The sequence below is a fragment of the Carex rostrata genome, chromosome 21 (genome assembly GCF_964058835.1).
Source record: "Carex rostrata chromosome 21, lpCarRost1.2, whole genome shotgun sequence".
NCBI lineage: Eukaryota > Viridiplantae > Streptophyta > Magnoliopsida > Poales > Cyperaceae > Carex > Carex rostrata.
The window spans coordinates 3188515-3249462 of NC_135938.1; the positions used below are offsets into that span (position 1 = coordinate 3188515).

At 34.8% G+C, this 60948-nt stretch overlaps 7 protein-coding genes across 8 annotated transcripts; 4 read left to right on the forward strand and 3 right to left on the reverse strand.

The window, feature by feature from the left end:
- Positions 1 to 15221: 15221 nt before the first annotated feature.
- Positions 15222 to 19374, forward strand: LOC144573216 (cruciferin (DUF506)). The gene is made up of 3 exons (XM_078322930.1): positions 15222 to 15946; positions 17818 to 18034; positions 18588 to 19374. The coding sequence occupies exons 1-3, from the start codon at positions 15608 to 15610 to the stop codon at positions 19073 to 19075; spliced, it is 1044 nt and encodes a 347-aa protein (XP_078179056.1). The 5' UTR covers positions 15222 to 15607; the 3' UTR covers positions 19076 to 19374.
- Positions 19375 to 20051: 677 nt separating this feature from the next.
- Positions 20052 to 22476, reverse strand: LOC144573651 (cation/H(+) antiporter 28-like). Its single transcript, XM_078323424.1, has 3 exons — positions 21221 to 22476; positions 20804 to 21132; positions 20052 to 20355 (listed from the first exon to the last, which is right to left on the reverse strand). The coding sequence occupies exons 1-3, from the start codon at positions 21776 to 21778 to the stop codon at positions 20052 to 20054; spliced, it is 1191 nt and encodes a 396-aa protein (XP_078179550.1). The 5' UTR covers positions 21779 to 22476.
- On the reverse strand, positions 21876 to 23169 carry LOC144573652 (cation/H(+) antiporter 28-like). The gene is made up of 2 exons (XM_078323425.1): positions 22673 to 23169; positions 21876 to 22491 (listed from the first exon to the last, which is right to left on the reverse strand). The coding sequence occupies exons 1-2, from the start codon at positions 23167 to 23169 to the stop codon at positions 21876 to 21878; spliced, it is 1113 nt and encodes a 370-aa protein (XP_078179551.1).
- A 3918-nt stretch (positions 23170 to 27087) lies between these two features.
- On the forward strand, positions 27088 to 31512 carry LOC144573358 (replication protein A 70 kDa DNA-binding subunit A-like). The gene is made up of 3 exons (XM_078323121.1): positions 27088 to 27484; positions 28028 to 29590; positions 30512 to 31512. The coding sequence occupies exons 1-3, from the start codon at positions 27213 to 27215 to the stop codon at positions 31329 to 31331; spliced, it is 2655 nt and encodes an 884-aa protein (XP_078179247.1). The 5' UTR covers positions 27088 to 27212; the 3' UTR covers positions 31332 to 31512.
- Positions 31513 to 34466: 2954 nt separating this feature from the next.
- Positions 34467 to 39674, forward strand: ABCI15 (trigalactosyldiacylglycerol2). Of its 2 annotated transcripts, XR_013517889.1 has the most exons (6): positions 34467 to 35241; positions 36620 to 36949; positions 37692 to 37807; positions 38850 to 38940; positions 39180 to 39356; positions 39548 to 39674. XR_013517889.1 is itself a non-coding variant. In XM_078322875.1 (5 exons), exons 1-5 carry the CDS (start codon positions 34771 to 34773, stop codon positions 39270 to 39272), a joined length of 1101 nt encoding a protein of 366 aa, XP_078179001.1. In that variant the 5' UTR covers positions 34467 to 34770; the 3' UTR covers positions 39273 to 39382. The 2 variants fall into 2 exon arrangements, 1 of the variants encoding a protein (XP_078179001.1); XM_078322875.1 differs by lacking the exon at positions 39548 to 39674 and having other exon boundaries at positions 39180 to 39382.
- An 817-nt stretch (positions 39675 to 40491) lies between these two features.
- Positions 40492 to 44236, reverse strand: LOC144573279 (F-box/LRR-repeat protein At3g26922-like). The gene is made up of 5 exons (XM_078323022.1): positions 44143 to 44236; positions 42381 to 43369; positions 41938 to 42105; positions 41592 to 41825; positions 40492 to 40809 (listed from the first exon to the last, which is right to left on the reverse strand). The coding sequence occupies exons 2-5, from the start codon at positions 43299 to 43301 to the stop codon at positions 40744 to 40746; spliced, it is 1389 nt and encodes a 462-aa protein (XP_078179148.1). The 5' UTR covers positions 43302 to 43369; positions 44143 to 44236; the 3' UTR covers positions 40492 to 40743.
- A 13832-nt stretch (positions 44237 to 58068) lies between these two features.
- Positions 58069 to 60306, forward strand: OEP16-1 (outer plastid envelope protein 16-1). The gene is made up of 6 exons (XM_078322931.1): positions 58069 to 58314; positions 58395 to 58446; positions 59039 to 59070; positions 59190 to 59223; positions 59317 to 59384; positions 59964 to 60306. Exons 1-6 carry the CDS (start codon positions 58201 to 58203, stop codon positions 60102 to 60104), a joined length of 441 nt encoding a protein of 146 aa, XP_078179057.1. The 5' UTR covers positions 58069 to 58200; the 3' UTR covers positions 60105 to 60306.
- The last annotated feature ends 642 nt before the right edge of the window (positions 60307 to 60948 follow it).

Sequence of the window (60948 nt, forward strand, 5' to 3'; positions counted from 1 at the left end):
ACTTGCAGATTTTGATCATGTTAGAATCCCATCCAGGTGGGAACGGAAATGGGCCTGTTCGGTTACGGAATGAAATCCGCTGCTCTTCAAATCTTTGTTATTCCTTGTTCTTCTTTCTATCTCTCTCCTCTTTTTCTCTCTCTTCCTCTTTGAAGTGAGAGATAGACAGTAAAATGGATAACAGGCTCCTGCTTTTCCTTTGAGAAAAGTAGCGAATGCTCTTCCGTTCAGTTACCACTGTGCTCGTGGTAAAAAAAGCTGAGTGAATTTTTTTTTTCCCACGTGCACAGTGTTTCGGCCATTCAAATTGGATCCGAACCGAAACCCATTTTCGTTTCCGCCTGGCAGTCAAATATGCTTGAATTCAGGAGCAGTTATGTCAAAAACATGTCATAGAATGAGACATAATTTAATAAGTTGGATTTCTGTTAGATTGTTTTCATAAATGGATATGTTACCATTTGCACAAAACCATAATATTTTGGAGAAATTGATATCTCATTTTGCCTAAATAGATCTTAATTATCCCAGTAATTAAAACAGCAATAAAGTACAGCCCTGTGAATCTGTGATCACTGTGCAAATAGATCTAGGTAGACCACAAATTAAAATTTGTCAATTGAAAAATTAGCCTATTATTTAAGTGCCTAGATTACAGTGACACACGTGGCATATATTATCCCTTCCACTTTAGAGTTACTGGATTGGTCGTGGTTAATTAATTAATTAAGGTATATATATCTAATCTACTATTGACCTCTTAATTAATGCCTAATGTCTAATCATACACATTTTACAATTTTTTCAATTGAGAAATAATTAAGCGTTGTATATATGGTTGCTTTTCCCACGTCATAACGAGTTGACATATATGTCCAATAATTATGTGCTAATTAATTATTTTTTATGGTACTTTATTCCCATGTTATGTTATTTTGATTTGCTAATTGATTGTGTGTCTTCAATTAACCTCCTCATTATAAACAGATCACTTATTTATTATTATCTTCTCAAAACAATATAATAAACATAGCAAGTGTCAGAATACCTTCCACTTCAAATGAATTGTCTATTATTGGCCAAGCTATTTTGTAATCAACTATTAATTAGCTTGCATTTTTAAATTGATGCCTAGGGTCTAGGAGACAGCATACTTTTTTTTTCCTATTTATAAAATAATATATATATATACACATGTTCAGAGGGGCATGCACCTTGAGCTCCAAGAATTGATAGTTACTTTGGTTATTAAATTAAAACCTCATAATTAGCAATTGGTAATAATATGTCCATGAATGGCTCATCTGAAGGGTTCTAAATAGCGCGCTACAGCGACATTATAGCGTCACTATAATGTTTTTGGACCATAAAAGCTATGGCGCTATTTTTTTTAGCCGTTCTGCTATGACACGATAAATGCTATTTAAACCTTTGAAAGCAACACATTGTTTTTTTTTTTTTTTTTGCTTTTAAGCTTATATACACCGTCGCTATAGTGTTTTTGGACCATAAAAGCTATGGCGCTATTTTTTTAGTCGTTATGCTATGACACGATAAATGCTATTTAAATCTTTGAAAGCAACACATTGTTGTTGTTTTTCTTTTTTCTTTTTTTCTTTTAAGCTTATATACATCGTGCTGATTTGAAGGGTTCTAAATAACGCGTTACAGCGTCGTTATAGTGTTTTTGGACCATAAAAGCTACGGCGCTATATAGGTATAGCGTTATTTTTTTAGCCGTTGCGCTACGACACGCTATTTAAACCTTTAAAAACAACACAATTGTCGTTTTCTGTTTTTTACTTTTAAGCTTGTATGCACCGATTCTATATCTATTTATAAAAATTCGTACTTATCCCTGACTATCTTAAATAAAAGTAAGAAAAAATATCTTAGAGGAAAATAATGAAACCACTAATGAGAGCCGGCTGGACTGGTTCCAAAATAATAATAAAAATAAAAAAGGAGTCGGCTGAGATCTGAAAATATTATTTAAATTATAATTCAAATTGTAAACATATTCTCATTTTTTTTTAAAATTAGATGTATATCAAACTTAGTTTAAATTTAAAAGACGTTTAGTTTTACTCTCTCTTTTTTTGACGGTGAAGTTTTATTAGTTTTATGATAAATGTCTAATTACTTTTCAAATTAATTGATATATGTCCTATCTAAATAATTAGAATAAACACACCTGTGAAAATTGTTTATACAATATTATTCAAATATACGCATCATAGAACTTAGATATACCATTAAAGTGAGATACACATTAAGGCCCTATTCGGCTGTCACTGTGTCCGTGGAAAAAAAAAAAAAAAAATCCACTCAGCGTGAATTTTTTTTTTCCCATGCGCACAATGTTTCGGCCATTCAAATTGGATTCGAATCTAAGTCCATTTTCGTTCCCATCTGACAGCCGAACATGCCCTAAAACTATCTTATAGGTAAATACAATTTTTTTTTCATTTATAATAACTCCAGTGTATCATAATTACATAAAAAACTAAAACAGAAAGAAAAAAAAATCTGAAGAGAAGCAAAAAAAAAAAATAAAAGGAACCAAAGAAAGTATAAAAAAAATTGCCCAATTACAATTTTATTCTCCTATCCTATCCATTTTCATCACAATGTGGATCTGCATTTGCCTAATCTTTCTGGATTTTTTTTAAACTATAAATAAAAAAATAATATTATATCAAACAAACCTGATTGCTTTAGTTTTTACAGAAATCATAAAAACTGAAATGACATTTAAGTCTAAATTTTTTTTTTGGACCGAAATGCCATTTTAGTCCGAGGTGTTTTCACAATCAAAATCTGTGAAAATGACTCTTACCGAAATGATATTTTAGTTTTTATAGTTTGTGTAAAAATCAAAACAATCAAAGTTGGTCGGGTAAATTATTGTTTTTTATTTATGGTTTTTAAGAAAAATTCATCTTTCGGTGTGCCGAGTCTATGGAATATTGGGAAGTGGGAACTACAAACAAGTACAGAGTGGCAAAATGATGGTAGAATCTTGAAGAATATTCCAGCGATCCTTTCAACCCAAATTAAAAATTTGATTTATTTCTAGGATTCTTTCAAAAGAGGTCAAACTAAAAAAGCACATGTAAGGCGTTTGTGGATAACAATTAATTTTGTTATTTAATCTCTTTGTTAATTTGGAGAGAAATGATATTGACTTAGCTCAATTTAACTATAAAAGTATTTGTCTGTTAATGGTTAAAATTTAGACAATTGAGAATTGATACATTTTTTTATAGCCATTTACCTACATTTTTTATATCCATTTAAGCCCTCATGACAAAAATTATCAAATAATTTCCAACAAAGTCAAGCAATTATAATTTGTTAAAAGTAGTTTTATTGAACAATATTAACATCCGACGTCACTTAAAATTAAAATATATTAGAGTTTAAAACTTTAAATATTTTTTTCTCCTTCATTTATAGCAATGGTATTTCAAAATCATTTAGCCATCACTGAATAATTAAATTTGAAATACATAGCACACAAAATCAAGTATGTATATATCGAGATGGGCTACGGTACATTGCAATCTATAGGTATTTTTGTACATTGAATTATAAATCACTGGATTCAAAATCCAAATAACCAATCCAAACCATTCATCTTGTTCTCCATATTAATATTTGTTTGGAGACCAAATATTATATTTTTTTGAATTGTTTTTACTATTTTTTTAGATTTATTGAAAATCGATGTTTTCAGACAAATATGGACCATAAAAAAACAACGATTTTCTATAAATATAAAAAATAGTAAAGTTTTTCCAAAAAGATGTAAAATATGGTATCCAAACACATTAATATGGAGAACAATATGAACGGTTTGAATCAGTTATTTGGACTTTAAATCCGGTGATTATTAGTCTCGTGTACAAAAATGCCTATACATTGCAATGTACCATAGCCCATCTTTGTATATAGAGTATGGCTAATATAACATCAGTGTCATTTTAGTCTGTATAACACCAACTCCAAAACCTATCAAATCGAGTTCAAATGGTGAATCCATACCGTTCAAACCGATCTACTTCATTAGTTGTGCGTTTACATGTAAAATTTATAAGTTTTTGAGTTTATTTGGTATCAAGTCAAGCGGTCAAATGTTTGAGTTTTTAAGTTAATTTTAATACATTCATTTTTTAATTTTTTTGCCGCTTGATTTGATACTAAAATAACTCGAAAATATAAAAAGTTTGCATGTAAACGCATCACTCATAAAGTAAATTGGTTTGAACGGTTTGGATTCACAATTTGAACTCGATTTGATAGGTTTTGGAGTTGGTGTTATATAGACTGAAATGACACTGATGTTATATTAGCCATACTCTTGTATATATCTATATACATATAACATATACCAATAATGTTTATTAATTAAATGAATATCAAAATTGGGTGAAGGATAGTTGATGATATTCAAGTAAGTGCTTTATTAATTATTACAAAATAAATTTATTCTAGTGTGGTGTGGTACACTTGTTAGGCCGAGTTTTTTAAAAATACTCAAATTTATAAATATTTTATTATAAATAACCACATTTTTGTCAAAATTTTATTTTTGCCCAAACCGTACAGATTATTTACGGTTTGAATTTAAATTTAAACCGTAAATATTCCTTACGGTTTGATTTTTTTTTTATTTAAAAATTCGGACCGTATATATTCCTTACGGTTTGAGTTTTTTTTTTTTTAGCCCAACTTTGCACCTCTGGTTAACATATCAAAACACCTTCAAAAATTATGAAAATTTACCGACATGCATTCTTGACTTCATAGAATAAGACCGTGAAGTTTCATACAATATTACAGAACAGATCGTGAGATATCGACTCTCAAAAATTCTATGAAGTCAAGAATGCATGTCGGAAAATTTACCGATATCTCACGATCTGTTTTGTGATTTTGTATGAAACTTCACAGTCTTGTTCTATGAAGTCAATAATACATGTCGGTAAATTTTCATAATTTTTGAAGGTGTTTTGATATGTTAATCAGAGGTGCAAATTTGGGGTCAGAAGCACTCCTTCAGCAGTTCGTGCAATTTTTGAGAGCCGATATCTCACGATCTGTTTTGTGATTTTGTATGAAACTTCATAGTCTTGTTCTATGGAGTCAAGAATGCATGTCGGTAAATTTTTATGATTTTTGAAGGTGTTTGATATGTTAATCAGAGGTGCAAATTTGGGCTCAGAAGCACTCCTTCAGCAGTTCGGGCAATTTTTGAGAGCCGATATCTCACGATCTGTTTTGTGATTTTGTATGAAACTTCACAGTCTTGTTCTATGAAGTCAATAATACATGTCGGTAAATTTTCATAATTTTTGAAGGTGTTTTGATATGTTAATCAGAGGTGCAAATTTGGGGTCAGAAGCACTCCTTCAGCAGTTCGTGCAATTTTTGAGAGCCGATATCTCACGATCTGTTTTGTGATTTTGTATGAAACTTCATAGTCTTGTTCTATGGAGTCAAGAATGCATGTCGGTAAATTTTTATGATTTTTGAAGGTGTTTGATATGTTAATCAGAGGTGCAAATTTGGGCTCAGAAGCACTCCTTCAGCAGTTCGGGCAATTTTTGAGAGCCGATATCTCACGATCTGTTTTGTGATTTTGTATGAAACTTCACAGTCTTGTTTTATGAAGTCAAGAATGCATGTCGGTAAATTTTAATGATTTTGGAAGGTGTTTTGATATGTTAATCAGAGGTGCAAAGTTGGGCTCAGAAGCACTCCTTCAGCAGTTCGGGCAATTTTTGAGAGCCGATATCTCACGATCTGTTTTGTGATTTTGTATGAAACTTCACAGTCTTGTTCTATGAAGTCAAGAATGCATGTAGGTAAATTTTCATGATTTTTGAAGGTGTTTTGATATGTTAATCAGTAGTGCAAATTTGGGCTCAAAAGCACTTCTTTAGCAGTTCGGGCAATTTTTGAGAGCCGATATCTCACGATCTGTTTTGAGATTTTGTTTGAAACTTCACAGTCTTATTCTATGAAGTCAAGAATGCATGTCGGAAAATTTTCATGATTTTTGAAGATGTTTTGATATGTTAACCAGATATGCAAAGTTGGGCTAAAAAATAAAAAGCAAAAAAAAAAAAAAAATTCAAACCGTAAAGAATATATACGGTCCGAATTTTTAAATAAAAAAAAAAATTCAAACCGTAAGGAATATTTACGGTTTAAATTTTTAATTCAAATCGTAAATAATCTGTAGGGTTTGGGCAAAAATAAAATTTTGACAAAAATGTGGTTATTTATAATAAAATATTTATAAATTTGGGTATTTTTAAAAAACTCGGCTTGTTAGGATTTAAGCGGAGGAAAAGATTGAGAAAATCATGAGTTCTGACACTCAATCTATTTAATAAATGATCTGCTTAAGCTGTTGCTCATAATTCAGGTCCATGTTATATATTCATGGGTACTATTTTAAGTGAATCAATTAGCAAATGATTGAGGTATCATTGTTGATAATTCTATTTTTTTTTCTTATTGGACATCCAGTAGTGTACAGTACCAGCTGTTACAGGCATGAAGCATCCCATGTTGTACTAACAATAATGTGCCAGGTGGTCTTTTTTTCATTAATTAATTTGCTTTGGGGATAAGTTATTCAAGTTCTATAGATAACCCCTATTTTTGGGTTATGTCACACTACTAGAATATCTGTTTTTTTCAAGAGAAGAAAAAGGACTTGTTCCAACGGGATACCGTTGGAATAAGTTCTAAAATTATTGTTTTCAAATGGTAACTCTTGGAAATACTACCGTCACAAAAAGTCTCGATAGAAATAGTCAAAAAAATCAGTCATTTTCAAGAGCTACCGTTGGAAAAAGTATTTTATGGCTTTTTCCAAGCAACTCCCATTGGAAAAAGGGCGCAAGAAAATAATTTCAAACCTGAACTATGTCTGAATTATTTCCAAGAACATTGTGTCGAACCTGGGATCCACCGAGTATTTCCAAGGATGGTTAAGGTGGGGGCCCACCTGGTTATTTTCAAGGAGTAGCGAATCTGAAACCCACTAAGTATTTTCAAGACTAATGAACGTGGGACCCAATTGGCTAACCGCACCATTTAGGAAATAATATTAAAATAATAATAACAGTAATAATAATGATGATTATACAAATAATAATTGATTAATTAACAATAATCAAAGCATAAACATTAGTATAATAGCAATAATAGTAACAATAACAATAACTATTATATTTTATTGTCATAATTGTACTTTTTTGGTTAAAATCCAGTGGCGGAGCCACCTATATTCAGGGGTAGGCAGTCGCCTACCCTTGAATTTTGAAATACGGTATCAAGTTTGTATATAGTTGGTTTGAATTTGAGTTTTGTCTACTCATGATTGAGTCGAAACTCTCAATTAGTGAAATTGGCTGAGTCGTTACAATTTTCGTAGTCTTTCATTAATCTATTTTGAAATATTCCGACAAGAAGAAGGTTAATAAGAATGGTATGATAGTGGGACTACAATAAATTTGTTATATTTTTTGTGAAATGAATAGACTAAAATGTTTTATAAAGTAATATACTGAAATTTAATTTAATGTAATGCATTAAATTATTTTTATTATGTTTAACTATTCAGAATGAGCTGAATTTTAATAGAAGAGTCTTGTGAACTATGCTTCAAAGTAAACTTTAAAAAAAATTGAGTTTTTGATCTAATTCGGTGGATTTCTACCGATTTTCTCGATTTTAATTCATGGTTAATTACCAATTCCGCTTCCAATGAAAATTATTTAATAATATTTAATAATTTAATAATTTAAATAAAATAAAATAATAATAATTAATATAATAATAATTTATTTTTCCTACCCCCGATGAAAATCCTGGCTATGCCACTGTTAAAATCCATATTAGAAGTTTGCAGCTGTAGTTTCATCTTATTATTGCCAAACAATACCAGAACAATAATAATAATAATAGTGATAATGATGATGATAATAATAATAATACATAACACATATTGATATGTACTGTATATTAATATTCTCATTTTCAAATTTCAAACATTCGATTTGAACCGTTCAACATTATCTTCATATGAAAATGTACTTGCATATTGAATTTTATATTTTTTTAGAATATATTTATTATTTGTTATAGATAAGTAGAAGATCACACTACTTTTGAATGTCTCAAATTTTCAGATCAAGTGGTTTTCTATCTATCTAAAAAGATAGTTAAGAAATTTTTAAAAATATAAAATTTGATTTACAACTACATTTTCATATGGAGATCAAGTTGAAAAATTCAAATTGACTGTTTAAATCTTAAAAACAAAAATATTGATTCTAGTACAGACCAATCTATGTTATGCATAGTACCATAGCCTCACTCATAAAACAATTATAAATATGTGTTATAGTGACAACAATTTGTTTGACTATCACAATAATCGACGGAAAAATTATAAAAAAAAATTATAATTTTTTTTATTTAGTTCAGATCGATTGTGCAATAAATTTGTTTTAATTTGAAGCCGGATTGCTAGTCAATCATGAAAAATTAAGGGACAATTTATAGTATACCCCTACAAATTTTCAAAATAGCTAATTTTTTCATAAAAACACTATAACATCCAATATCCCATACGAACTTAAAATTCTTTCTTCTATCCTCCTTAATTTAGTTAACATTTTATTTAATTATTTTAAAAATTAAATTAACAAATATATCATTTTCCCTCCTCCTTCACTGTACACATTTTTTTTATCTGCTCAAACGACACAGGCCAAGTCAGACCCCTTGTATTTTTTAGAGCTCAAATAAAATATTTGATCTTAGTCGTTGTTTTCATTCAAAGGTTCAGGTCGGTCTTCTCATTCTTTTATTTTTTATTTTTTATTTTTTACAACAATTATAAATCTCATATGAATTTACCATATTTTTATAAAGAATAAAGTAATGTTCTATAAATTGATTTCTGACAAATTTTCTGGACCATAGATTCTACCTTGCTTTGCTGTTTGAAATTTTCCAAAACAAGTTATTACTTTTAGCATTATATTGATTATAAGGCATAATCAATATAATTTTTTGTCTTATAGAATTATATCACAAAATAAAGAAATTCCCTGAAGAACATGAGAAGTCAACTCTGATCTAATAATTAAATACCAGTCAGACCATTTCCAAAATATCCCTTCAAAAATATTAATTAAACTTGGTTTTTTACATTTAATTAATCATTTTAAACATGTCATCCTCCAAAATTTTGCATCTTCAGTAGGTGCTGATTGATCCCAAGAAGTGTATAAAATATGTTCGCAATTGAGAAGGCATTCCTTCTTCAAGAACAACAAGGTACGGTGAATCGATCCTCATCTTGCACTACAGAAGAACATAATGCAAGGCCAAATCTGAGCCTTTGAATGAAAGCAACGATTGAGATTAAGTATAGACAACAATCCATATATATATATGTATATGAGGAGGGATCGGATGACACCCTTTTATGGTGACATCGGATGACACCGTACATTTTCAAAGTCCAAACAGTCGATCCAAACCATTCAACATGATGGATATGTTAAAATGTACTTGTAGATCAAATTTTACATTTTTCTGAATTTTCTTTACTATTTATTAAGATGGGTACAAAAATTCAACAGTATGAATATAGCGATTTTGTTAAATACTTAATAAATAGTAAAAAACAATTTCCAAAAAATATAAAATTTGATCTGCAAGCACATTTTAACATATCCATTATGATGAACGGTTTGGATCGACTGTTTGAACTTTGAAAACTTTGAAAATGCACGATGTTATCCGATGTCACAAAAAAAGAGTGTCATCCGATCCCTCTATGTATATATGGTTTTCAAAATTCAAAGATGAACAACTTTCTATTTATGATTCAATGCGGCTCCACCACTGTATAAAATAACCATAAGCATGTATAAAATCTACTCAAGCCGATATGTTATTTTTTTCTTTCTTTCTTATAATTTCACTTCTGAGAATCATTAGTAGCTTTGCATGCCGTAGAATTCCATTTTGTTAAAAATAAAATTAAACCTCAATCTCACCAAACTAAGATTTTAATCTATATGTGGTGTATCTTTCCTTGGAATCAAAGTCGCACCATGAATAGTGAGCTGTTAGGAGAAATTATATATTTTTTTAATCTACTATGCATCTCCAGTCCATGTATATAGGTGTGGCAACGAGTTGACTCGTCACGAGTTGGGTCCAACTTGAACTCGTTACAAGCTGGTTCATCTGAGTCACGAGCGAGCTGACTTTATAAGTCTGAGCTGAAATCTTAGCTTGAAATTGTCACGAGCTAGGCTGAGCTAACTCGCGAGCTGACGAGCTGGCTTGTTGAGTTTGGCTAGATATTGTTTTAAGAAGAAAATAAATTCTACAAATTTTTTGGACTGAGCTGAACCGAGCTGGACAGTATAAAATGCATACAAATTCATACAAATTTATAAATTGATATCTGGCCGAGCTAGCTCGCGAGCTGTCGAGCAAGCTTGACCTTAGCTTAAACTTGTTAATTATGAACCGAACTAGTAGCGAGTTGGCTCGTTAACGGTTCAGTCCAGTAACAACTGAGCTGTTAGCAAGCGAATAAGGTACGATCGTGCGCCGCCCCTACTTGTATTGAAGCAATTCAGTCTGTTTTTATTATAAATATAGACGAGTGATGCTTCTATGGACATAATGACCTATTTGTAAAATGAATATATTTTTATTTTCAAAGTTCAAACAGTCGATCTGAACCGTTCATCTTGTTCTCCATATTAATATGTGTTTGGAGACCAAATTTTACATTTTTCTGAATTTTTTTACTATTTATTCAGATGGGTACAAAAAATATCAAATTCAGACCATTGAATTTTGTACCCATATTAATAAATAGTAAAAAAATTCAGAAAAATGTAAAATTTGGTCTCCAAGCACATATTAATATTGAGAACAAGATGAACGGTTCAGATCGACTGTTTGAACTTTGAAAATAAAAATATATTTATTTTACAAATATGTTCTTATGTCCATAGAAGCCTTTGCCAATATAGACATATAGTCGTCAAATTTGGTCAAATTCAAACTTCTAAACTTTATCCGATTTTAATAATCTCATCCACCGGAAAGGTACTCCAGCAGTCCAGCGTTATGAGACTCGTGACAAAACTTCTGAGCGTTGTGACGCTGGTTATGGGAAAATGCTGCTCCAGGTGCAAACAACCATTTTTTTTTCCTCCAGTACCCCAAACATATAAAGAGTTCTCTAGACATGGTCTTGAGCACTTTTATCACTAGATAGTAGATATAGTCCAAGACCGAGTGCATGCAGCATATACCAAACCCAAGTCGGGCGAGAAACACGTGACGCTGGGTACACGGTATCCCTCCAGTGCCGTACGATGTAAACTAACCCGGCTGCCGCAGTCTCTCCGCTCTCTCTCTGTAAACTTGATGCTCAAGAAAATTCCTCTACAGTGAAGTTACGGAAATGCCCCAGATCCTTCTTTCACTTGACCTGAACAGCTGAACTTATCATTGGCTGGTCAATTGGTTTACACCTTTATATTGAGGTTATTTATTGTAGGTTTGATTTTTATATTGAATTTTGTATTGACAACCTCTAAAAATTGTTATTTAGTTTTTTTTCTAAATAAGTTTCATAATTGCAGCTGTAATTAAAGCACAATGCAATTAATTTCTTTTTTAAGTTTAGTGTAAAAGGTCCACTAAAAGATATATTGATATAAAAAATATTTACACAGGTCAGATTGTTTCTCGCAGTCTTATGTTTATATATTACAATAGCTCTTTATTTCACAAAAATTTCCTCTAAAAAAATTTAAAAAACTAAGGTTATCAAAAGCCCTTCCCGGTCCCCTTGTTCTCTAAATGAACTGCATCCAATTATGAACATCAATCGACGCTGCATTAGTAAGGATGGTCTCTGGTTTGTTTTGTTGTGAGAAAGTTCTGAATTATTTCTCTACTTATTATTTTCTCTATTTGATTTTACTGCAGTGGCGGATCGAGCCATATTGAATCAGGGGTAGCAACTTTATATTTCTGGATTTTAAAAACCGAATATAAATCTATATATAATCGTCGGACTGTTATCTAATTCTGAAGAAAATTTTACCTACTCATAGACAATCCACAGTTTAAATTAATTAATTCACAGCAATTAAAATGCTAATCGTACCAGTAAATTATTTTACCTACTATTCCTGATAAAAATTATGAAAATTCTAGAATATAGTCTTGAATATACTTTAAATTGGATATATAGGTCGGCAGATTATTTATGCAATAAATCTTTTTAATGGGACCAAAGTGTTATAATAGAGTGTTTACGTGACTAATGATGCATTAATGGCATGTTTTTCCGGTTTACATTTGGCTTCTTATTCTTAAATAAAAAAGAGCAATTTGTCTTCTAGTGAAACCGAGGTGTGTTCAACTTCAACTTGCAAACGAAATTAATTTATTGGTAATTTTCTAGAGAGAAATTTTCTTCGGAGTAAACGAATTCCAAATTGGACTTCGTCAAATAATTTTATAATAGGTCACACCTTCCGTGGTCCGAAATTTTGTAAAATATCATAATAAAAAAAAAACTTAAACAACTATGTTTTGGGAAAATTCCAACTTTATTCAGACCGCAGATTGACTCTGCGATTCCATTTTGGAGGGACTGTAGAGCCAATCTGCGGCCCACTTTGTATGTTACAACAACCCAAAATATTCCCTGTGGCATGTTAAGTGGGACCGCATATTGGCTCTGCGGTTCTCCGAAAATGGGACCGCAGATTGACTCTGTGACCTAAGTAAAATTGAAATTTCTCAAAACGGAGGTGTTTTGATTTTTAATTTTTTTTTTATTATGGTATATAAAAAAATTTCGGTTCCGCCGTAGATCGAAGACTCGAAATTCAAACTCGATTAAAAGATTGATTTATGAATATTTGAAATTAAAATATCTTGTGTTCAATTGACTCTCTAATTAATACCGCTTCTAATGTTGAATTTCAACGTTAAAGAAGAGATGACAATCCATTGCTAGATCTGCTTCGTTACCCTTCGTTATTTTCAGTTAAATTTAATTAAATATACGCTGTCTATTTTGTTAATATGTGCACCCAACAATTGCAAGAATATATTCTAATTATTTGCTTTAGTAGGCAGGTCAGAAAGATATGATGTCTGCTTTTCTTCAGCCTTTATCGAAGAAATCAAAAAAGAAAAGAAAAAAAATATATAATTCTAAAGAAGTAGGAAAAAAAAGCTATTTATTAAGATAGTTTGAAAATCGTTGTTTTTAATGGTGCATAATTTTAATAAAAATAATGATTTTAAACTGTGTCAATAAATAATAATAAAATTCTAAAAAAAATATAAAATTTGATTTCCAAACACATTTTAATATAGATTGAATATCTAATAGTTTGAATTGACTGTTTGGACTTTGAAAATCGGAAAACCGAATCATTTGTTCCAGAAGCTAGAAAAAAACGTTTTAAGCTTAGCCATTCTCTCTCCCCCCCCTCTCTCTCTCTCTCTATATATATATAAGTTTTAAGGCACTCTTAATTCTAAATTAAGACTTCTTAGCGTTTACGAATTAAACCTCATTAAAACAACCGAAAATGATTTTCTTAACATAAATTAAAATATAATCGTACCTTGTTGTCAGACAACCCCATAGAATTAAAGAATTTGAAGTGAGTGTAGTTTGATGAACATCAGACCAATAACATGCATTTGATCAAAATTTGCCAGATGTTCGATCAGAGCCGTCTGATTCGCACCAAGAATTTGTGCACATTTAATTCACATAAAATTTTAAAAAAATTCGCACGAATCTTAATGCGAATTAGACTGCATTACGAAAACTTTATATATGCCCTTTTAGGTTCTGTTAGTTGTTTGAATAAATCATTAGCTAGCATTTGCACCTAAATACAACTAGTATGGTGCTATTTTAATTAGAATTAATTTAGACACGTCATTAAAAATATTAAAAATGGTTTTGCATCCCAGGATGAAAAATTGCATACACTGCACCACATAAAGTTCTCTAAATGGCACTAATCAAATTTTTATTTGTTCTCACAAAATGAAATTTATCCTCTCATTCTATATAACAAATTTAACCGAATTAATTTTTTTTATCGGATTATGATGTGAATTGGTTACAAATTTAGATGAATATATATTCTATGAGGAGGGATTCACATACATTTTTTTTTATGACACCAGATTACACCTTATATTTTCAAAGTCCAAACAGTTGATCTAAACTGTTTAACGTGATTGATATATTAAAATGTGCTTGCAGATCAAATTTTACATATTTTTGAATTTTGTTTACTATTTATTAAGATGGGTACAAAAATTCAATGGTATGAAGATAATAATTTTGTAAAATACTTAATAAATAGTAAAAAAATAAAAAAAAAATGAAAAATTTGATCTTCAAGCACATTTTAAAATATCCATTATGTTGAACGGTTTGGATCAACTGTTTGGACTTTGAAAACTTTGAAAATGTAAGGTGTAATTCGGGGTTCAGTTCGACATCAATAAAAAAAATGAATTATTCAGATTTAATTCGGAGTTAATTCGCGAATCTTGTGAGTATGCGCTGAGATGCATCGCTGGATGTTCTACAGACACATTAACAGACACACTGAAGGATCCGCAGTGAATCCAGAAACCATGATGAAAGCTTGAACCAAATCGGATTGCTACGGCCAACTGCCCATTAACAATCGTACGGTTCAGATCTCATCAAAGCATTAAATCCAGACCGTCACAATTACGTGAATTCGAAAGTTTTCAACCGCTTCCCTTCGAAAGAAAATTCGTGGCGGAAGCCTAAGGGCATTTCCACTCAAAAAAAAAAAAAAAAAAAAAATTTGTGGCGGGGCCCTTGTGAAGAATTCTGATTTTCTGTTAATTTTTACAAAGATGGTTTGCGTAGCGGGTCGTTCGGTTCAAGATTTCACCCGCTTTACATGCAGTTAATGTATGGATGGACGAGAGATTCTGATTCGCAACTACTCAACGTCTCCGGGACCACCTAACTTTATTTGAGCAAATACGGGAAATATTCGGGGGCAAGATCGTCATTTCACATTTTTGATGTAGATGTTATATATTGCTACCGCCTTTCTTCGCTGTTTCTGTCTCATTTCTCAACTTAGTTTTCTCTTTCGCTTCTCTTATCGGTTCATCCCTTCCAAGTTTCAATCCCAAATTAAGCCCGAATTGGGGCTGGATTTGGGAGTTCTAATCTTATAACTGGGGGTTAGCTGATAAGTTTGCGATTTTGTTTTCTTTTTCTTTTTTCGGCATTGCCATAGAACTTTACAACAGAGGTCCTGATTTAATTTTTGGGAATTTTCGGTTCTTCCGTTCTTTTTCTTGATTGTTTCATTTACCAAGGAGAAATTAGGTTGGATTTTTGAAATTTGAATATCCAATTCAATTCGTACCCAATTCCAGCTTAAGATGCAAAATATATAAAACAAAGCCGCATTACAACAAAGTGGTTCCATTTGAATTTGAAATGCTATTGGCGAAGGAATTCGGCTTGCCAATTCGTGAGATGCCTCTGCCGAGACAGAGGATGGCAAAACCAGGTGTTATCGGGCTGGAATCACGTGGCATCGCAATAGGATCCGGATCCGAGAAGAACCGCAATATCTATTTTGCATCTGGAGCGGATTTTTGGAAGAGGCTTAACGGGCCTGAAGAGATGGGTGGGTTTAGCCACGAAAGCGAACATGACCTAGCGTTAATGGTCAGCGATTTTTTGGAAAATGGCAGCAGCGGTACGGATTCAAGGTGCAGTAGTGACAGCGATAACGGGTTATCGGATCTTGCACAACACGCAGATAAGATCTCGGTAAGAATTTCACCATATTTATATATAATTTTCCAAGTTTTTGTGTAAAATTTCGATGGATTATTGGCTTGCACGTATCCAAGTTTGGTTTACTTTGTGAATTTATGTTTAAGAAAGGACTTCATAAGAAATTTCTAGGCAAAGATGGTTTATTTTCTCTATTTTTTATTTTTTCGGCTTTTAGCTATTTTTAAAGACCAAGTTTTCCGCTTATGTCCTCGAACAGCTTGGAAATTTAACTCAAAGCTTAGGTCCTTTTTCTTTCTTTTTGTTGGTAAATGGAAAGCTTAGGTAGGTGTTAAAGCATACCAATGAACTAGGTACTGTCATGATGATTTGTGCTTTTAATTTGGCAAGTCAGTAAACTGTAGAATTGGATTAATTTAGACCGATAAGAACCAAACCAAATGACCTTTGATCTAAAGCCCCCACAATGACCTGTCCCTGTCCCGTGAATTTTTTTTTATAAACTATAATTAGAAAAAAGATTTTTATGAAACCAATATTATTATTTTATTTATTTTTTACAAAAATTATAAAAACTGAAATAATATTTTGGTTTCGAAATATATATATTTTTTGGATCGAAATGACAATTCAGTTCTATGTATTTTTTTATAATTTTTTAACGTATTTTTTTTTAAATTTGTGAAAATAGCTGAAACCAAAATAACAATTCGGTCAAAAAAAAAGAGATTGCAATGGCATTTTTGTTTTTATAATTTTTTGTAAAAAACAAAATAATCAATTTGATTTAGTAATTTTTTATTTATTTATTATTTATGGTTTCTAAAAAAAATTCTGTCCCGTGAGATCAGACGCAGGGAAAAATAAATAAATAAAGTGGGCCCCAACTTGTAGTAAATAATTAAATGATAGTCCAGCACATACATCCCTCTTCCTTCATGAGTCGTGAACCCAATCCGTGTTGGTGGCCTAGAAGCAACTAGAAACAGGAATACGGGATCAGGAAAATAGCACAACCATAATATAAACGAGTGCATATCCTCTGAGATATCTTAACTACAGTATTATGCGTGCTTTGAGATTCGTGCAGAACGTATTTAAACGGTTGGGATTTTCCATTAAGTCACGAAAAGTTTGAGATATCTCAGAGGATGCGAATTCAATATAAACCACTAATAAAAGACGAATAAATGGGAAAGGGGACCAGTGTAATGGAGAGCCTCAAAGCCCCAAAACATGCCACGCGTTGCTCATTTTTTTCAGAGACCACAGTAATGATTGCAGAATAATGAAAAGAAATTGTTTTAAAAAATGGTAAAGTTTTGAGTAATTTAAGATGAAGAAATTTAAATCACTTGTGTTTGATTATGGTGGAGCTTCGTAGTTTCTTACCGAGATTTGAATTAAAATTCTCAAATAGTTTTAAAATTTCTTGAACTAAGAGTGTGTACAAGGAGATTGTACTGAGTGCAGAAGAGTTTTTAAGTGTCAGAATTTTTTTTTATTTGAACGAAGAGTTTTGTACTGGTACACTTGTGTTTTTCTGTTACCCTATACCTGGTGTTACAATACCAGTACTTGTCGTACAAAATACGGAAATGCAACTGAAATCACAAAACCACGACATGTCTATTGCACCATCACACTGTTCCTGTTTATAATGAATTGGTACCAATCACGAAGTTGGAACTACTTAACTTCTGTTGAATTTTTCCAACAATAGAAGAACTAGAGACATACATACATTTGGATTTAGCTAATACATATAACTGGAAGCTACTCAGCTACATACAGTACAGATATCCAAGTATCCAAATTAACATAACATGGTATAGATAAGTCAAGAAACAAATGAAAATCATTGATCGCTGATTAAATTTTTGTTTGATTCTTCAATGTTTCAGATATACAAAAGAAAAATGGATCAGCAAGAGAGCGACTTATTATCAGTTGTACACTCTCTTTTATTATCAATTGAAGAATGTGACCTTCACACTGTAAAAGAAGGATACTGCAACCTCGGCTGTGTGCGGCATTCTTTGGTCAAACTCCTAAAATTATCTGGCTATGATGCGGCTGTGTGTGTTTCCAAATGGCAAACCCTCGACAGGGTTCCTGGAGGTACTTTTACCACTTTACCCCTGCTTTTGGGCTCAGTATTTCTTAGATGACATACTCCATAATTTTCTTTCTTAGCTGTGATCCATTTCATGTCTTTTTTTTTTTTTTTGGTGAGAGAAACCCGTAGGGATCCATTTCATTTCCACTTGCATGATAGGGATGCAAACATGGTAACAAGTTTCGATATGTGGTAAAAAAATTGTTTTGGGAAGTTTTTGGTATCTTTAGAAAGGTTTGTAGGGATTAAATGAATACTCAGGGTGTACTTGTTTTACCAAAAGAAATATCCCTGTAAATTAGTTTGGGCTTCTTCTGGATGCTACGCATTGCTCAATTGATTCTGTTGTGATGTTAGAACCTGAAGTATGTTCATGCAATTTACAAAGAGGAAACTTGTCTTTGTGCAGCAAATAAATGTTGCAAGATGGACCCTGTAATTATCTTCTACATGTTATGAGAATTCCAGAAACTACATTTTGCTATAGTTCTTTTAGAAAACATGCTAATTTTCAACAACTGTCATTTAGCTCTCTCATTAGTTTTCCATTGTCAGGTGATCATGAATACATTGATGTAATCTTCAGCGGCAATGTCGGTGCAGTTGACCGTATTATTATTGACATTGACTTCAGAAGTCATTTTGAAATAGCAAGAGCAGTAGAATCATATGATGCCTTGTTAAATTCTTTACCGGCTGTGTATGTTGGTACCTTATCAAGGCTCAAACAATTTTTGCAAATAATGGTCGATGCAGCCAAGTACTCTCTAAAGTTGAACTCCATGCCATTGCCTCCTTGGAGATCGTTAGCGTATCTCCAGGCCAAGTGGTTTTCTAAGCATGTGAGGAAGGAGACAAGTTACGAGAGAGAGTTCGGTGGTCCTGGTGAAAATCATCGGCAATGTTCAGATCATCTTCAAAAATTAAAATTATCTCTTCAGTCTGAGATTGGACAGGAGAGGATGCTCAAGCCACTTACCAATGATAAGAAATGGAGAGTCAAGTTCGAGAGGCGCCGCAGCTCTGTAATCGGGTACAATTAGGAATGGGGGGATCATAAGTTTTGATTAACAGTCATGTTTTTGTTTTTGAAAGATGAGAAATTTTGAATAAGATGGAGAAGCCACTTCCCAAAAGCTGGTGAGGCAAATTTTTCGAGTCAGTTTGAGAGGCAGTTCTATCACAAGCCATTTTTTGAGGCAATTTTTTTCTTTTTTCCCTTTGCTTTATAGGATATCATTTTGTATTTCACATACAAATTCTTTTTATTCTTGGCCATTGTTCCCTATTGTAGCTCATGAGAAATTTACACAAAAGAAAAAGAAAATTCATTTTTACCACATTTTTTGTAACAAGTCTTTTGTATCTTTTTATTTTCGTTGTTTTTGTGCTATAGCGTGTTGACACTAAGAAAACTTGGTTTCAACGCGGCTCTTTAATTTTTACAAGGTGAGAATTCTATAATGGTATACAACAGATGCTAGCTGTTTTCATGATAGAGGTGCCTGAATAGAAATATTTTACGGTGCAATTTATAACAAAAGCCACTGAGATATTCCATTTGTGTTCTATCAAGAAGCAAAGCTAGGAATCTTAACCTTTTTGTCTGGCACCGTTGGTAGATTAATCGTTCATATCAGATTGGAATAAAAAAAAAAGTAAGAAAAAGGTGATAACGTGGAATAATACAAACACCCACTTTGTTTTGAACCATTCATCTAAAAGAATAAATCCAGTTTGGCCTAATTTTAGTTATTAATTAAGGTAAGTTCCTGGTAAAGCAACTTTATTTTTTTCTCTCTCATGAGGTGGTAAATTCTTGATATGAATTTTCTTTTCACAACCTTTCAGATTGTTATTGTATACCTGTATTCCCTGAGACATGATCTATGAACTCAATCAAAATCTTCTTATATGGAACCTGATATGTACTTAAAACTTAAATTTTTGTCCTTCCAAAAACCATTGCATTTTTAAAGCTACCAGAGTAATTAATTGACTACATTCATTCATTACACCTCATCCAAAAGGCATGAACTCCTCATCAATTACATTATAATGCTTCTTAGTATCATATTGTTGAATTATGAGCGCTGATGCAGTGGTCGAGAAGTCAGACGAGGCGACAATGTCCCCGACAGCACCGAACTCGGGGCATTCGGCCCAATCTTCGAGCCCGTCTGTTACAATTGACTTTCGGTCTCGTCCTTTCCCCACCACAAACAATTCGTACTGAGAGTGTAATGCGCGGAGCTCCGACACCATTTCTGCTCCGTTTGCCACATGCCTCTCTATGTACCCCACCACCTTGTTTGCAATATGCCTAATTTGACCAAAAGACACATAATTAATCCTCATAAATAGTTCTACCTGATAAGACTCGCATATTTCCTATTTTACACTAGTGTGGTTATTATACTATCTTACTAAGTACTAATAGCATGTACATATTCCAGCAACTCAAATGAGAAATTTTTAAATAACTATTAACCATTTTTTAGAAATTAAGATCTCTAAAATTTCTAACTCTCACATTTCTACCTCATCAACATATTAAAAATGAGAAATAATATAAGCCAATTATTTGGCCAGTGTGGAGTTTATAACCAGTTTCTTAATAAGAAATTTTCCTACATAATTTTTAAATAAAGAACTCTTTCACATCCCTGAAACTGAATTATAAACTGTCACATCATATTAGAAACTCTAATAATATCAGAGATGTAGATGCTCTAAGTACTAACAAGATAATTTTTTGAATTGTGACATACCGTTTATGAAAATCTGCAAAGAACTCATTGTCCAGTTGCATTTGAGTATCCTGGTGTGATATGAATGCCTGAGTGAGGTTTTCTGACCGGCTGGATCGTGGGTTCTCCTCACCCCAGGTCCCGGGAAGTGGCAAGAAACGTACTACCGTGAGCCTTAGGGCAGGGTGTTGAGCCATCTGTGGTGCCAATGAGAGCGCTTCACGGTCATCCCCGCCTCCAATGAACACAAACACCACATTCTTTCCAACTAACGAGAGCGATCCCTGGTTTGTATGCCCGAGTCCTCGGTCTACAATGATACCAACTGAACAGGGTGCATGCTGGAGAATCTGTGTATATACAGGGAATTAAAGGATTTAGTATTTTTTGTTTTTTAATATTTTATACACATCCACAGTACAAAAAGGGTGAGGTTACCTTTTGATTGACCAGTTGGAAGCCGGGATGACCGGTGTCCATGGACCCATCAATTTTCTGGCTCTTGTGAGACGGTATTATGATGAGTACCGCCTTGGCATCCTCAGCACACATGCATATATCTTTGTACATGTCATCGAATGACGAGATGGCTAACAGGCGCCGCACATTGATCTCGTCATTGGTCTGTTCACGAAACTTATCTAGTGCCTCCCCAATTTGATTCCTCATATCCATTATCTCTTCATCTGTCACCTCTACTGGATCTGAACCCTCTCCTTTTACTAGTGTGGCAGCTGCCCGTTCGGTTAGCTCGATCATGTCACTTGCGTATAGTGTCACCTTATTGGGCTCTTTGTTCCACCGTATCGCTTCCACCAAGGTGAGCATTATGGGCAGGTTTTGTGGGTCATGGAGCCCCATCACAATTCGTAGCTCCGCATCTAACTGCTGGAATTGCAAACCCATCCTTCTTGACCTTGCCTTACTCCTGGCCCATGCAGCTACGCCGAACCCAACCAGAGGTGTGATTACCAATGTGATAATTATCATATACATCAGAGCAATAAATGAGGTATCGTTGATTATCGAGTTATTCTGAAATCAAGATTTAAAAAGAAAAATTAAGGAATCGTTATTTGATCAGTTTCGATCACTAGCCAATATGCTGGAAATTGAAAACCAAAGAAAATTGGAGAAATCTGTTGAAATTGATTAGTACCCATGCTTCATATGCACAAAAAATGTGGTAGTAGCCCTTCAAGCTGAGAACTTGACCCAAGGCTATGGAATCTAACCATCTCATGCCGTAAAATCGCCCGGATACAACGGTCCCAGAAACCTTTCCAATACTGGCAATTGCAAATGAAATTAAAAGCTTTGGCCACAACAGAGGCATGTCCATGAGATGACCCACCTTTGGGCTCAGATTGAACTCAGATTTTCTGACACTGAAGAAAATATTGACAAGGTAGAAAGGTAAGATGATAGAATTGAGAAAGAAATTGAGGTTGTTTATAAGAAGTCGGGAGACCCGGCCTTCACGAGGCAATGCCAATCCAATCATGAATCCAGCCAGGTTTGCATCCATATGTAGCAATTTATCAAGAAAGCACAGTAATAGCACCACCACCAGTAGACCTATCATGTATATGCTCTTCATCGGCTTCCCTTCCGGGTTGCGGTTATTAATTTTGTTGAGCACCCACTTAGACACAACCATCAAAAATATTATCTCTGCCACTATTCCAGCCACATAAAATGGGTGATTCCTTGTATCAAGAAAAAAAATGAAAATGTTAAAATTAGCACAGTTTGTAGGGACTCAAACAACTGGTATTACAGTCCTTATCCTCAAATCATATCATTCAAATCCATTCCTTTAGAAGAACACAAGTTATAATCAATCTCAGGGGCTATATGGAACTATCATAGCAATAGTGATATACTTACCGTTGTTCTGACTCGCTGAGCGTGAAATCATCATGAAAAATTAAATTCCCGATGCACATTAAGGATGTCGCAATCATGTCCGAGAAAATCCCTGCACGAATAGCAGTTTGCCCGACTACTGTTTTTGAAAGTTTCAGCTCAGTTGTCAGGCGGGTCAGCAATGGGGACCCAGTAGTTGCAAGTGCTAACCCGAATCCCAAATTTGCACGTACCGTGTTCTCGGCTAGGAGGCCGACTTTATTGTTTACAAGCACCTTTTGAAAACATGCAGTAATAACTAGTGTTGATAGCATGCCAACATAGGCGATGTATCCGTCATTGCCTGGCGGGTCAAAAACAGAGAACGGGTCCATTTCTAAACCTAATGCGAAGAAGTAAACGCTGAATATGAAGCTGCCACACCTTTCAAATAACAGACTTCGACGATCCTCAAAGACGTCTCTTATGAGACCAACTTTGAATATTATAATGGCAACCTTCATTTGTACAAGTTCCATTAGTGTTCAGTATAAAAAATGATAATAATATTAGACATGAAATGTTGGAATGCACTCACAAGCATATCTGATAAGAGACGCGGCATGTAAATCCGTCGAACAATCGTGTATAACAACTTTCCAAGGAAGGCAACGAAAAGTACTTGGCTTGCCATGGTTTCATATGAAGTTGATATATAAAGTCCTGCCAACTTGCATGTTGGTTCATCAAAAATATCTTTCTTTCTTGTTGACATTGCTATTGAAGGCTTAGAAAACTTTGTTTTTTGTATTCTAAGACTGTTTTTGAGGAGAAATAGCCAAGAATTGTAACAAAAAGAGCCTATGCATGACATGGTGAAGGAGAGCTTGGAGGAAGAACAGACTGCATTAGGGGTTTATATCTCTCTTCTTTTTTTTGTTATTCTCTTCATCCCTATTTTTCTATTTTTGGATGGGAGCAAGTAATAATGTCCAAACTCCAAAGGCGTTATACTAACTACTTATTCAACTTGGACTACTAAAAATTCATACACATTAAGGGTGGAGTTTTTGTCGAAAGGGCTTGGGACAAAATCTCATCCAAAGTCAATTGTAAACTGTCTGATTTGTGTTAAAATTTACACAGATGGTTTAGATTTACAGAGCTATTTAAAGTTATTAAGTTTCAAATATGTTTGTATGAATCTTAAAGCAAATCAAACGGTACGGTTTGATTTTGAATGAGATTCTATACAAAGTCCTTTGGACAAAATTCAATTTTTTTTTGTTCCTTGTTTTTTTTATTTTTTATTATTATTATTATTATTATTTTTCCTAATTGGAGGAACGGATAGAGTATATGCATATCAAAGGGAGCCGTAGAAAAAAAAATAGAAATTATCTACTTTTTGTTGAAACGGATCAGCAAATCAGGATAATTAAGGTATGTGGTGAGGGAGCATTTCAATGCTTAAGCGGTTTTAGTTTGTTCAGTAATTTTGCCAAGTCTGTTAAATCCTTCGGATTAGAACTTGAGAGCAACAATTTAGGCTGTGTTTCAGAACGGAGGGGTAGAAATCTCTCATTAAAGAGAAAGAAGGAGAGAGATTAGAAGTGAGTCAATATTCAAACAGTGTTTTTATACTTCAAATCAGAGGTGGCATAATTCGTTCAAAATTAACACCCCGCGATTCCGCTCTTTTTTTCAAACAATACATCTTCACCTCCGCCTTCTCTCTCATTCTTTTCTTCTGGAGCAGGGGAAACCGTCGGGCAGCACCAGTCGGAATGATTCTCCATTTCTTTTCTTCCGCGTTCTTTCGCGCAGCACCAAAGGGCAAAAATGACAATTTTTATTTAGAAGACTATCTAAAAGAAAAGGAAAAAATGAAGGACATAAATTGTTTCCCAAATTTAGCATAGAATGGAATTTCTTTTGAGCAATTTGAAATTTTAAACATAATGTCCCTCTATATATGTGTTTTTACTTTTTCGCTTTTTTGTCAAGGAAGAGCTATGATGCTACATAACATAATAAGCAATTTCTGTTATGAATCACTGATAGGTAGGGGTGTAAACAGATCGGATAATATCCGATTTCGTCCGAATTCGAATCCGGAAAAGTACTTAAATTATCCAATCCGTATCCGTATCCGAGACTATCCGTATCCGTATCTGTATCCGAAAAATTATAACGGATACGGATACGGTAAGGCATTTTACTATCCGTATCCGACCGTTTATATTTTAAACCACAACAAATGTGATATATGTTTTTAAATTGATTTATTAAATTGCATATTGTACAAATAATTTATTAAATTGCATATAGATATATATTTTGATGAACAATATAACACTATGACATAATTAGTGACTAATATTTTAATAATATAATAGGTGTTTTGTAACTAACAAGCCAATTATGCAAAATATCCGTATCCGTCCGATATCCGATCCGTATCCGTATCTGTATCCGTATCCGAAAAATTATAACGGATACGGATACGGTAAGACCACTATCCGATCCGTATCCGACCGTTTACACCCCTACTGATAGGTCCCATTGGCTGCTACTATTTAGAGATCACTTTCGTAGTATAATGGACCCCACCTGGCAGTAGGGGTGTTCAAAATGGATCGGTTGGGTTGAATTTTTGAATTATTTTGGTTTAAATGATTCGGTTTGGTTTAGATTTTTCAAAATCAATTAAATCGAACCGACCGAATTATATTGGTTCAAGTATAGTTTATATTTTGTTTGGTTCAATTATTGTTTCTTTTTTTTTTCATTTTAATTTAAATATTTTAGAACATCTACATATTTGTATGGAATTGAACAACTTATGTATGAACATGTTTAATTTTCATTAATAATGACATCAATATGTTTACTTCGGTTTGAACCGAACAAACCGAAATTTACTTCAGTTTGTTTGGTTCGATTCTTAATCAGTTTATAAGTTTAATCGATTCGGTTCAGTTCTATTTTTGAAAACTAGAAAAAAGTTTGGTTTAATTTTTTTAGTTCGGTTTCAACTGAACCGACCATTTGAACACACGTAGTGGGTTGTAAGATGAAATTTGTAACAATAAATTTGACTTCTGAAAGAATATATGCAATTGCAGTTCCGTACGAAATTAACAAAAAAAAAATTAGATGACAAAATTGGTGATAGCAAATTAGCAATAGCCACAAAGCCGCATAAAATAGGGAAAATTTTATAAATTGTCATACTTTCCAAAAATTTCAAACAAAATATCGCTCTAAAATAATTAACAAAATGAGAAAGGGGAGGTAGAACAATTGACAATTGGTTAGGAAAAAGTCCTAGAATTATTGTATTCAAAGATCGAGAGTTCAATTCCTCCTTACAACTTTGCAGGTGAAAGTTTTCAAAAAAAATAAAAATAATTAACAATGTACTTTTAGAACTCTCATTTCCCCTTCTTTCCGCTCTCTCCTCCTCCCTCCTATTGACTCTCATAAATTTTTTTATTAGATATATGTTTTAATTAGATAATTAATATATATTATCAGATATATGTTTTTCAATTAGACAACATCACAACAACCAATGCCAATCAAAATAAAATATATAGATATGATACTATACTAGTCTGGGAATAGAGAATAATCAAATCATAACTACATATGCATATATTTATTATGAAAGAGCATGATCCAGTGGTCTGCTATCGGGTCAATATATTGGGCCTATTTTATATTGAAATATGGGCCGAAATTAGGCCCGTATGGATGCCGTAAAATATCCGACCCACATCAGATCCATCGCCTCTTGGCATCAACTCGCGAGTTCGTGGGCTGATGGCTCTCTGACAGACTGACAGTCGGTCGAAACTTCCCATCTTTGGAGAATATTGCTACAAAGGACCTCCTTATTTCCGTACCTTTTACACCGGAGCAGTAATTCATACATATGGTACGTGAGGCCCACAATTCATTGATAATATGATGCCTTATAAGTTGCGTTTACTAGTACGGCTAGTCTACGCAATTTGATGATATGGATCCTTGTTCCTTCCGCCGTAAGCAATCACCGTTGGTTGGAGATGCTCTAAGGCCCCACCTAATAGTTCAACTTACAAATGTTACCTCAACATTCCTCTTTATTACAAAGCTTCAGATAGAAGGGTTGAATTTTATTATTTGTATTGATAAATTATTTTCTAAGAGGACCGTTCTGCAAAACACGGCTCGCACTTCGAAGGGGAAATAAATCTGCTGTTATTCCTTGGTAATAATAGGAACCTGTTATTCCGATCCCAACTGTTCAAACTTTTGATGCACCAATCTGACAAAGATCAACGGTTGGAATCCCAATAACAGGTTCCTGTTATTCCAAATGAATAACAGTAGATTTATTTCGTTCGAAGGACGGTAATAAAATTAATTTCCCACCATTTCTTTTTCGACGCTCCTCTTTCCCTCTCAAAACCAAAACCCTCCTCTCTCTCTCTCTCTACGGTTTCCCAGAAAATACTATCCCAAATCTAAACCCCAATCCGAAATCATTTGATTCAATTTCTCTCGCTCTCCGAGGCTTATTTTGCGAAATAGCATGGAGCGCGAACTGTCTGCGGGGGCGGTGGCGCAAATATCTGAAGGTGGTGGCGAGGGGACGCATCCGGTGCTCCAGATCAGCGATGTGAGGCTCGTGAGCTCAGTGCAAAATTCCACAGAGAGGTACCGCATGCTATTGTCGGATGGGACCCACACGCAGCAGGCTATGCTTGCGACGCAGTTGAACCCAATGGTCAAGAGCGGGAGTCTGCAAACGGGCTCGATCGTGCGATTGAACGAGTATATTTGTAATCAGATTCAAGGGAGGAGGTATGATCTACCTATTGGGTCCATTTAGGGTTTTCTCATTTTTGCATTTCTTTGTTTTGAGGGTTCATTATTGCCCTTTCTTGCTTCAACAATATTTTAAGTTAATTCGATAGTATATTAATTGAGAATCTGTTATTTGGTTCCTTAGTTGCTTTAATGGGGAGAAGTTGGTAGAGATTGGAAAAAATAATGTTAGGTACTCGGTGGTAATACTGATATAATTGTCACCGCTTGATTTTGTACGGATATTTAGGTAATTACATATCCTTTTTTGCTAATACGATTGTCCCTACTTATCTTATTCTAAAAGATAGGTACTAGTGGTGCTTACTCTTGAGAAATTACTTATTTGGTTAATTCTGTGCAAATGTATGAGGTTTTAAGTACTAGTGGCATTGCAATCTCTTTTCTATAAAATTGTTGTGGTTATCTTCCTAGGATAAAATCATTCATAATTACTGAATTGCTTGAGTACCTCTTTTTTTTTTTTTTTGAGGAATTGGTGATCTTGCAATATTCTGATTTGTTTCAATTATAATCCAGGATAATAATTGTAATCCAGTTAGAACTTCTACAAAGCGAATGCAAGGTCGTTGGAACACCCAGGTTGTATGAGAGTGTGGCCAGTCCTTCCGTTGGTAATACTCCTGTCAGTGGTACCAGCCCACAAACCCACAGTATGGGCCAAATCCCCCAAACTGGATCCTCCTTGAACCCCAGACCGCAGCCTCCTTCCAATAACCCCTCGTATAATGCAACCACAAATGTCAGAAACATGATGAACCAACCCAGTCTTCAAAACCCAAGACCTAATAACCCAAACCTGAACCCAAGTAATCATTCCAACAATCCCTTATACAGTGCAAGCACGAATGTCAGAAACATGATGAACCAACCCAATCTTCAAAGTGCAAAACCTGAGAACCCGAGCCTGAATCAAAGTTTTCAGTTTCGCCCTCCAGCAAGTACAGTCTCAAGCAGCAAGCCCTATTCCAGGACTGCTCAACAGTCACCTTTCCAGCAACAGCCACCTCCTTTGTATGTTAACCGCGGACCTATTGCAAAGAATGAAGCCCCAGCGGTTATCTGCCCAATTTCAAGGCTGAACCCATTCCAGGGCCGCTGGACCATTAAAGCTAGGGTTAGCTCGAAAGGTGAGTTAAGGGCTTATAACAACCCTAAAGGAGATGGGAAGGTATTCTCTTTTGATTTGATAGATTCAGAAGGGGGTGAGATCCGTGTGACATGCTTTAACAGTGCAGCTGAACAATACTATCCCATAATTGAGTTTGGAAAGGTGTACTTGATCTCTGGAGGATCGATTAAGCCGGCTAACAAGAAGTTCAACATGCTAAATCATGAGTATGAGATGACCTTGGATTCTGGGTCCATGGTGGAACCATGTGAAGATGACAGCAAGATCCCTGGAGTTTCTTTTAATTTTCGCCAAATAAGCGACATTGAATCGTTGCCGAGTGACACCATTTTGGATGTGATTGGTGTGGTAATTTCTATCAGCCCTCCAAGTATTGTGATGAAGAAAAATGGTACAGAGACTGTTAAACGTTCACTACAGCTCAAGGACATGTCTGGCCGGAGTGTGGAAGTGTCTCTCTGGGGCAGTTCCGTAAATTCAGAGGGGAAGCAGCTCCAGTCCATGTGTGATTCTGGTCAATTTCCTATCCTGGCTGTCAAAGGGTGTAGGGTCAATGACTTCAATGGTAAAACTCTTAGTGGCATACCTGGTAGCCAGCTGTTTGTTGAACCTGATTGTGTGGAGGCACAACAATTGAGAGACTGGTACAACATGGAAGGGAAGAGTGCCTCCACTGTGTCCATTTCTTCCCAAACAGGTGTGAATGCTGGTCGGGCTGACAACAGAAAGACTGCTAGTCAGATTAAGGATGAGGGTTTGGGCCGTGGAGAAAAGCCTGATTATATAACCGTTAAAGGCACAGTTACATTTATTACGGTTGACAACTTCTATTACACTGCATGCCCTTCGACAACCAACAATAGGCAGTGTAATAAGAAGGTGACAAATAATGGGGATGGTACTTGGAGATGTGACAAATGTGATCAGAATTTCCAGGAGTGTGACTACAGGTAGGTTTTCTATTATTGTCATAGCAGTATGGTTGGTGTGTAGCTTATCAAACGTTGTTTGTGTTTTGGTTATGCATTTATGTGCTCCATAATTCTGTGTTTTCTTGCAAGTGTTTCTAACAGCCACCTAGTCCAGGAATATTGTGGTAAATTATTTTATATTAGGAAAAAGAGTAAGGCTTAGGTGCTATGGATAGCATAAAGCCTTCCGTGTCTAAAAAACTTATTGTATAAACTTCAAATTTCGATCTAAGTAGCTTAGTAAATTGGTTATATAATGAACTTGTAGAATACCAATTTTTACTATTTTTGATTGTTAATGAAAGATGACAAAAAATGACTTACAAATAAAAGAAAATTGTCAATGTTTTAGGTCATTTTTTTGCCATCTTTCATAAATCATAAAAAATATAAAAAGTTCCAAAAATAGTAAAAATTAGTATTCTACAAGTTCATTATATAACCAATTTACGGGCTACTTAGATCGAAGTTTGAAATTTATACGATAGATTTATTAGGCCGTAGCACGGAAGGCCTTATGCTATCCATAGCACCTAAGCCTTACTCTAGGAAAAACCATCATGTTATTTTACTGCTGAAGGTTTGTCATACTTAATGGATGCTTTGGACTTTTGGACATAATGCAAATTAAAAAATTAGGCATTAAGATGTTATGTTTTTGACTTTTTTTTTTCCCAAATTTGGTGATGCTGCAACTTGTAACTCTGTCAGGATTCTTAAATATTCTGCACTGTAGATGCTGGCTTTTTAAAATTAGGAATTTTGCAAATTTTTGGGTGTGTGGATTATTAAAATGCCCCTGCAGAGGTGGCAGGGTAGTCAATTGAGGTAAAATAGATGTGCAGTGAGCACTTGTACTTTTTTTCAGAAGCTATTAACAAGACACCTCTTATCTTACAGGTATCTGCTTAACTTCCAAATCCAGGACCACACTGGTAGTATATATGTGACTGCATTTCAAGAAGCTGGTGAACAGATAATGGGTATGCCTGCAAAAGATCTCTATCTCATAAAATATGAAGAACAAGATGATAACAGATTCTCTGAAATCATTCATGGTGTGCTTTACAAGCAATATATCTTCAAATTAAAAGTCAAGGAAGAGATGTACAATGATGAGCAGAAGGTAAAATCAACTGTCCTTGGTGCTGAAAATGTGGACCCATCGACAGAGAGCAAATATTTACTGGGCCTGATTGACAAAATGCTGTTAGAGGACAAAAATCCAACTCCGAACCTATACCATAACACTGTGCCTCGGCCAAATTTGTATGTGGGGGCAAGGGAGCAACAAATGGCATACTGTAACAGCTGTGGGTCTAGTGGGCATAATGCACTGAATTGTCCTGTGAGTATGAACAGACAAGTTGGGGGTGGTGGTGGTGGTGGTTTTGCAAATAGGCCAATCAACAATTCCGCTGTTGGTGGTGGGGGTGGTGCTGGTTTTAGTTCTGGTAATGATACGACTGTGTGCTTCAAGTGTCAGCAGCCAGGTCACTGGGCTAGAGATTGCCCTAATATGGCAGGAGGTGGTGGTGGGGGTGGCGCAGGTATGGGTTCTGGTAACGATTCAACTGTGTGCTTCAATTGTCAGCAGCCAGGTCACTGGGCAAGAGATTGCCCTAATATGGGAGCAGGAGGTGGCGGTGGTGCAGGGATGTATGGCTCTGGTAATGTACCAAGTAGGTACGGTAACAATTCGTATGCTGGTACTTTCTGAGTTTGTATATTCTGTGTTTTGTTTTTTCAATGTTCTTTTCTTGTTTTTTTCTTTTTGTGTGTTTTTTTTGTGTGGAAGATGTAGTTTATGGTTGTGGCGTTTTGGGTCTTGCTACTGGTGTAATGGAATGTAACTGAACCTTTGGATGTGTTGTTTTGGTTTTAAGATGGTTACTACGAATGCTTTATTTAGTTAGAAAGTCTGATTTTTTGTTGTCAATTGAGGCTTGACCTAATTCTTCTTTGGAAGGTGTGCTCACCAACTCCTCTTGGTGAAAACATCATACCCTAATTTTGCTCAAATTTAATTATTCAAGCAGGTAATTCAAAACACACTGTTGCTTATGTGCAAGCATAGGAACTTTTGTTATGATCTTTATAGACTAGCATAAAAATTCAAAACACACTGTTGCCTATGTGCAAGCATAGGAACTTTTGTTATGATCTTTGTAGACTAGCATAAAAATCTTACCTGCCAGTTGAAAGAATAAAATATATTTCTTTATTAAAGAAATGAATAAAGAAAGGATTGAAATACAAAACGCAAGTTACTCACCAACTCATATTTGGAATTATAGGCAATACTGATGCAACAAAAAAAGATGAATTTAATTGAAGTTAGAAATAAAATCAACGCATCACTTGTAACCGAACAATGATCCACATATCATTGATCCCTGAGGAGCGGGTTGAGAGGAGTGCGTATCCTCTGAGACATCTCATATTTTGTGTGACCGACGTGTCCGGTTCCTATTCGGAGATAGCACATGGGCGAGTATTATTTGAGCTTTGAGATTCGTACAGAACGGAGTTGAACTGTTGAGATTTTCCAAAAAGTCACGTACCATGTGAGATATCTCAGAGGATGCGAATTCGTTGAGAGGCGGAGACCGAAGACTTGGAATTCACATCCCCACATGTTACTGGCTGAGGACAATTGAAACGGACGGCTTACGATCGTTCTTTTAATTTGATATGAATCTTAAAGCACAGATAAAACTGCCCCCTGCGCTATCCCGAATAGGCACCGGCTTAGAGTAAATCTGGGCCATCTGTTTCAATTTGCTTGAGTCAGGTACCTCGAAGGATAGAGTTCCGAAGACTTACATATTTTATCATTCTCGATCAGAGTTCAAATGCCTTCATTTTTAAAAACTTTAATAACTCAAAATTTAAATCTTAAAATTCAAATAAAACTGTTGGATGTGAACTACGTCATTTTATCTATGCACGTGAAAAAAATTATGACATTTTAACTTTGTTTTGGTTGTCATCTTGAGCTTGCAAAAATATCTACTAATGTGGATAATTTCTAGACGTTGAATTTTTAACTTATTGATTCACATAAAAGTAAAATTAAAATGTGATAATTTTTTATGGGCATATAGAGAAAATAACATATATCATATTTAACGGTTTTATTTTGACGTTTAAGTTTTAAACTTTGAGTTATTTAAGTTTTTTAAAATGGAGGCATGATGGAGGCATTTGAACCCTCCTCATGTAACAATGTTACTATCATAGTCACAAGATTTATGAATTATTCGCGAATTTTACAAACTTTTTTTAAATTGTACAAATTATTTGTCAATTTTTTTCGAATTTTTCTCATAACTCTTCTTTTTGCTTTCTTGTGGGACTGAGATCTCTGATTCAGATATATCTGAATTATTTTCAAATTATGTCTGAATTATTTTTGAATCACAAAACTTTTACTCTAATGAATTGAATCTGAATAATTTATTTGACACTGTTAAAATTCCTTATAGTGTATCGACAAAAATTAATAATCTTGCCTCCTATTTACAAAATATTTACGGTAATACTAAAAATAATTATCTAGAGAAATCTACCATAAATTGATTTTGAGAAAGAGAAACTTTTGAAGCTCGTTTTGGTAATCATCTCATATTTTATTAAAGAGAAAATTTCTCGTGTATCCATGGAAACTTTCAAAATAATCAATTTACTCATGAAAACACTATAATATCCAATATCTCCGTTAAAACTCAATTTTCTTTCTTTTTATTTATTTTACTTTTTATTTAAATATTTTAAAAATTAAATAGATAAATATACTCTGTTAATAAAATGGAGGTGTCCATTAAATTTGTAACAAAATTGAATAAGAGTTTTTTTTTTTTTGAGATGCTTCATCTTCCTTCTAGTCAGTCTTATAAAATAATTAATGGCCTCCTTCCATCCTCCTTGTTCTTCTTTTTTTTTCTCCACGGCTCACCTCCAGAAGTCTAAACACTACTTAATTATTTTTCTTCGTTCGCCATCTATTCATCTGTTTCAATTTCCATTCAAGCACGACACTCCACTACAATTGAATAGCTGAAATTCATCAAGCAATGGCAGAGCATCAAATAAGCAACTTCCAATCTGTTGCAATAGCATGCGCCATAGCAATATCAATCCCGTCAACAACTTGAAGAGATTTGAGTTCTAATGGTCATTAATGAAGAGCCCTCAATTTTCCCAACATACGGGTGATCTACTTTCTAACCCGGGCAGGGTTCTAAATAGCTAGCTATAGCTTATAACTGCGCTATAGCTTTTTCGGACCTCAAAAGCTTTAACACTTTTAACCGCTTTTCTTTTATAATGATTCTAAATAGCTAGCTATGGTTGCGCTATAACTTTTTCGGATCTTAAAAGCTATAGCGCTATAATCGCTATTTAGAACCTTGGACCTGAGTGAAAGTGCCGATTTTTGGACCCTAGTTTACAGTCTAATAGTATATACGATGAAAGGGTATATTTGTCTATGTAATTTTTAAAATAATTAAATAAAATGTAAGATAGATAAATAGGATATAGGAAAGAAAATTAAGTTTTAATGGAGATATTGAATATTATGTTATTTTAAAAGTTTCTACGGGCATTGGGAAATTTTCCCTTTGTTAAATATCAGGTGTCAGTTTCCAATTGGCTCGTTACAGTGGTTGGAGAAAATTCCTGCCCACCAATTTGCAGAGGATACGGCCATGCGTATGGCAGCCAGCTTTCTCTTGGAAAATTCTTCCTTGAGCATGGTACATACACCGCATCAATAACTGATCATTGTGGGACCGAATAATCAGTGTAATCATAAATACAGTACCCAATTTAGTTCCCTCTCTCTTAGCGACCTCGGAGCGAGCGAGAAAGATGGATGCGATACTGGAGAGGAACTGACTCAAGCTCTCTCTCTCTGTCTCTGTCGGTACCATCTCTAATCTCTCATCGCAATTCGATCCAATTTTCCAAAATTGAATCTAGAATTTCACCAATTTCTCGGCAGTTCGTCCCCAAATCCAACCAAAAGTAACTTTATTTTTGACAAATTCGATACCTATTACCTCGCACGCCAGATGGTCGTCAAGTGTTCGCCGAATTGACCAACCAAGCTACAGTGAAGACTTGAAGTATTCATCCTTTCAATCGAAAAAGAGATGTTTACAAATTCGCTTATCCATTCCTCTCCATCAAAACCATTATTAACCTCACGGCCTTATGTCTCCACAAAACCCTACACGAACAAACCTCTCCTGGTCCATGCCAGTTCCTCAGATCCAGGTCTGAACCCATCACCCAGTAACCCACTAACCGTCGCACTAGAGGTGCCTAAAACTCTATTTAGGAAAACCCTACAGCCGTTAAGTGACTTTGGGTTTGGCCGAAAGAGCATATGGGAAGGTGGAGTTGGGCTTTTCTTCGTTTCTGGTGCGGCAATTCTTGCGTTGACACTTGCATGGCTTCGAGGGTTTCAGTTGAGGTCAAGGTTTAGGAAGTATCAGGCCGTCTTTGAATTCAGTCAGGCTTGTGGTATCTGTGTTGGTACGCCGGTACGGATTCGGGGTGTCACTGTGGGGAATGTGGTTCGGGTTGATTCTTCACTCAAAAGCATTGATGCTACTGTGGAGGTATGCTTTTCTCCGATTTCTCTAGAATGTTCAAGTAATTATTTTCGGAATGTAGTTCACTATTACTATTGCCATGTTGCTTTGGCAAGTGTAGCTCATATTTTTTGTTGTCTTCCTGTCTTAACTATTAACTACACATTTTTTTTATTATCTTATTCTAATTTCTGATCATCTATGTGATTCATGCATATGTGCATAGGGGTTGGTTCTTTTAGGCAATTTGCTCTCGGTAAGAAACTATATTATAAGCTGGTTCATGATATAATCCTAACTTTGGAAGATCCTATCACTTTATGTCAAAAAGAAGAACTTATTTTAGTCCTAACATGATTCCTTGAAGTTGGTTGAGATTCTGCAATCTCTGTGTTAGGCATTTGCCATTGTTTTATTTTACATATTTTTTTATTAACCAATATTCATGTTTATTTTACATATTAACCAATAATACCTATAAATTGGTCAGCAAATTTAGGGCATATTCATGTTTTGGTCCTTGAAGTTTCTCAAATAAACAAACAAACAAAATGAACAAATATATAAATAAGCAAACAAATATAAAATAGATGAAGTAGTCCCTGAACTTTAATTGCACCAAATTGATCCTTGGACTTACCCAAGAAACCAAGGAGGTCCGTAAAATTTTATTTGCACCAAATGGTTCCTTAAACTTTCAAAATGAACATAGTCCTTTAGCTTCTTCCAAAATTAATATCTTGGTTCATTTAAGATAATTTAATGAAAATTTAGGGACTGATTTTGTTGAAATGGAAGTCCAGGATGAATAAGTAAAGATATTGATAGAGCTAATTTGGCTTCATACAATGCACGGCCAATATAGACAATAAAATAGTATATGACTGGTGCGCTGCATGAAGCTAAACCATCTCTGTCAATATCTTTACCCAAAATTATCTAATGAAAGACCCTTTTCTTTCTGGAAGTCAAAAACCAATATATTGTAAATGAATGTGTCCAACATGTTTTTTTATTCTTTTACTTCTTTTGAGAAGTTCAAGGACTAAAATTTGAGATCTGCCATCAATTTAGAGGTGGTAGGCAGAAGTTGAATTATTGTACCACGAGTTTCATTATTTTAGCCAGTTGATGCATCATTTTCTCAAAAAAAATTGGAAGGACTACACGCAATTGAATGAATAAATATGTCCATTTTGCATGAGTTTAGCTCTATTCTCTACTTTAAGTTATATTCTTATTATTCCTTTGGACCAATTTCACCTCTGAGTACATGGTTTTTTTTCCATCATTTTTGTCTGGTAGAAGGCCATTCCTATGTAAATTATTCGATTATAAAACCTCAAGTTTATTTGGACCAAGATGCAATTTGACCAATGTAGCAGTCAGTATTTGTTTTTTGCAGGTTGACGATGACAAAATTATTGTACCACGAAATTCACTAGTTGAGGTGAACCAGTCTGGGCTGCTTATGGAGACCATTATCGACATAACCCCACGGGACCCACTTCCCACCCCATCAGTGGGCCCGCTTGACCCTGATTGTGCCCAGCAAGGGCTTATTTTATGTGACAGGGAGAAAATTATGGGGCAAACTGGAGTTAGTTTGGATGCTTTGGTTGGCATCTTTACACGGCTAGGCCGAGAGATGGAAAGTATTGGTGTTGCTAAGAGCTACAAGTTGGCCGAGAAGGTTGTTTCTCTAATGGAAGATGCACAGCCCCTGCTTGAAAAGGTGCTTGCTTTTTTATTAGATATAATTTCATTTGTGCCCTTTACAAAACATTTTTTTTATTGAAGTACCTATTCAATGGGAAAATATTTGATACACTTTATTGCGCTCGATCATTCCCTGTTTCTTTGGGAACTTTATGAAATGTCATAAACTAGAAAGAATTTGTGACCAATGAGAGGTAGTTTGGTTAGCTGTTGAAGAAATGTACAAGGCCGATTGTATTTTTCAACTTTGTAGAATATGTAATTTTATCAGGTTTGGGGGATCATGCATGAAATGCCCATTATTAATAACATTCCATCCATTGCAAATTTCGTGTTTTGTCAACATCATTTCTCTATCGCACCTCTATGTTAACTAATTTCCAATCATGAGCTTTTCATCTTACCTGATGTCACCTCCTTTAACTCACAATGTAGCACAAATTTCACATTTTTTTAATATGTGATCATGTAATTAACCTTAAATTCATTTCATTTGGATTGATGCAGAACTCTTGTTACTAAAATATGGTCCTTTCCTGTAAATCTAATTTTAGCTGGGTTTTCTGCCAATACAGGGACATGGTCACTGTGCCACCATATTTTCCAATGTTAAATTGTTTTCAGCTGTCCTTATTTTATCAAATTAGCCTCAATGTAATTAAATTTCACATCATTTAATGGTATTTGTTCAATAGACCCTGACTTCGTTCCCTTTTTTATTTTTTATTTTTCTTATGCCTGATGTATTGACATGACAGCTCGAAGTCTTGGCCAGAGATGTACAACCCTTATTGAGTGAGGTGCGAGATAGTGCATTGATTAAAGATGTTGAGACTATAACCAAAAGTCTAGCGGAAGCAACAAAAGATTTCAGGTCTATATTTTTCTGCTTACTCTTGTGGAAGATTTATGACACCAATACCTTTATTGGGTGAGGTGCACTGTGTGCCGCCTTATTTGATCAGAACAAATGGCTAGAAATAAATTTGATCTACCAGTAATGAAAGTGACACATTTTCTAATAGAAGCTGCAGGTTATTTAGAGGTTCCAAAAAGGTCCTACATTTGTATTATTTTTAACAAAACCTTTACAGTTGAAGAAATTAAAAAATAAAAAAAGTTCCCTGCAGGCTGTTTTTACTTTTTAAGTTTTAACACTGTTTGTCTTATCATTAGCTAAAAGACTCTTAAGGGCTATGAAATGACAAAAATGGCTGCCAAAGTAATATTATACCGAAATAATTAAAGGTCATGTCATGACTGCCATGCTGACAAAGTACTGGAAAAACATATATTATTATGAGTAGGGTTAAAATGCACCACTGGTTTTGTGCCCCAATCATACTCCACATCTCTATCTCCGTTTTCAAAGTTCAAATGGTCGATCCGAACCGCTCAACATGATCTCCATATTAAAATGTGCTCCGAGACCAAATTTTATATTTTTTGAAATTTTTTTACTATTATTTTAGATAGGTACTGGACCGTCCAAAACAGTGATTTTGTGCCTTTTTAAAAAAAATAGTAAAATATTTCCAAAAAATTATAAAATTTGGTCTCTAAGCACATTTTAGTGTGGATATCATGTTGAGCGGTTCGGATCGACCGTTAGAACTTTGAAAACAGAGATAGAGATGTGGAGTATGGTTGGGGCCAATGGTGCATTTTAACCCTACTCTATTATTATTCCTTGGTACTCCTTGCATATATTCCATCCATGAATGATACTTGTGGTGTTAACATCTTACAATATTTTGATTTTCTCAAAAAATACTAGAAATCTAGGGACTGTTGTGATTCTTTATATTTTAGGGGCTGTTGAGCATTAATAAGATTTGATGCTTCTTTTATGAACCTTGAAGTTTGTTATTGCCATTAGATACTGTTAAGATTTTACTCGGTGGATCTTATTGCAGGAGGTTGCAATCTTCGGTTCTGATTCCAGATAATTCTGACCTCATTCGACAGTCTATATATTCCCTGATCTTCACTCTCAAGAATATTGAGGTTTTTTTTCCTGTTTTTGAGCTTTTTTGGAAACATCCCAAATTCAAGTTTCACGTATGTACCAGCAATTTTGCCCAATCAAAACCAATGTACCCAAAAAAAAAAAAAATAGTGAGTTGAAATATTTCCTGTACGTAGTAGTACCAGTAATATGCCTCACTGTTACGGTACCAAATAATGAGGATATGATCCTTGCTGTCTCTAAATAAAATGATTTTTTTCTTCTTTGTTATATGCAGAGTATCAGCTCAGACATATCAGGGTTTACAGGAGATGAGGCCACTAGAAAGAACATAAAGTTGCTTATCAAATCCCTTAGTAGACTATTGTAACAATGGCTCAAGCCATAGTCGATTTTGTGTTGATTTTATTATTGTCATTATTTTTAAGGAACTTTTCAATACCTTAGTAGACTGTCTAATGGGAATGCATACCCTCTCCGGTATTGCAGAGGATCACCCTCACTTTAAGGTTTGAGATTAAATTTTAACTGGTTTGGTTGGGCAGTATTTTTGGGCTTTGAGATTCGTGCAAGTTAAAAAGAACGGTTCAGATCTAGTAATTGTAAAAGATTCCCTTATCAGGTATTGGAGAGGATGTGAATTCATCTAATGGCGCACATCCTAACTTCTACCATTTTTGAAACTTGTGCTGCTGATGTCATTTTTTTTTTTATTTGAAATATTACTCTTCTTCGTTATGCTAATGAAACTCACATTTCTTTCAAAGATTAAGCGCATTTGTGAGCCCTACCTGGATGAAAGTTTTCTCCAAACATTTGTTTTCTGTTCACGAAAACTGATACTTCCCTAATTTACAGAAAGATTTTTATTTTTCTGCCACTAAAATTTACGGTGGCTCTACATAACGTCACGTTTGACCTAATTTCAGAAATGAATAAATCTTGCAAAATCTACATTTTGTTAACCCCAATTACTTTCGTTGCAAATTTCGTTTATATTTTAATATAAATTAATTGGGCATTTATTTTAAGCGTTTCTTAGAATATGGCTAATATAACATTAGTGTCATTTCAGTCTATATAACACCAACTCCAAAATCTATCAAATTGAGTTCAAATGGTGAATCCAAACCGTTCAACCCGATTTACTTCATTAGTTGTGCGTTTACATGTAAAATTTATAAGTTTTTGAGTTTATTTGATATCAAGTCAAGCGGTCAAATGTTTGAGTTTTTAAGTTAATTTTAATACATTCATTTTTCAATTTTTTTACCGCTTGATTTGATACTAAAATAACTTGAAAATATAAAAAGTTTGCATGTAAACGCATCACTCATAAAGTAAATCGGCTTGAACGGTTTGGATTCACCATTTGAACTCGATTTGATAGGTTTTAGAGTTAGTGTTATATAGACTGAAATGACACTGATGTTATATTAGCCATACTCCGTTTCTTATTTTGAAGAGTTGGATTACTAATTCACGTCATTGCTTCATGAGCTTTATTTGCACAATTTACTCTGAATCAGGCAAATGACTAACAAAATACCAAATTGGATATACATAACGAACAAAGCAAAAATGAGAAGAAAAATTCTCAATGGATTAATACCAAAACTAAATAATAATACTTTGGAAAATCAGAAATCTCATTACACTAGCAGGCGTGTTAAATAAATTTTGCTGAGCAATTAACTCTTCAAATAATCCTAGTAATGAACCATGAAACCCTATCCTTGGAACTAATTAAAATCAGAAAAAAAAATCGCTGGTAATAGAGGAAAGCTTCAAAATTTGTTGACACAATTTCGTACACAGCTCCTCCCGGCTTGCCTAAGGATTTACGCCTGAAGCTGTTTACACAGACTGAAAAGCACCTCTCTACCAGTGAGTTGTAAATCCTCAAACTGCATATGAAAACAGAGAATTTAAAAAAAAAAATAAACATTATAATTTTCAGGTTCTAAAGCAAAGATAAATGAAAGCACAGTGCATGTATTATCTTCACAAAAGAAATCAAATCGAGTCAGTATTCCCATACAAGCATGGAACTTGCATTGGTATTCTAAGGTTATTCACTTATTCCCCCATTGATATTCTTACAAGACCATATTGTATCGTCAGTATCAGGTTGAATCAATCAATACCTACAAAAACCGACACAATATCGCAGTCATGATCTATTAATTGAGGGTCAATGGATTATTCACACTTGGCTTAATTACCTGTATTGGTCCGTAACCACGTATATGAGAGTACGTACCTTGTTGAGGATATCTAAATATACAAAATTTCCCCTATTCTTTACTTTTTCTAGACCCCCTGATTTCCAAATAAATTTTCACTTATCAAATGGGGTCTCAGGTGTTCTTAATTGAGAGTTAAACACCTCACTCAGGTTACAGTACAAACAAACAGACAAGCTCTCCTCACGTAGAGAGAGGGAGGGAGATTAAAACGAATACTTTCCTGTTAAAATGAAGAGAGTCAAATAGATTGTGGTGCTGAAGTATGTGTATACAATTTCTGTTTGATTAATCCTAGTCAAATGGACTTTGTACTATGAAGGTTGAACAGGGAAAGAAAAGGGGGCAAAAGGAAAAATATCATGATGGAAGTAAAAACCAGAAAATAAACCAGAAATAAAAATGTAAAAACAAGAAATACACAAATTTGTCAAATAACTTACCAGTTTCAATCTATCAAATAACGAACCATGTTCAAATGATCCTGAATTTCTGATGAAGACAATATCGATACCCTTTATTTCCTTGGTCTGCTGCTTGATAAGCCTTGACAGCTTACACATGCTAGAACATAATTCACGGTAAACTATTCCCACTTTCTTGAGGTTTTTGCAAGGAAACCCTTCTGTCTTCTCCAAATTTTTATGCATCAGTACTCGATTATGCTTTTCATCACCCTTTTCGAATAGTAATTTAATTCATCAGCAAGCTTAGAAATATTCATATAGAAATAGTGCCAGTACCCAACTAGATAGGAACCACTTTCTATTATTTAGATAAAGTACGTACCTTACAAAGTTCGTCAAGAGGCTTAAAATAAAGGTTCTCCAAATTTGGGCAATGCTTGATGAATGAAGACCATGCATCAAAATCACAACAAACAGAAAATTCTTGAATGAACAAGGACTTCAGGTTGTGAAACGTTGGGAATTTCCACATTCCTCCTCGCGATGTGTCCTATGAAAAATAAAAAAGTTAATTACATTATCCTAATAATCAACCAAAATACTATAGACTTGAAAAAGTATAACCGAGAAGATACACACTACTACCAACTTAAGACATCAACTTATAGCAATGTACGTAAATGATCTAAAGATTTTTTTATTGAATGCCATGCAACAGTAATTATTGCAATATGCGGTTCACCAATTCAACGGAAAACATCAAAAACACATATATAAATAAATCTGACATATATCCAAAAATTTTAAACTGGTGATGGGATGCACCTCAATAAAAGAACTTGATATCTCAAGGTGCTCAACATCCCAGAGGCGACTAAGAAGATAACAAGGATACTTCTGTTGATCAACAGATGAGGTACTTAACAAAATTGCCTGAGTTACTTTCCTCGCGTCCTTTAAAATGATACCATAATCCATGTCGATGTCATTTCTGAAAACAATACTTTCAACACAAGGAACAGAAATGGAAATGGTTTCCTGGGAAATCTTAGGGCTAAGGAGTTGCAACCGTTTCACACTGTGACAGGCAAAACTAGACATCTTTAGTGCGCAATACTCCATTGTCAAATCCTCGAGGATGGGGCACCCTGAGAGAATCTTTTCCAGATTATCACTGCCAAAGTTGATACCATTCAAGTTCAGGTTTCTTAGCTTGGGAAGATAGACTTTGTTGGGATTGATCTCCCCCATATCTATCATTGGCATCTTCAACTTCACCTGTTCTAGTGTTTTACAATTGAAGAGGCAGTCCGGAATATAATTGGTGCAATATCCTAATCCGTCGAAAGATAGCTCAATCATTTTAGGATTGTGGTCTGCCACATAAGCTATCCACTCAGCAACTTCAGGAAAACTCACATCCAGAAAATCAAGATTCAGTCCTTCGCATATGATTCTAAAGACGTGAACGTCCATCCACCCATCTCTTTTTTGCAAAAAATTTGTGACTAAATGCTTGTATCTATCATAGTCTCCGTTGCAATCATCGATGTCAAAGCAAAGACATGGGACTTGAGCCCAGAGGTTAACCCATCTCTTTGATAGTATGCATGTTTGGGCGATCTCCTTTGCTGGCAAAAGGGATAATATGCTCACAATCAGTTCATCTGGCAAATCACTTATCCAGTCATAATTCTCATTTTCAAACTTTTCTGTTATAGAAGCAGATTCCTCCTCTTTGTTCATATTGTAGGAACTGTTCCTTGAGTAATTAAGAGGGTTGGAGCTAATTTGGTGATTGCGAATAAGAAGCACTGCATTAAAGATGATATGTAATATTTTAGATTTTAATTTATGACCATAGTATTTGCAATCTAATGGATGCAACTTTGGCACTGGTTCATGATGTGGCAAACAGGTACATAGTTATCCTGGTAGAAAAAATCTACTAATTGTTAGGTCTTATTATTATGCAAAAGAACTTTAGTTTTTTTTTTTTTGGTGGATGAAATCATTTGAGATGGCATAATTACTTGCAAACCGGATGGTAATTGATCATGCCAAAACAATGCCAGTATTGAACCCTCAAGATTTAGGGTTTACAGAAAAAAATCTATAATAAGAAATCTACTGGTTGTCAAGTCTTATTATTATGCAAAAGAACTTTTTTTTGGTGGATCAAATAATTTGAGATGGCATAATTACTTGCAAACTAGATGTTACTTGGTAACGCCGAAACAATGTCAGTATTGAACCCTCAAGATTTAGGGTTTACAGAAAAAATCTATAATAAAAATCTGCTAGTTGTGAGGTTTTATTATTATGCAAAAGAACTTTATTTTGTTTTTTGGTGGATCAAATCATTTGAGATGGAATAATTACTTGCAAACTAGATGGTAATTGGTAACACTGAAGCAATGTCAGTATTGAACCCTCAAGATTTAGGGTTTACAGAAAAAATCTACAATAAAAAATCTACTAGTTGACAGGTCTTGAACCCTCAAGATTTAGGATTTACAAAAAACAGGAAGATGCTAAATCAATAAGGAATCAAGTATTGCATTTAAGAGCATGAGATATATCTGACCGCTCAGAGACAGAGAGATTGATGGGGAGAGCTCCGGTCTCAGATCTAATTGATGAGAGAGAGAGAGAGAGAGAGAGAGAGGCGATTGATGAAGGAGAGAATCCTGCTGAGAGAGAACTTGATTATATAAGAGTAAGACGAAAGAAAATAAACGTTCTTAATCTATTTTTGGTTCCACTTTTTAAAATTCAAAAAACAACCGACGTTAGAGACGAATACGAAGATTGGATCTTAATATTCAGACGGGCTCTTAGGCCTGGGCCCAATTATTTGGCAACGAGTTTTTCGGCCCACTATAAACTTGGGTAAAAGTGTAAATTTATGTTGCCAGTAAAATCAAGCAAATGGCTCTTGGGCCTGGGCTCAATAATTTTACAGACGACCGGAAGATGCTAAATTTATGTTGCCACTGGAAAACATGTTATTATTATAAAAGATGTTTTTTCTTCTAATACTAAAATTCATGTTGCCTCTACTTGACGCCACGTCCAATCTAATTACAGAAATGAATAAAATATTGAAAAATTTACAATTTGTTAATACCTAATGACATTCGTTGCAAAATTTGTTTTAGATTTTAATATCGATTAATAGGTCATTTTATTTTAAGATTTTCTTATTGTTGAATTACTACCACACGTGATTGCTTCATGAGTTCTATTTTGCATAATTTACTGCTCAATCAAGCAAATGCATAATTTTACTGCTCAATCAACAAGCAAAGCAAAAATTTGAAGAGAAGTACAAACCTTAAGAAATATTTCTCAATGGATTAATACCAAAAACTTAATAATAATACTTGGGAAAATCAGAAAATTTTATTACACTAGCAGGCACATGAAATAAATTTTGCTGAGCAATCAGCTCTTGAAATAATCCTAGTAATCAAATCTTAAAACCCAATCCTGGGACTCTGGGAGCTAGTTAAAATCAGAAAATTTGTCACCAGTGATAGAGGAGAGCTTCAAAATTTTGTGGACGCAATTACGCACACACAACTCCTCCTTCTTGCCTAAAGCTTTACGCCCGAAGCTGTTCACACAATCTGAAAAGCACCTCTGTACTAGTGAGTTGTAAATCCTCAAACTGCATATTAAAAAGGAGAAAGAAAGAAAAAAACATTTGAATTTTCAGGTCCTAAAGCAAAGATAAATGAAAGCATGGTACAGGTACTATCTTCACAAAAGAAATCAAATAGCAGTACAAAAAGATCTCACCGTGTATTTGTTTATTTCCAAATTAGTTAACATTTGGTGCAAATTAGAAATCCAAAAAATACCATTCCAGAATTCGTGAAATTCCATGGTTATTCACCCCATTGATATTCTTACAAGACCATACTGGTTCGTCAGTATCAGGTTGAATCACTTGATATCTACAAAAACCAGTACAGATTGCAATTGTTATCTATTGGTTCGTCAGTATCAGGTTGAATCACTTAATATCTACAAAAACTGGTACAGATTGCAATTGTTATCTATTGGTTTGTCAGTATCAGGTTGAATCACTTGATATCAACAAAAACCGGTACAGATTGCAATTGTTATCTATTAGTTCGTCAGTATCAGGTTGAATCACTTGATATCTACAAAAACCGGAACAGATTGCAATTGTTATCTATTGGTTCGTCAGTATCAGGTTGAATCACTTGATATCTACAAAAACCGGTACAGATTGCAATTGTTCTATTAATTTAGGGTCTTTTGATTATTCATGCTTGCTTAATCACGTGTATTGGCCCGTAAATGTACAAAATTTCCCCTATTCTTTACTGTTTCTGGACTCCCTGATTGCCAAATTAATTTTCAGTTATCCCAAATGGTGAATCAGTTGTTCTTAATTGAGAGATAAACAACTCAATCATGTTACAGTACAAACAAATAGACAAGCTCGATCTCCCCTCACGTAGAGAAAGAGAGACAGAGAGAGGGAGGGAGAGAGTACGCGTCGCGGGTCTGGAGCTGGTCGATAATGGCGGACATCCTTGCTCGATCCTCCTCTGGTAGTGATTCCATCAGATCCATGTTGCTCCAATCCATATCTTCTTTTTCCTTTCCTGTGCTCTCGTTCAATCTCTCCGATTCGTTCGATTGGAAATAGAAAGGGTTTTGGTTGGGTTTAGCAGTTAGCAACTTAGGTTACTTAGCACAAGACTAGAGTGTATATTACTGACACTGTTTAGCTTGCAGAAGAAGCCGCTACAAAGTTTTGTTATACTGTGTACTAACAGATGTCGCCCCTACACGACAGCATAATTATCTGCTACAAGAAATAAAAAATAACCTAAACCGTACACGTGGCCAGATTTGATCTGTCTGTCCTTTTTAGGAAATGCGTATCCTCTTCATTAACTCAAAAAGGAATCTTTTGACTTAGTGGATCTCAGTCGTCTGATTTTAAACGGAGTTAATTCGATCACTGCTGCTTATGATATAGGAGCTTTTAATATTAGTGCGGATCTAGTTTGCACGAATCTTAAAACATATCGAATGGTCAGGATTCATAAGCTCAAAAAATTATCTTTTGAGTTAATGCAGAGGATACGAAAGTAGTCCCGTTCGATGTATACCTATTTGATTTGTAATTTAAAATCCAATAATTAGAATGAAAGTGGAAAAAACAAGTATTATGAGTACTTTGGTCCTAATTTCACTCTCCATGTGGGACCAAGTAACATGGAGAATAAAAATACGTGGCAGCAGCTGGATGAAATCCGATCAAAGCTTTTAGATAATCCGGCCATTTTTATTAATATCCCTAAAACAAATCAAAATTTTAAAAATGTCCATGCTCTCAATTTTTTTTAAAAAATGCCCTGACCGCCTGGGCTTCGGGCGGCCCAAAAAAGCCCATGGAGCGCCGGCCCAACTGGCGGCCCACAACACCAGTAAGGCGCCCCCCCATCTGGCGCCCCATAAGCCAAGTGAGGCGCCCCCCCATCTGGCGCCCCACTGCCCATCTATAATCACCCGTGAGCCGCCCCTCCTCTCTGCCTCTTCTCCCCCATCGTTTCTGCCGAAAAAAAGAGGAAAAAAAGAGAAAAAAAGAGAAAAAAGAAGAAGAAAGAAGCCGTTCCGAGCCGACCCCTCTCTGCCTCGCACCACGCTCGTCACTGCCTCGCACCTCGAATCGCTTCTCTCTCGATCGAACAAGTGAGTTTTCTTTTTTTCGATTCGATTAGGGTTTAGGGTTTCGGTTAAATGTGATTAAATGATGTAATGTGATTTGGTTTGGTTCGATTCGATGTTTAGGGTGAAATGTTAGTAATTAGTTGAATTGATTGAATTGGTCGAATTGGTTCGATTGGATGCTTGAATTAGATGATTGAATTGCTTGATTGCTTGAATTAGATGGTTGAATTGCTTGATTGCTTGAATTGGATGCTTGAATTGGTTCAATTGCTCGAATTTAGGATTATGATTTATGGTAAAATTGCTTGAATGACATATGGTTGAATTTAGGGTTTGTAGTTGTGAATTGTGAATTTTTTTAAAATTTAGGGTTTATAGTTAAATTTAGGGTTTATGTTTGTCAATTGTGAATTACTTACAAATTTAGGGTTTACAGTTCAATTTAGGGTTGGAATTTATGGTTCAAATGGTTGAACGTCTTAAGAACTTATTTTTTGGGTTTATGATTTAAAAATATGCATATTTATTTTTTGAAAATTATTTTTGTGATAGTTCATGAAAAACATGTATATATATCAATACAAAATAATTTGAAGTAAAAGTAATTATTTTGAAGTATATCAATATTTGTTTAAAAATGACATATATATTTTTTTATTGTAAGTAAATTGCATGTATATCTCATTTTTTTATTTTTAAAATTTAGGTCTGCAAAAATTTTGTGCGGTTTAAAATTTCAAAGAATTGCATGTATATCAAAATTGTGGACCATGCAAAAACAGTGATTTTCAATAAATCTAAAAAAAGTAAACCCAAAATAATTGCATGTAAATATTTTTTGGTAAATGTAGTATGCCTAGAGTTAGACGGTGGGGAGTACGAGCTGAGCCTGCAGCGGGTGCAGATGCTGTGGATCCGAGTGGAGCGGGCACGTCCTCGGTGGATCCGACTGGAGAGGGCCCGTCGTCGTATGATGATACGACTGGCAGGGGTTTTGAGGATCCGACTGGAGCGGATCCGTCGTCTCAGGCCGGTTTTTCAGACGGTGTGCATGATCCTGACACATTTAGTCCTCTTCTATGGACCCATCATGTTAAGCACCGCGTCTCATTGGCATCTCTTGAGGTACGTGAATTTTATACTTTAAAAAATGACATTCTGTTGAGTTATTAAAAAAAATGCACGATTTGAGTCTGACAAATTGATAATAAATACAAGACGATGTCATGCTTACGGTGAGGCACCGCAGGTCTGAGATTCTGTACGTCCCCCATAAAGAAATGCAGCGATACATCTTGAACCTCGGCTTGTATCAGCTTGCCACCATGCCGCAGAGTAGGATCGATGTGTCTCTGATGCATGGTCTAGCGGAGAGATGGCGACCTGAGACTCATACATTTCATCTCCCGGTCGAGGAGATGACAGTCACCCTTGGTGATGTGAGCGCCTTATGGGGTTTACGTATCGATGGCGACCCCATAGGTGGCATCTCAGACCATCCAGAGCTGCAGAGGATGATACCGGAGTTGTTAGGGTGTGATCCGAAGACTCTGCAGAAGAAATATAAGAAGAAGAAGAGGGAGGAGGAGGAGTTTCGTTATTCCGGGTACTGCATTTCTCTAAAGGCACTCCGGTCTCACTTCTTCCAGAATCAGATAGATGTTGATACTGATGACATTGAGGCGGTCAGGAGGTACTATTACACTCTTTAAATTAACATAGTAGTTGCTCAACAGTCTCAATTATTTACATTGATTATTTTATATTGCAGGTATACTAGAGCATATGTGCTGGATTTGTGCGGTGCTATCATGTTCGAGGATTCCAGCGGTGACGCGGTTCCGATGATGTACCTCTCCCTGCTGAGGGACCTGGAGAAAGAATCGAGATGGAACTGGGGTGGAGCTGTCCTCACCCACTTATACAGAGGCCTCTGTCATGCTTGTCTGGTAAGTCTGTATTAATATACGTTGTTATTGAAGGATGGATAAGAAGCACCCAGATTTAATTTGAAGTTAAATTTTCAGGTCAAGAATAAACAACTTTTTGGACCACTGCTTCTGCTTCAGCATTGGTCGTGGTCACATCTGCCCATAAACCGGCCAGTCATACCATTGCCGCATCCCGATTGGGGAGGCCCTGAGCCAGCCAGATGCCCCGCATACGGAGTTGGAGATGGAGCAGTAGAGCTTGGCACGGTCAGTCGCCAATTATACCATTATTTGTTGCAGAGTTCTTTGTATGTAGCAAAACTAACATTATTTTAATCTATGATGGAGCACCTCGTTGGAATGCCGATCCCATATTTAGCATAAATGAGCTGGACCCGGCAGATACAGATGCAGAGGCGTATGGCTCCCACAGACCATGATATGGAGTGGAGATGGAGCATGACTTTGAGGCTGGTGGGAGTTCATCTCAGACTGCAGATGGCTTTGTCTCTGCATTATTTGGCGCACCGCCTCCTTCCACGTATTCTGCAAGCTGGGAGCAAGATCCATGGGAGCTGCGTACACAGCCCGCCAATGCAGAGTCAGCTGCTGGATTTGATCCATGGGCAGCCAGGACAGGTACGCAGCACATGTATACGGGGGACGAGGATGAGGATATGGGGGACGATGAGGAGGATTTGGGAGAGGATGCATTACGACATGTGAGTCCGCAGAGGCGCGTGCAGCCGCACAGGCATGGCAAGGGCGTAGCGGCTCCTAGGTTGTCTCTATCCGGAAGGAGACGAAGATGATGATTGTAGAGTTTTTGTTTATTGTGATATATTTCTGACTGTAGTATTTTGACTATGGGACTGCTGTATTATGTTGACATTACGTTTTTTTATTTTATGTTCATGTTGGTATTATGTTGTTTGCACTTTACATTTCATTATTATAACACAGTTTAACAATACAATTAAAGTTCAACAATATAATTAAAAGCTTAACAATATACTTCAAGTAATTACATTCAAACTAAGAAATTATATTCAAGTAATTACAATTTCTTCACTATTTGCGACCCACACTCCCAGCAGACCGCCTGTGACAGGGGCGGTTTGCTAGGGTCCTGACCGCCTGGGCCACGGGCGGTCCACTAGGGATGCCTATTTATTCGTTTTTTCTCTCTCTCTTCTCACTCCAACATCAGTCTACCTTTCACCTCAAAGGCAGAAAGAAGGGAGAAAGCGCTCAAGGCGATTCCGGGCGATTTTCTGGGCGACTACAGCTACAGGTAATTTAAATATTTTTTTAATTATTTTTTAAATATTTTTTGTAATTATTTTTTAAATATTTCTTTTAATTATTTTTAAAATATTTATTTCAATTATTTTTTATATATTTTCTAATTATTTTCTAATTAGCCGTTGATTACTGTACAGTTAGTATTTAATTACGCACATAATTAGCCTTCCTAATCAATTGCTGTCACTTGAAACCCTAGTTATAATGGCACCCAAAGTTGGAAAAAATAGAGGAAGAACTGAAACCGAACGCGAAGCAAAAAGAGCACTCATTAATAATTTTTGGACGGCTGAAGCCTACGCGATGAGGAATTTGGAAAGATTGTTTTCACCCAAAAATAATGAAGAATTTCTGAGCACTCTTGATCCATCAATTAGAAAAATGCTGATGGAAGGCTGGGTGGACAGGGTCCCTCCACCTGGATGGGGACAGTGCTGCTTATGTGAGCTGAACGGAGATATGGTGGATATGTTCTTCTGTTATAAATGTGGCAAAGCTGTTCATCCCGATTGCATGGACCCGCATGCAGATCTGCTGAACGACGCTCGTCTCACTACGTGGGAGTGTCCTGCGTGCGTCCGTCGGGCTGAGGAAAAAAAGGGAGCAAGCTCCTCGTCTCGTAAGGCTTAGACCCCAATTGTATGTTGTTGTAGTATTTTATGTTTTAACTGTAACGGTTTGTATAATTGATATTTGAACTGGTTGTTGCTGTATGAATTTTATGTTACCTTATTCTATGGACTCGACGGTACTGTATTATTTAGTAATGTATTTGAATTTTAAATTCCTGAATTTTAATCCGTTTTTCTTCACAAAATTCTTCAAATCAAAATACTAAGATCTATATATATATATATATATATATATATATATATATATAAAATAAAAAAAATAAAAAAAATAAAAAAAAAACCATGGGGCGCCCTGGGGGCTGGCGCCTCACTTGCCTTATGGGGCGCCTCAGGGCCTGGCGCCTCACATGGTTTTTGGGCCGCCCGAAGTCCAGGCGGTCAGGGCATATTTAAAAAAAAGTTGCACACAGAGGCATTTTTAAAATTAAGTTTTTTTTAGGGATATTAATAAAAATGGCCGTAGATAATCTATCGAAACTCCGGTACATCATGCTCCAAGTGTCCAATTTCAAGAAAGGCCTCCTAAAATAAATTTCCCTAAAGTTAGTTCTGTTATATTCAATTTCTATATTAGGCTTCTTTTGATCTTTTTGTTTCATTTTACTTTTACATTTTCCTTGACAATTATTGTTTTCATGACATATATTTAAGGAGGACTTTTTTTTATGACACCGAAATTATACTCTCGATTTTTAAAGTTTTTAAAGTGCAAATAGTCGATCCAAACCGTTCAACATAATAGATATATTAAAATGTGCTTGTAGATCAAATTTTATATTTTTTGAATTTTTTTTTATTATTTATTGAGTATTGAACAAAATGGATATATTCAGACTATTGAATTTTTTTTACCCATCTTAATAAATAGTAAAAAAATTCAAAATAAAATGTAAAATTTGATCTGCAAGCACATTTTAACATATCCATCATGTTGAACGGTTTGGATTGACTGTTTGGACTTTGAAAATATAGAGTTTAATCCGGTGTCATCAAAAAAGATGTAATTGGATACCTCCTTCATATATTTATATGTATATAATTCTTGATAAAATTTGTACCTCGAAGCTTGGTCATTGATTTCTTCCAATAGCTTATAAGAAAAATATGGACAATCAATATAATATGTATATACTTTGTAATGAATAATGATATATCTTTTTTCTTTTCTTTTCAAAGATGCATTTTTTGCAAAGATGAACTTCTCTTCCACAAATCTTGCAATTAAATAGCATGTAGTGGTGCATGCTTTTTAAGTTTTAAACCTACCGTTTGATACAAATCATATCATTCTTGCCGTTTGAAAAGTGAAATATATATGGATGGAAAAAAACAGTGAAGGTAAAACAAGTAAAATGTTGAAAGAATGAAACAGAAAAATGATTAATTTTTTTTTTAACTAAATCCGAAACCATTATGGAAATGGTCATGATATCCGATTAAGGCTATGAGCTAGGGGTGCAAACAGATCATATACAGATCGGATAGTGATAAAATCATATCCGTATCTGTTTTTATTTTTCAAATACAGATATGGATTGGATATTAGACGGATACATACAGATATGGATCGGATATTAGATATCTGTACATATATACAAAGATTTTTTATAAAATATATAAATATGGTATATATGATAATTGAAATTCAAAACTATATCTGATATTATCCGACCCATTTCCACTTTGCACCCCTATTATCAGCCCTTTTTCATTTCTTCAAAACAGATAATTGGAATTTGGAAGTACCGATGTGTATTTTGAAACTTCATTACTGAGATTTTGGGTTTTTTGTGGGCATTTTTAAAAAAAAAAAATTGTCGTTCGGTTATAAGCGCATTTTCCTCAGCTATATGCAGTGGCGGAACCAGGAATGATCGGTAGAGGGACCTAACTAAAGACGGATCGCTCAATCGCGTGTCCTCATCACCTCGTCGCGCAGAGTGCCATGGAGGGGGGGGGTGTTAGTTTGTAATAATCTAGAAGTCAATAATACGATAAATTATCATAAAGCTTTGTTCATGAATTGAATGTTTATTTATATAGCATTTTGTTGCCTTGAGTATTATTGAATTTATGGATCATTTCGAGTTCATGACTGAAATTGTGAAACTCCATAATATAGATGATATATACTCTTAAAAGGTCACTGACCAAGGTAATTAGCAAGAACACTAATTACCGCGATAAGGTTAGTATGTGGATTAAAAGATGGTTAAGTTTTACAAACCACCTGACATGAGATGTCATTTAATCACATAGATACATGTTTTAGAAACATGGTATTTGACAGACCCCGAATGAAACATTAAATAGAATTGTGTTCGTGTCATTTATGTTTTCATTCAGTGTCACGTTCTACAGTATGAGGTATTTATCGTTCCCACTGAGAAATATGTATGTGTGATTGTTATCCACCGCTGTCCGTAAAAAACAGTCATAACGGTAGCTTTTCCATATGTATAGCTTAGCTGAGGAAGTGATAGTTTACCAAGAATACTATTTGTCCCTCGTATCTCTATACGAGCTATAGCTTCACTGGGCCCCTTGATAGAGTAAGATTATCTGCTAGCAGTATAATTACAAGAGTAATTATATTTGATAATCTGCTCAAGATCAAGAAAAGATTCAGTTAGCAAGGATGACACACATCTACCTTGAAACTGATCTGATAGCTATGAGACAGAAGAACAGACACAAGTAAATTGTTTACTGGATCGTGATATTGTACAGTACAACATCATCTGTGTAATTGGATGGTCATGATGTGTTACCAGATGCCACCCATGATTATAGAAGTTAAAACAGTTTTAACTCTATTTACCAACATAAGACAGATCCTATTGGGTCACACCATATAGGAGTTAATCGGAGAATCTTATTGTGATTGATTATAAATTGGTTATGATCAATAGTAAGATGGTTATAATTAATTATACGTGTTATAATTAAATTATAAATGTTATGTAAAAATAACAAGCAAAAACATTGGTTAATTTATAAACGTGTGTGACACGTTGTATAAAAGTTAACCGGTTAATTTATAAATGTGCAGGACACGTTGTATAAATTACCGAAACAACAAACCGCAAGAAAAATATATATATATAATTGTTCAGAATAATTATACGAATATTATTTGTGTTCGGGCCGAGGGCATTCGGGTCTTTTCAGATTCGTCCTTATCCGCATGACATGTCATTGATCTTATCCAGATGACATGTCATCAATCCTATCCACAAGGGCAAAATGGTCATTTCACACCTATGCCACCTTGCATGTGTAGAAACATGGAGAAGAGTGTGGAAGGGTGTGGAAGGGGTATTTTGGTCATTTCACATATAAAAGGATAAGGTGTCAATGGCATACCTTGTAAATAGGCCGAACTTGGAGGGCATTTTGGTCTTTTGCAACCGACCCTAAACACTATAAATAGGGGTGGAGGGGTAGAGAGAAATTAACTAATTCATTCGTACCGGTTTCGTGTCGAAACGGATCGGTATTTTCTCTCTTTGTCGGTTTCTCTCCCAAATAGTGTTTCGGTTGAGAAAAGAAAGTTATACGTAGTTGACGTATAATCTTGCGGGTTGTTGTGGAGTATATTTACGGGATCGATGAATAGTGTTTTACCAAATTTAGCGGTATGTCAGTTTTGCATATTGATGAAACTGAGCAATCGAAAATTCGTGTTTACGGGTTTTCGTCTTTTTCCCCGTGAATAATGTTTTTGCAAAATTCCGCGGTTTACGGTATTTCTGGCAGAAGAAACAAACCGCTCTCCGGTTAGTCCTGGTGGATAACCGATAGAGGTATCACACGTGTGATACTCCGAGTCGATTCCTTCCCTGGTGAGGCTCTACTCGCTCGGTCTGCATTCCAACTGTGATTTGGAAACAAGGTATAAATATGCTATATTAATCTATTTAATTGGTAAGTAGATTAAAGTTTTAGAAATCAATCATGGAGTAGATCTGTAAAAAGGATTAAATTGGATTTTGATGCCAAAGGAATACTGAAGGTGGACCGCCTTGGAAAGTTTCCTGACATACCCCGTTTAATCCTGAGCTTAAGTTGGTCGTAGAAATTTTTGTTCTACGGTCATTCTGCACCTTAAGCCTAAACGGGTTTTTTGGTTATAGCACCGCGTGAAACCCAACAGGGGGGGGGGGTGTAGAGTGCCATTGTGGAATCCAGTCGCCCAGAGCTATTTGTATATTTTTTTTGAGTCAAGGAGGGCCAAGGCCTAGGCCTTGGTTCCGCCTCGGCTACATGACCCATGACATCAATTGATCCATACCTATCGTTGTGATAAAATCAAGAACAAAGAAACTCACATTAACAGTCTTAAAAAAATGATGACTAATACACGCAAGTGTTGTAAAAAACGTCAGTTTAGACCAATTAATCGACTGATTAGTCATTGGCAGTGATTAAACTGTTATAATTTTTTTTTTGACTAATCAACCGATTATTTCCGATTATGATCGATTATTTACGATTAATTTTGGTTGGGAGCGGATCAGATGGAAATATTTTGCCCATTCGTCTCAAATAATAACTATGCCACACATAACACGTTGTGATTTAATTACGTTATATCACAATATGCGATCAAAATTTACTTTTACGCGATATAACTAAGATATTGAAAAATAATCATGTTACATGACTGATCATGTTATTTTTATTTTATTTTAAATTAGTTCATAAAAAATAATAACGAATAATATAAAATATAACAAAATGTTTTAAAATAAATTAGAATAAACAAACAAATAGTGTTGAATTATTTTGTTACGCAACGTATTGTGTTGACTGTTGATATGACCAAATTAATTTGCGTGACACGATATTTTCGATCGTAGAAAAACGTATCACGTGACAGGCAAGTAGTTACCAACAAACATATATAACGTATAACGGAAAAGGCGTAACTAATTTCATTATTATAGCAAGTTGCAGTCAGCGTGATCTCCCCTCTGTTCTTTTTTGAATGCACGCGGTTCGTACACAAAATTATAGACGCTACTTCTTTTCCTCAAAAAAAAAAAAAAAAAAAAAAAAAAAAAAAAAAAACGCTACTTCTGAAGAACTGGTCTATATTGTTATCAAACATTTATTTATATATCATGAGACTTCTTCTGCTGATTGAAAGAAGAAAATTATAAAAGAATATCAAAAGATACATATTTATAGCCACTTAAAATATTTCAACAAGCCCAATAATATTCATGATAACTTAGACATTTGATGCATGTTTACAATTCATCGAATTATTTGGAATTACAACGATTAATAGTTAATCATTCTTGATATTAATTATGCAATTTATATGCTCCATACACACATAAAAACTTAGGGGAAATTGGTTTCATGCCACTATAAAATGGTGAATTTAGAAAAATGTCATCCCAAAATTTTCCTTTTGCTAAATGCCACTCCAAATCACATTTATTAAGAAAATTGCCACAAATACCATATTAATGTATAATTTTAAATAAACAATTTACAGTATAAGTGAACTGACGGAAATAGCCTTGATCTTCAAAATTTCTTTTTCTCTTCTAACACAAATTATTTGGTAAATGAATACAGTGGGTTGAATGAATGGTGAATTTCTATTAATTTTGGTAAATGAATACAGTGGGTTGCCTAAGCCAATTGAAAAAAAAAAAAAAAAAAAAAATTCCAAACAGTTGGCAAATGATTTCATAATCAGAAACCATAGACTAATTCTATATATATAGGCAAAATCTATAGAACTGGAATTAATCCGATCGGTCGGCTTTGGATTTCTCAAACGCATCTCGGCTCACCAACTCGCTTCTACATTAGCTTTTATTACTGAGATGGCCCAACAGATCCTTCTCCCTTCAGTCCAGCCTCGCTTCCAGTGCGATCTCTGCAGTAGCCTTCATTTCTGCTGCGCGAGTCCCTCTCTTCAGCCTCAGAATGCTTCAACGGCTCCAGTTTCCTTTTACTTCCCAGACCCACTTCTCGGACCCCAGTTTCTCTTCAGCCTCACCACTGCGGGAGACGAAGAAACGAAAAGAGGAGGCGTTTCTGATCGGACCCATTAAGGAAAGGAAAGGGTTAGGGACTGAGGGTATTTTTGGAATATACGAAAATACTCAACATTTCTGTTTATTTTTTATTACAAATGTATAATAATATGGTATTTGTGGCAATTTTTTTAATAAATGCGATTTGGAGTGGCATTTAGCAAAATGAAAATTTTGGAGTGACATTTTTCTAAATTCACTATTTTGAAGTGACATGAAACCAATTTCCCCAAAAACCTTATGATTAGAACACTTTTAATTATATTTTATATTAAATCAGTTTATTGAATATATTTGAGAGAGATTGTCACAAATATAAATTAACTACACTGTTAAGAAATTCCATAAATACTTATTATGATTAGAAAACTTATAATTTTTTTATTAAATCAGTTTATCAAATATATTTGAGAAATATGGTCACAAATGTCAATTACTCTACATTTAGAAATCTCGTCTTATTATTCACCAAACACACCGGAGTCCGCATCGTCTGCATTAACTCAAAAGAACGCATCTTTTGAGTTAATACATATCGACCGTTCGATTATAACCGGAGTCTTTAATATTAGTGTGGATTTACGTAGCACGAATCTTGAACTTAATTGGACGGTCCAGATGCATGAACTCAAAAGATTCCTTTTTGAGTTAATGCAGAGGATACGAATTCAGCACACGGTCGATACCTGTGACACCTGTCGTCCTGTCGCTTTTAGCCTTCTCTAATTCTAGGAATATTTTGTCGTCTATTTATGGTGTTCCTTTAGGTAACGAATCTTTGAACTGTAATACTTACCCGCTACATAAATGACTATATTATATTATGAACAGAAAAACTGAAGTCTTCCATCTCTTCCGTTACAAAAATATCAACACCATCAGTACAAATATAGCTCACTCCAGTTTTTCTCAATCACCCCTTCTTCTCGTTTAATCTGCAATCTCGGATCTGTCGGTTATCTCTCTCTCTCTAATTCGCTCTATCTCCACACAAAAAAAAATGCCTCGGAGCACGCTTTCCGGTTCAATCTCTTCGCCAAAGGTGTTTTTCGGTATCGACATGGGCAACGCCTTTCTCAATCACACCGTCGATGGATTTCTCAAAATCGGCGCTGTATTCAATTTCTCCTTCTTTAATCTTTACCTTACTTTATTTTACTTCCTTATCTGACATGCATGGTTTGATCTTTTCAGGTTGGAGCGGGGAAGGTGGCAGCTGAAGAGACCTTCGAGTGTCTCAAGAGAGGTTTTCTAATCATTTTGAAATAATGTGGATTCATGTGTATACATCCTATATCTTTTAATTTGAACAATTACGTGAGGTCTTAGCAGGATTGAAACTTTGCACCTTTATGTGAGAGTAAAAAGGGCTGCTGCTGTTTGCCAAAAATTTTAATCCGTGTTCGATGCAGCGAGATTCTGCCTTTTCCTTTTAGGAGTGTTTCTGTATTGCAAATTGGATTTTGTAATCTGGTTCTATCAGTATCCGTGTTGTCTGGAATAACCCTGAAAATGTAGGTCCCCTAGCAATCATGGCAAATTGCAGGAGTAAAATTCAAAAATAGTCTTTTACTCAAACTATTAATGTCTAGGCTAGACATCCTTTTTGAAATAATGTTGAGTCAAGAATTCTATAACTTAATTAAACTTAAAAAAACCAGAGATAAAAATCTAATATATTTTCAGATTTTTAGCTCAGAACACTGACCTGGTCTGCAATTAGACTAATAATGTAGTGCAGTGAATTGCAAGAGAATTAACAAACTATCAGAAATATTTCCTTTGAAAAAAAAAAATCAATTTTCATTTCTCAAGTTAAGCATGATTTTTATTTTCAGGGAGCATTTCAAAGGACAAAGCTGAGCATGCTGTGAGTATTATTTTGACTTAAAATTAGTCTGTTCACCTTTAAATGAATATATTAGGCAGAACAATGTTGTATTATTATATTCTTTTGCTGATTACATATACTGTGATTTATCTTTTCAGTTGAAGAAAATGCTGAAGGAAGGTGCATACTGGGGTAAGTAAGATCCCTTTAAAACATGATTTTAAGAAAATGATGAACAGAATAATAAAATATGTTCTACTATCTGACATATTGATGAAAAAATAGGTGCTGTTGGTGGACTATATGTTGGGACTGAATATGGAATGGAGAGGATCCGGGGCACCCGTGATTGGGTAATTAAAATAAACAATTTTTTTTTTCATATTAAACCTCACAATTTATTATACTTCCAAGTTCGAATTAATATCCAACATTCTCACATTTGCAACAACACTTGACACTTTTGGTTGTTTTGAAATGACTACCAACAGTTGCAACTGTTGCATGAATGGAGCAAAACCCCATCATTAGTACCGACTCGTCCGAGCAAGTAGTCATAATAAGCTTGTATGAATTTGAAAGTAGTCATAATAAGCTTGTATGAATTTGAACTAGACACAATAATTGCTCGACTTGATTTGTCCAATAATATGGTCTTTAGTAAATCCAAGTAATTCCTTAATGGGCCAAAAGTTCTCAATATTGGTTCAGTGTGCCTTTCCTATAGAATCTGAAGTCCAGTGGTGATTTACTAATGCACCAAAACTATCTTGGGTTTTAGTTTTATATATAAGAAAAAACTGGTATTATTCTTAAATATTTTTGAATTTTGTTTTTACTTGCAAATAAGCACCAACTGACCTATATTTCATACTCTTATGACAAAGGCAACATTTTGTTTTTTTGTTTCTTTCCACTGTGTGTTAAAACAGAAAAATGCAATGCTCGGGGGCGCACTGACTGGTGCAATTATGTCAGCAGTGAGCAACCATGGAAAAGACAAGGTTGTCAAAGATGCAATTACTGGTGCTGCTGTAGCCACAGCTGCTGAGTTCATTAACTACCTCACTTGAGTTAAATCTTGTTTAATCATACATTGGTTTGTGTTAGAATGTAACTAATAAGAAAACAACTATTTGGTTGAGTTAGAATGTTGTTTGTTTGTTTGTTGGTTCTTTAGTTGTTGAATAAGGGGATTTTTGGCAACCAGTCAAGCTGGTCTAGCAAAAGCTTTCCCTGTACCCGTCTCATCTAAATTTGAGCTATGTTCCTTCCATGTATTTTTGTTTGTAATTTACTAGCTGAATTGAGATGATATAGGCAATAGAACTCAGTAGTTGATTGATTTGGCAGTGCCAGTTTAGTTCTGTACCTGCTAGGGATAAAACTGGTAAGTGTGAACTGGGCAAGTGAGCAGTGCAAAAATACTTGGATGTGCAGAGCGGGTACCCTTTTGATTATATTTTTTCTTTAAGATTTGCATCTAATTCTCCTGCAGTTGTTCACAATTAATGAAGCATTAAGAAACATGCCTTTAGAAGAGGTAACAAATATTTCTGTTTAGATCCAAACCGTCCGATCAGAATCTGGGCCAATCCAGTCCAAGGTGAAATGCACGCCCCTTTAATTCGTGCGGATTCTGATCGGACGGTCCGGAACTAAACAGAAATAAATTTGGTTACCTTTTCCTTTTATATAATCTCTTCTGTTATTTTTGCACGAAGAAAGATAATAAAACTTGACTAAATTGATTGTAGTTTTCAATTCGATGTAATTGAATCCGTTTGTTTATTATTAACATGTGTGCAAAAGATTTTTGTTTATTATTAAAAAACATTTATGACAGTTATGTTAAAGAAAAGGAGTATAATGACAATCAATTCATTTTGACAAACTTGTAAGTTATAACCAATTTAT

What these genes read in the sequence shown, in the direction of transcription:
- LOC144573216 (XM_078322930.1), top strand. Translation starts at nt 15,608, where the DNA reads ATGCTATTGGCGAAGGAATTCGGCTTGCCAATTCGTGAGATGCCTCTG. An exon ending in AACACGCAGATAAGATCTCG is followed by an intron (nt 15,947 to 17,817) that starts GTAAGAATTTCA and finishes TCAATGTTTCAG; the next exon opens with ATATACAAAAGAAAAATGGA. An exon ending in CCTCGACAGGGTTCCTGGAG is followed by an intron (nt 18,035 to 18,587) that starts GTACTTTTACCA and finishes TTCCATTGTCAG; the next exon opens with GTGATCATGAATACATTGAT.
- LOC144573651 (XM_078323424.1), bottom strand. Translation starts at nt 21,778, where the DNA reads ATGTATATGATAATTATCACATTGGTAATCACACCTCTGGTTGGGTTC. An exon ending in TCCAACTGGTCAATCAAAAG is followed by an intron (nt 21,133 to 21,220) that starts GTAACCTCACCC and finishes GTATATACACAG; the next exon opens with ATTCTCCAGCATGCACCCTG. An exon ending in TTTGCAGATTTTCATAAACG is followed by an intron (nt 20,356 to 20,803) that starts GTATGTCACAAT and finishes TGGTCAAATTAG; the next exon opens with GCATATTGCAAACAAGGTGG.
- LOC144573652 (XM_078323425.1), bottom strand. Translation starts at nt 23,169, where the DNA reads ATGGAACTTGTACAAATGAAGGTTGCCATTATAATATTCAAAGTTGGT. An exon ending in CTCAGCGAGTCAGAACAACG is followed by an intron (nt 22,492 to 22,672) that starts GTAAGTATATCA and finishes TCTTGATACAAG; the next exon opens with GAATCACCCATTTTATGTGG.
- LOC144573358 (XM_078323121.1), top strand. Translation starts at nt 27,213, where the DNA reads ATGGAGCGCGAACTGTCTGCGGGGGCGGTGGCGCAAATATCTGAAGGT. An exon ending in AATCAGATTCAAGGGAGGAG is followed by an intron (nt 27,485 to 28,027) that starts GTATGATCTACC and finishes ATTATAATCCAG; the next exon opens with GATAATAATTGTAATCCAGT. An exon ending in TTCCAGGAGTGTGACTACAG is followed by an intron (nt 29,591 to 30,511) that starts GTAGGTTTTCTA and finishes CTTATCTTACAG; the next exon opens with GTATCTGCTTAACTTCCAAA.
- ABCI15 (XM_078322875.1), top strand. Translation starts at nt 34,771, where the DNA reads ATGTTTACAAATTCGCTTATCCATTCCTCTCCATCAAAACCATTATTA. An exon ending in GAAGCAACAAAAGATTTCAG is followed by an intron (nt 37,808 to 38,849) that starts GTCTATATTTTT and finishes ATCTTATTGCAG; the next exon opens with GAGGTTGCAATCTTCGGTTC. An exon ending in TCACTCTCAAGAATATTGAG is followed by an intron (nt 38,941 to 39,179) that starts GTTTTTTTTCCT and finishes TGTTATATGCAG; the next exon opens with AGTATCAGCTCAGACATATC.
- LOC144573279 (XM_078323022.1), bottom strand. Translation starts at nt 43,301, where the DNA reads ATGAACAAAGAGGAGGAATCTGCTTCTATAACAGAAAAGTTTGAAAAT. An exon ending in TATCAAGTTCTTTTATTGAG is followed by an intron (nt 42,106 to 42,380) that starts GTGCATCCCATC and finishes TATTTTTCATAG; the next exon opens with GACACATCGCGAGGAGGAAT. An exon ending in CTCTTGACGAACTTTGTAAG is followed by an intron (nt 41,826 to 41,937) that starts GTACGTACTTTA and finishes CTATTCGAAAAG; the next exon opens with GGTGATGAAAAGCATAATCG.
- OEP16-1 (XM_078322931.1), top strand. Translation starts at nt 58,201, where the DNA reads ATGCCTCGGAGCACGCTTTCCGGTTCAATCTCTTCGCCAAAGGTGTTT. An exon ending in GATTTCTCAAAATCGGCGCT is followed by an intron (nt 58,315 to 58,394) that starts GTATTCAATTTC and finishes TGATCTTTTCAG; the next exon opens with GTTGGAGCGGGGAAGGTGGC. An exon ending in TCCGGGGCACCCGTGATTGG is followed by an intron (nt 59,385 to 59,963) that starts GTAATTAAAATA and finishes GTGTTAAAACAG; the next exon opens with AAAAATGCAATGCTCGGGGG.